We start from the raw sequence: 72,089 nt of genomic DNA on the forward strand, positions 1-72,089 counted from the left end.
ATTTTGATGCTTGATTGTGGACATTAGATACTATGCATGCTTGTGGAATCTGAGACCATTTTTTTTTTTATGTACTTTATGTCTGGTTCTACTTTGGCTCCTTTGGCTCTGTTTATGAACAACTTGTGCATTTCACTTTTTATGAATAACTTGAATATGGATCCATCACTAAATCTAATTATTAAAGATCATGCCCCAGCTTTCTTTTGATTCCACCCTAATCTAGCTCATTGACAATCCATGAAATAAGGCTAAGATTCATTGATGTTTGGTTTATTTATTCATTTATGCTCTACCCCTGTTTTCGTTCTTCCCTATATTCCTCTATTTTTGGTGTCTCTGGGTGAGGATACAATAACTTTGGCCAGACAACCTTTGAGAAGTCTACATATTCCTGGTATCTTTCACCATTTTGTTGGTGTGTTGGAGAAGTATTGCATTGGACCAGGATGAGATGGTAAGAAACTTCCAACTTTGGAGCAATACCTTTACTTTCTTGCTGAGTACCAAAGCTGGGACTGGAAATCTGATCACTAAAAAGAATAGTGAGCATTTTGGGTTGAATAAGGGTCATTCGAGAGTCTACGAATGATGGCCACTTGATTTTAGAGTTGGGGAACGAATTTTCTCACTATCGATGATATGAGTGTCATACTAGTTGCAAAATTGAAGAGAAGATTAGGATGTGAAATGTGGGCAGAATTACATTTGTCTGGCATGCATGTTGACAAGGGTATCAAGTTCCACTGGAGATTAAGTAGAGGCAATGACCTTTCTAGGGGTTTTAGACATAAAATGTGCTTTAATGGCATGAGAATTTCTAGGTCCCTTTCATCTAGTATTGTTTATTTATTAATTTGGAGACCCATTTTTGGTTTTGCTGAGGGTTTGTGGTAATTGGGTGTTTTGAGTTAAAGCTGGCCTGTGTTCATGTGCAAAGCTATCTTATATTTGTTTTGTTGGTAGAATGTTAAAATCATTAAAAGTGACAATTTACACCGAGCCACATTGTTCAGAAAGGAGAAGTGGTTTTGAAGGAATCAATACCATGAAGTAGTTGTTGTAAGAAGTTTTCATGCAATATAATCAATCTAAGCATACAAAACTTCTGCCATTAAAATCATTTCTGAAAAATGAAAGTGAATTTAGGATCATACTTACCTCCAACCATTGTTTAGCTTTCTGTAATTAATGCAAGATTTCCAAACTCTAATATCTCTTTTTAGATGGTGTATTTCTGAAGATAAAACAGTAGAGACGAGTTCGGGACCATTTCGGATCTATATAACTGTGGGTTCCATCATACCATGTTTCTCTTATTTGCCACCATGTTGAGCATTTTGTGGAATGTGCTCCTTAAGCGCAGTGGAAATGAGAGATGGTGGAGGACGTGGTCAAAGTGCTGGACCACATTAGAAGTGTTGGACGTGTGTGAACGTGTATCAGCTAACATTCTCCCACTTGGTCCACACCTTTAACCTAATGTCCTATCTTAGTCCATCAATTATCCCCATTAAGTAACAAATACATGAATCATGCTGATAAGTCCTCTATTTAACGAGTGTTACCTTCCATGTATTACAATGTCCTCATTTCTTAACATTATACTTAATGTGGCAATATTACTTAATGAATAAACCTTATGTTCATTCTTGGTCCAATGAAGTTGAATTTTCTTAAAATTAAATAAAGGTGCACATCAATATGAGAAAACATCATAATAATAGTTTGTACAATAAAAACTACATAAGGGAACTAAGTCCCATGTTCACTATATGATCCTTGAATTTCAACGGTGGCATGCTCTTAGTCAAAGGATCAACGATCATCAATTCAGTGCTAATGTGCTCAACAACCACTTTCTTTTCTTTAACATGTTCTCTTATGGCTAGATACTTAATGTCGATGTGCTTGATTCGACTTCCACTTTTATTGTTCTTCGCCATAAAGATTGCAGCTGAATTGTTGATTCGTGCCCAATTGGTGTCTCAGCTGATTCGTGTCTAGCTGGTGCTCCTTGATTGAGGGATTAATCAACAAAATTTATAACCTATTACACCATATACTAGGGTAGCAAAGACAAAGCTACTATAGCATAGTGGCTCTAGGATCGTTCACTGGGATGGGTTTTCACTTCACAAATGATATTAATTCAAAGTTGAATTGGTGCCTTTTCATTTCAAGGTTAGCTTTAAAAGAAAACATAAAGATGTTTGAATGTAAAAGGTTGGTTTTAAGCTAACCAAAAATAGTAACTGATTTTAACTACAAAGAAAAGTGTTTCTTGGAGTTTCAGATCACTAGGCTCAGATTCCTCATACAAAAAGGGAGTTCCGGTCACTTGTTTCTTTTCCTCGCATTAGAGAATTAACATATAGTTAATTCTCTAACCGGTGTTGTACAGATGCTTCCCATTAATGGGTTCAAACACTAAATCCCTCTCACTGATGCACTTTGCAATGGCTCATGCCTCTCACGAGCACTTACCATTCAAGATGATCTTTAACCTTGGACTTCCCTTCAAAAGCTCGCAAGAGATAACTAATGGATGTCTCCTTGGAGTCCAAAAGCTTACCAAGTGTTGGCTATTCTAGAAAATCCTACCTTGAAACCACCTCCCAAAGGCTCGCAAGGGGTAAACTAGTGCATCTCCATGGACGGAGATCACTTGCCTTACCAAGTGTTGGCCCAGGTGATTTAAAGGCGTTTTAAGTTAACTAAAAAGATAAAAACCATTAACGGGTTACACTTTCTCTTCATTAAAAACTAAAACAACAAAACTTCCAATTTATGCATGTGGAAACTTACCCGGCTTTCCTCACTCCAAGAGACAAAAAAGCTTAGCCTCTCATCCTCTGTGGAAAAATCCTCAGAGTTTGGTTGGCTAGAAAATGAAAATGAAAGAGAAGACAAGAATATATATGAAAAACAGAGCAAGTGCTCTGTTACTTGATTCTATATATTAGATTACATACTTCCCCGAGCGTCTGCTGAGAGTGTTTACAAGAGAGTTTATATAGGAAGGTAATTTACCCTTCCTTGGATACTTCCTAGCTAAGGAATTACATGAGTGGCTGAATACAAGGAGAAAATGGAAATTTATACAAAAATATCTGAAGAAAAATATCCAAAAGAGTCGGTGGCAAATATCGGGAAGCACTAAGGACCATTTCGCAGGTGAAAATGAGGTCTGCGAGATTTCGCAGACACTCAAGAGGGCTGCGAAATATTTTCGCAACAACAAGTTAAACTCGCAGGGCTGCGAAATTGGCTTCCACCTTGAGGTTCTCAGCGTTCCAGCTTGCGGCATGTATCGGGTAGCTTCAGGAGGAATTCCATAGCACTGTACAAAAAGGCTGCGAAATTCTCGCAACAAAAGGCTGATTTCGCAACACTTTAGAGTGATTGACTTGCAGTGGCTGTAACTTCTTCGTTTCAACTCCGAATCGCGCGCCATTTGAAGCATTGGATTCTTGACTTCCTGAGCTTTCAAATGGTATATAGAATGTAGAAAATGGACTTCGGGAAGTGCTCCAAAAGTGCAAAAGAAGACTGCAGCTGGCTTTTCTTTGTTTTCTTCACTCTGTTTTTCCTCTCTCCGTTGTTCTTTCCTTGCACACTTTGAACGACTTTGGCAAAGGGCTATGGAGCTCCAAAGCTTGGTTCTTCATGAATTTGAGCTTCCAAAAGCTTTGCCATAACTTGTCCAAGTAGCTCCTCCATCATTCTTAAATTGCTTTGGTGATCAAAAAGCTATCAAAACACCAAAACTTAACACAATTCGATTAGAATTGATTGCAAAGGTCCTTAATATGTTAATTGGGTTAAAAGACAATAACTACTACTCAAAAGTGTTTAAAAGAGTTAATTACAAGCTATCAAATAGCACTTTTTGAGTAGTAATCAATTGTCACAATATATACTAAATGGCCTAGATATTGAATCCATAACTCTAAGCCTGGAAATGAAACTCTTAATCCATACACCATGTGAAGTAGCCTCAAAACAAGATATGAACTTAGTTTCCATAGTAGAAGTAGTAGTCAAGGTCTGCTTAACGCTCCTCCAAGATATAGCTCCAGCGGCCAATATAAAAATGTATCCAGATTTTGATTTACGTGAATCAACACAGCCAGCAAAGTCTGAATCTAAGTAGCCAACAACCTCTAAATTGCTTGTTCGTTTGTACATAAGTTTGTAATCTTTGGTTCCATGAGACACCTCATCACTTTCTTTGCAGCTTTCTAGTGGTCCAAACCTAGGTTACTCTAATATCGTCCTAACATTCCAAAAGCAAATGCAATGTCAGGCCTTGTGTAGACCTGAGCATACATTAGACTTCCGACTGTAAAAGCATATGGAATGTTCTTCATTTGTTCACTCTCAAGATCATTTTTCGGGCATTGGCCCAGATTGAACCTATCACCCTTCACTATAAGGGAAACACTAGGTGAACAATTCTTCATCCGAAATCTCTCTAAAACTTTATTGATATAGGTTTCTTGAGACAAACCTAAGATACCTTGAAATCTATCTCTATGGATCTTAATGCCAATGACATAAGATACCTCACCCATATCCTTCATGCCGAAGTATAAAAAATCACATATAATTTAGAATTAATTTGAAAGGATTTCATTTTATGATTGGGTGCCTAAATCTATATAAAACACAATCAATTCCAAGCCCAATAAAAATAATTCAAACAGGGCAAAAAAAAAAGCCTAAACTGGCCCAATTTTCATAATCATCCAATGAACCAACACTTAAAGCCCCTTAATTTAGTAAAATGGGCCACTAGCATGCATTGAGCTTAATGAGCCCAATAGCCCCTTATACCAAGGCCCAAATTTCACATTTAACTCATGGCCCCAACACTTAATAGAACCCACTCTCTCTCTAGGTTTTTTTTTTTTTTTTTAAATATCACTTGCAACAAAAACTCACCATCCTAATTTACCACCACCCCATGGACTGCTTCATCACCGGTAGCGATGTGCTCGCCGCCACCAATGTGGACTACACCCTCACCAGCTGCAGTCCAAGCCATAGGAGCCGCTGCATCACACAGGCAAGAACAGCCCTTACCACATGCGGTGCAACCAGGATCGCGACATCACCAGCAAGAACAACTTCTGTTCTCACTAGCTAGAACAAGATGGCTGGGCGCGACGGTGTCAATAGCCACCACTAATGGGACAAGCTGTATCCACCGGAGTGCAACCCCGATTCCTCATTCCCGCCTCTACGCGAGCTCCCCACTAGGAGTCCGCCCGCAAGCCTTTCCACGCCTTGGAATTAATCCAAATTACCGGAGATCGTTTTCGATCCATAAGGGAAGGCCTGATTTTGTGCCTAGCTAGTGTATGTCTTGTTGATTGGTGTTCAATCAACTGGTGTACCTTGATTTCGGTCCTCAGACGGGAGTAATCAACAAAATTTATAAACCTATTTCACCATGTACTAGGATAGCCTCAGCTAGCATAGCATAGTGGCTCTAGGATTGTTCATTAGGATGGGTTTTCAAATTACAACTGATATTAATTCAAAGTTGAATTGGTGCTTTTTCATTTGAAGGTTAGCTCTAAAAGAAAACATAAAGATGTTTAAAAAGGTTGGTTTTTAAGTTAAACCAATAATAAAGTAATGGAAATTACTTACAAAGAAAAGTGTTTCTTGGAGTTTTTGGATCACTGGGCTTAGGTTCCTATTACAAAAAGATAGTTCCGGTCACTTGAATCTTTTCTTCGCATTGGGGATTTAACATATAGTTATTTCCTGAACTGGTGTGGTACAGATGCTTCCCTTTTATGGATTCAAACACTAATTCCCTGTCACTGAATCATCTTGCAATGGTTCATACCTCTCACCTAGTATTGGCCATTCAAGGTGATCCTTAACCTTGGATTACCCGTCAAAAGCTCATAAGAGATAACTAATGGATGTCTCCTTGGAGTCCAAAAGCTTACCAAGTGTTGGCTATTCTAGAAAATCCTACCTTTAAGCCACCTCCCAAAGGCTCGCAAGAGATAAACTAGTGTATCTCAATGGACGGAGACCACTTGCCTTACCAAGTGTTGGCCCAGGTGATTTTAAGGTGTTTTAAGTTAACTAAAAACATAGAAACCATTAACGGGTCACACTTTCTCTTCATTAAAAGCTGAAACAACAAAACTTCCAATTTTTGCATTCGGAACCTTACCCAGCTTTCATCACTCCAAGAAGCAAAAAGCCTAGCCACTCATCCTCTGAGGAAACATCCTCAGAGTTTGTTTGGCAAGTGAGAAAAATACAATCAAAATGAGTAGGTAAGGCAGAGCAAAGCTTTGTGTATTACTTTCTTCAAAACTATACAAAAAGTTCGTTTCTGAGAACAAACTCTCGAGAGCTATTTAAAAAAAAATTACAATTGATATATATACAGGTTATTCACCCTTCTTTCTTACTTTCTAACTAAGAAATCCTATGACTGATGGATTACAAGGAGAAAATAGGGATTTAAATAACAAATATCTGAAGAAAAAATCTAAAAGAGTCGGTCGCAAATATCTGGGAGCACACAGATGGATTTTGAAACTTGGAACATGACTTGCGAAAATTTCGTAAGTTGAGAGTGTCCATTTTGCAAAAAAAGGTTGATTTCGCAAGTTGAATTTTGTGATTTCGCAACTTGCGAAATTGTCTTTCAGCTTGGTGCGGTTGTCTTCCAATGGTCATAACTTCTTCATTTCAGCTCCGATTTGCACACTGTTTGAAGCATTGGACTCTTGACTTCCCAAGATTCAAAACGGAATATAGTATGCATAAAATGGACTCTAGGAAGTACTCAAAATGTGTCCTACAACTTCTGTGCTCTTGGATTTCTTCATGTTAGATTCCTCTCTCTGTTTTTTCTCCTTGCATTCTTGATTTGCTTTTGGCACAGGACCACAAAGCTCCAAAGCTTGGATTCTTCTTGTAAATGAGCTTCCATTTTCTTTTCCATGGATTATATAGAGCTCTCCCTCATCTTAGATTGCTTTGGTAATCAAAAAGCTATCAAAAACACTAAAACTTAACACAATTTGATTAGAAACGATTGCAAGGGTACTTAACATGTCAATTGAGTTAAAAGGTAATAACTACTACTCAAAAGTGTTTAAAAGAGTTAATTACAAACTATAAAATAGCACTTTTTGAGTAGTAATCAAGGCCCCTATACTAGCGTCGGGAATGGCCTGGTTCTAAATGGAAAGGAGATGGTCGCGGATGGGCAGATTTTTGCTATCATCACTTCCGAAAGGAAGGAGTGTGTGAGATCGTTTGCTCCAAAGATGGAACTTATATGTGGATGGTCCAAGTGATGGAGCCAAATGGAGGTTTGGCCACCTCACTAGTGACGAATTTTGGGTCCTTGATGCCAATGTCGAGTCTGGAAAGAGATGGCTACGTGGCGGTAGATGCAGTGCATGGGCCAGCATTAGTGGTGTCAACAAGGCAAAGATTCCTCACGGCAAGCATGGATCTCACTCGTCTTCACCAGCCAGATTTTATGGCTCTATTTATTCAACCCTCTTTATAACTTTTATTATTTTCTTATTGCAAATTATTTAAGAGATCATAAAAGCAACAAGATTTCTCATGAAAAAAAAATGAATACAAAGTAGAGGTAAGATTCAACAAGCTCTGATACCAAATGTAAGAAGTTTTCATGCAATATAATCAATCCAAGCATATGAAACTTCTGCTATTAAAATCATTTCTGAAAAATGAAAGTGAATTTAGGATCATACTTACCTCCAGCCATTGTTTAGCTTTCTGTAATTGGTGGAAGATTTCCAAATTCTGATCTCTCTTTTTAGATAGTGTATTTCTGAAGATAAAACAGCAGAGATGAGTTCAGGACCATTTCAGATCTATATAACTGTGGGTTCTATCATACCACGTTTCTTTGATTTGCCACCATGTTGAGTAGTTTGTGGAACATGCTCCTTACGCGCGGTGGAAGTGAGAGATGGTGGAGGACGTGGTCAAAGTGCTGAACCACATTAGAAGTGTTGGACGTGTGTGAACGTGTATCAGCTAATAGTTGCCTCCAACAAAGATTTGAGCATTTTGCATGAATATAGAGTGGTGATAATTGAAGGAGTCTGGGGCTCTAAGTGTTGTACACTTGAAGAATGGCTTCAACAAGGCCACCACAGACTTTAAAGAAATTGGATTCCTCGTTAACAAGAGAGGGAAACTAGCTGATTATCACCCATCTTGGTACTGGAAGTGAAATGGGTCGTTACTATGCCTACACGTCTTATAAAGGGAAAACCATATTGTTTGACTGTGGAATTCTTCCCACATACACAGGCACGGCTGCTTTGTCATACTTTGACGAGATTGATCCTTCAACCATTGATGTCCTTTTGGTGATACCCTTTCACTTGGATCATGCTGCATCCCTTCCATATTACCTGGGAGAAGACATTTCTGTGCATTTAGACAGTAACATGAAAGCTCAGTTCCTGAAATAGCACTTGCAGCTGCGATCAATCAAGCTCTTTCCCACCTGAGCCCTTGGTACATGTGACTTCTTCTGCATGGCCAACCAAAGTTTCTACAATGCCCTCCATCAAAATCCTTCCTTTATCCAATCCAAATCCCAAGCCAAACAACTCCGTGCCTAAAAGCTGAAGACAAACTCACTATCTCCCCAATCTTGATACCCACCAAATTCTTCACATACCCACCACCATCAGTTTGTTTCCCATCACAATACTCAACACAATCACTCATCACACCCTCTACCTTCAACTTCAAACCCATCATACTCTCTCCATGATCCTCACTTTCCTTTCTCTCCGTAACAGGCTCTTCAGACAGTAACCATAAATCAACCAGAAGCAGCTCCTGGGTGGGCCCTAGTGGGCTAACCTCTCTCATCCGGTCTCTCATCATTGCCCAAGACGACCTTGACATACCAATAGCCACAGTTCAGCTAGTATATGCGTCCATGTGTGACGTTACTTCTACTCAGCATGAAGAGAAGTCCTATAGTTTGTTGCATCCAGTCATCACAATTCTTGATGGAAAAGAACGAGATATTGCTTGTCTTGTTACTAAAGTCGAGGATTTAATATTGGAAGACAAAAATCTGGAGTTTAGGCTAAAATGGATGATTCTATACTGGTTTTCCCACCTATTTATTCATCTAAAGACGATAAGCTACATGTGTGAAGACATCATAATCATCTCAAGATCCCACAACAGTCTCCATGATAATGGCAGTAGCAGAGCCAGTGGAGCCATGGAACCTAAAGCCTCTAGGAGCATAAGACTGTCGGAGGAAAATTCGATGAGAAGAAGCACAAGGTTGGATGCCGCCTTCAACTGAGCGTGTAATGCTGTTTGGTTCTTCTCATTCTCAGCACCTAAAAAGCTAGAAGGACGATTTGAGGTGACACAAGTTCAACAAGCTGTGAGCCTAGGAATGGCCCCACGTGCTTGAAGTTTCTTCATGCACGATTATCTTTCGGTGCACCACCCAGAAGCACGTGGCCCTTTTGAATCCGACAGTGTTCTTGTTTATAATAGTGAAATATTTGGAGGAATTCATGTTGGCAGCAACTATACACAACTATATTACTCATGAACCTATTGCTAAGAAAGTAATAATGGAATACTAAAAATGGCTTGCCTTTGGGAAACTCCTCATTACCAAAGGAGAGAGAACCCGTTATTGATGTCGCTAAGCTTTCTATCACCAATATATCACCATCAGGATGCTTGGCAAGCCTCCTTGAAGACCACTCTGGCATAATTGATGCTCTCATCATTAAACTTCCAAAGTGGGTTGCTACATCTGTACTCAATCAGTTCATGTTGTTAAAGGCTAATAAGCTTGACAAGGCAGAAGCTCCTCAATTGCCTATATGGCCCCATCAAGCATCCCCACAAGTTGACACAAATCCATGGTGGTGCTTAAGGATCAGAATCAGACATAGCTTAGGCACGCTGAAGATTGCTAGATGAGAAGCAGTATCCAAGCATGGTGATTGGTTTAGAGGCCCATCTACCAAAAATCTGAAGACTAAATGTTTGGGAAGGATTAAGTTGAGGTAGGCCTACAGTCAAAAAACTGAAAAGCAACAGAAAACAGGTTGTGATTCCTTCGGGGAGTGATTAGGGCATTTAAGCAAAGATTCCCTACTGTCCTGATGAGAATCAGTAAGGCTGGAAAGACCATGCTGATGAATGTTCTAGTAGAAAGACAAGCTAGAGGTCATATTGAAAGGAAACATTAGAATATCTGGGTTCTCCAAACAGCATTAAACTTTTGCAAGAATTTCCAATTGAGCTTAATGATATCCAGTCCCCTCCAGTTACTGTTATTGAATCTTTGATCTACTCATTTCTTTCCTGGAGCTCATTTTTAACTCTTTTATCTTTGTAAGGATTTGCATGCTTTAAATTGAGTTTTCAAAACTTTTCCATTAAAATAATTACTCTTTTCTAATTTCATCCTTAGGAGTTTCTAGGTAATAAATTTTAGCTTTCATAAAAGCTTGCTGCCGTATTTCACTCCGGCAGGCACTTCTTATCATCTCTCTTGTCTTTTTTAATAATTTTCTTTATTTTTAATAAGCATGATTAAATTCTCTAATTCTGGAAAATGGAACTTATAGAATTAATTCCTGCGAAAATAATTCGGGTAGTGGTGGGGCCCAACATACATGTTATTCTCTTTTGTGGATTAATTCTAATTGATATGCTCATTGAATATTGACTGAATTTGTCTCATTTTGTTACATACATGTGATTATTTCTATACCTATGTACTAACCCTGTTTCCATGATAGCACATTATTGATTCGCTGCTCAGGTACACATCCTATCTTTTCCCATTTGTTTGATCACTATCCATCGAGTACTTTGGCCATAGTATGTCTTTGATCACTATTTGATATCCACGATTAATTGGTTAATTGCCGTACTTTCCTTAACTTAATTAGTAGATACCCATTTTTAGGGGCTTAGAGGGGTGTTATGACTTATCACCATACCTTCTAGATAGGTAACCTAACCCTCGGACCTAACCCGGTTTTTCCAAAAACTAGTATTTCCTTTAAGAGTCACACTTAGGGTTTTTCTTTCTTATTTTGTTTTTCCCTTAAAAAATTAAACAAAAATAAATAGCAACTCCAAAAATAATTTTCAAAAAAATCAAATTTTCAAATAAAAAACGAGTCTCGCCATTCGTGTGGGGATGCATGAGAAAAATGTAGGTCCACAGACTGACTTTCTTGTGAAGGCAAATTGAAGGTGAGGACCATAGTTTCAATGGTGCTAACCTCAATAAAAACCAACCTCATTACAAAGAGTGGCTCTTAACTCGTTGGTATAGCTACATAGAGTTACTTTCTAATTTTCTCATTTTTTTGAGCTCAAAACTAATCAACTAACAACTATTATCATATAATTATTTGTTTATTTATAAATATATTCTAATAATAAAATCAAATATTTGATTAACATGTTTGAGAATACCTATAAATATTTAAATAGTACCAATGATAATATCCATTAGGGATTATTATCTTAAGTTGCTTGCTTTATTTGTTATATACTGATAATGACCCACTTGCCATAAACAAAGCTATTAAGTTCAAGGTACATATAGGTTATGTTTGGTTCTTAGAAAATTTGAAAGAAAATACAAGGGGAAAAAAATAGGAGGGAAACGTAAAAGAAAAGAACAATTGAAGAAAAAAAAATTTGAAGACAACAAATTATTTTTATATGACATTTCAAACTTATTTCACTTATTTTAACTCTTCGATATAAAGATAAAATAATTTGAAAATATATAAGTTTTTAATTAATTTTAATTATATTTGATATTTTAGAGGACAACCAAACATAAGAAAATCATTTTTTTTAACATTTTTTTTTTCTTTCCTTAATACTTCTCGAAAATCAAACAAAACCTTAACATATTGTTTTATAATAAATCTTTATTCTTTATTCATGCAAAATTCCTTTACTGACTTGAGCATAGGAGTTTATAAAAAATATTGGCTTTTCTAACAAGGAAATTGATAATAATATTTTATAAGTATTTTTCATAATATATATATATATATATATATATATATATATATATATATATATATATATATATATATATTATGAAAAATACTTATAAAATATTATTATCAATTTCCTTGTTAGAAAAGCCAATATTTTATCATATTTTAGTTTTCATTTTAATATTTCATTATCACAAAAAAAAAAAAAAAAAATTAAAACTACAACTGTTTTACACTTTACCTTTAAATTATAGTTTTAAAGTTGAATTTACTTATCTATTTTTAATTTAATTGTCTAAGCCTTTAATATAATTGTTTTTAGGTTGTTCTAGGTCCTTCAAGTTTCAACTGCAACTAGGAACTAATCGTCCCAAGGCTGGAGCCACAAACCATTGAATTGGGCTCGAATCCCATATCTTGGGCCTATTAATGAGAGGCCTACCCTTTTTCCTTTACAAAAGACTAAGTTTGCCACCAAGCCCATATTCTTTTATTGTTTAGATTTGGATCCTAACATGCTACCCTTCTTTAAGTCCCAACATTTTCAAGCCCAAAGTCTCAACCTTGTTAAATGTCATAAGTTCTCTAAGTTGAGGTTGCCTCTAGAATGCAATTAATAATATTAAAATGTTATGATTAAAAGATAATTAATGATAACAAATATAGGTTATGAAATTTTAATATTTCTATTCTAAGAACCTATAAATAGAATAACAACTTGACTAAAATTAAAATATATCATTTGTATAGAAATGTATCATATTTATAGCTTGTTGAAATTTGAATATCTTTGTTATAGTAACATATAAATAAAATAATAAATTTGTTGATATTAAAAATGTATATTTATTTAGAAAGTATGTATAAGGAAAATGATAAATTGACTAATCATATTAAAAATATATTTATTTAGAAAACATGTGACATTTTTCTCATCATATTCTTCATATTTGTAAGAAAGATATCAAAAGTATCCTAAAAATTAAATATGTTATTCACTATACTTTGAGAAGTATCCTAAAAATTTTCAATGCTAGTTTACATGCATTCTATATCAACTTCTTGTTAGATTGCTAGTGCACCTCATGTTCTGCATCTTGCATCCTAAAAATTTTCATAATGAACTTCAAAATGAATTTTCATGTTATTTCCATTTCCAAGTCAAGGCCAAATACATATTAAAATCAAACACACATATATAACTAAAACTAAAAGGTTTAAAAGGCTTATTTATGCAGAACATCCAAATAGCTCGAAACATCTTCTTTTCTTTTCGTTTGTTAAATGTTTCATAGAGAGAAAGTAGAACACCTCAACCTGTGACATGGGTTCTTCAAAATGAACGATGTTAGTGGAAACTATAAGTGTATTTTGTGTATTGGAAATTTCGAGTCAATCATAGCTCATATTGTTCAAATCCTCCCTTGGACACTTGCCTTTTGCAAATTATTCATGTTTAAAGATGGCTAAAGGAATTGGTAAGTGCATTTGAGGTGATGGATGATGGCAAAAAACGATCAATCATATTTTAATTTTATATCCTTTTATTGAAAAATGAAATTGAAGCTTAAAAGTGTAAAACATTGTGTTTAAAAAATTTGGATCGATTTTTGTTAATCGAACTAAAGAGTAATAGTTTATCCTGAACCCAGATTTCTCAGTCTTGTCCGATTGATTAGATTTCGATCACACTTGTGACTTTTCATAATTTTTCAAACAAATCTCAATCAATTGATGAGTTTCAAAACTCTAATACTTAACATCTCTTTCCAGATGTGGAGAGATGACTGTGAGAGTAAAAACCTTGGTTTTTGAGCTTCAAGATTCTCTTACTATATTGGGGAATGTTTGCCTTATGAGAGAAAATTTATGAGTTTCAATTGAAAATCAGTTTTTGAGTGAAAAATCTTTAGTTCCAAATGGGTTGATTCATTGTGTTCTTCATCCTATCTCTCGTATTGCTCTCATATCCAACTTATTGGGGTAAAACCTAAGATTTTTCCTTTATGGACTTAAGAAAAGGCTGAGATCAAAGCTTTGAGTGAATTTCAAGTGTTTTCTTGAAGAAGAATGATGGTAGCTAAAGCTCAAAGGTTCTAGGCAAGTGGTCTGAGAAAGAATGAAAGACTTAGGCTAGGTAAAACCTTGTACTCAACTATTTTTTCTTCATAGTGGATTATTTGATTGCTTGAGGCCCATGGTTTTTTTATCTCTTCGGAGGTTTTCCATGTTAAAAAAAAAATTGGTGTCATTTTCTTTCCTTTCTATTTTGTCTTCTGATTAGCATTTCATAAGCTTATGATATTTTTCATTGTGTTATGGTGATTGAGTTAATTAGAGCATGAGCTAAAATGCATCTATTGAATCTTTGAAAGAACAAGATATATGTTAGTTTTTGTTGATTGATGACAAGGGGCATGTGAACAAAAGTTTTTATATTGATGCAATGTTTAATATATTAGGTTTAGGGAGTGTTGTCTCATTTGCATGTGACTTGCATTGAATAACTTGTTTAGGAGAGTGTTGGTGCATTCATTGTTGCATGTGATTCACTTGTTTGTTCATAAAGTTGAAAAAAATAATTATTGTATAAGGGAAAAATAGGGAAATTGTGAGCATTTATGAGATACCTATCTAATTGTTTTATAAAAACACCTATTCGCCCCCTTCTAGGTGTTATCCATAAGTGGGATTCATCTTCAATTGGTATCAGAGCGAGTTTCAAAGCAAAAATCATTATCAATCCTTGAATCTCAAATATGGAACCTCATCAAGAGGGTGATTCAATTGGGAGACCCCCCTTTTTAATCGGCGAAAATTATTCTCATTGGAAAGTGAGATTACAATATTTTCTCAAAATGCAAAGTGAAAAAGTATGAAATACCGTTGAATTTGGTTTGCCTCCACCAAAGGTGTTGGATAGAAAAGGTAGACTAACAAATGTGATCAAGCATAAATTGGAATGGGATAGGTGAAAATGAAAACCACAAATTTTCTCAAAGGTTTTCAAATAATATTATGAAATTTGAAACTCAAAATTTTCTTACTATTTACACAGCTACATAAAACATACAAAATTTCAAAAATTCAAACATAAAAACTACTAAATATGTATAAATAAAGATATGTGATATCATATTTATATTACCAAACATATATACTTAAAAAGATTGATGTTAGACCTTGCATGAAGAACATGAAAATATTTTGTGTCATTGCTTCCTAAAAATAAGAGCCACCATAAAGTTTTACTTTAGGGATTTTTATAAGTTTATTTATTTATTTCATTCTTCTTCTTCTTCTTCTTTGGCTTTTGGTAATCTAATCAGAATATTTCATAAATACATTTTCCCATTCCTAAAATGCCTAAAGAAATAGTAAAATATTTTATTAAGGTTTATAAAAGAGCCAACTTCATCAAGTTGATATAATGTTTTATAAAATGACTAGAACTTCAAAAGCTAATATCCATATCCAGTCTTTGTTGTGAAATAAGTGGTTGGGATATCTCTAATTGTTGATTTGAGTTAAAGCATTATATCAAAGTATGGGGAGGAATGAATACTAATGCATTAAAACGTCAGTTGGAAAATTAATTAAACATCCTATTCACAACTTTGTTGACTTACTAATTCAACAACCACTTTTTCTTTCTTATTTGTCATCATTAAATTTGATTTTGGATCAAGATGTCTTAATCAATTTATATAAGCTGAATTAAAAGCCATCTTATATAGAAACGTTAAATGTTTATAATTAATAAAATTGGAGATTTTTTAGAATTCAATTAACTGAATGATAATGATTTGGAAGTATATAGTTGGATACAATTTCCAACAAATCATATAAAACTAATAATATGTATGAATTGCTTATAAGCAGTCAAAAACTTCTTTAATTTGTTCAAAGTTTAATAAGAATTTATGTATCTATTCCAATAATTTATTAAAAGAACTCACAAAAAGAAAAAGTTTAATATAAAAGTCATAAATAAAAATAGTACTTAATTATCTTAAAAACCCTATATAGAATGAGATTTAATTGAATTTAAGCACTAAAAAACACAACATTTAAAGGTTAAATTAAATATAATTTTTGTTAGTGTTTAAGACAACTATCAAACATAGTTCCATACTTTTTCATATTGATTTTTATCTATATTAAGAAAAAGTGAAAAGACGTATGCCTTTCCTCAAATGGCATGTTGAAAACCTTTTTCATTTTTTATTTAAGATTCAATATCAAAATGATCTTTACTTCTAATAAAAATAATTTGAAAATAGATATCAGAATGGAAGATTCAATCCCATTACTGTTGAATGCCAAATGTACAAGTTAAAAGTTAAATTTGAAGGCAGGCAAATACCTCCATTCCTTAGTTCTCTCAGCAAAATGCAGTACCTCAATCTCTCGCATGCCAATTTCGCTGAAACTGTTCCCACTCAACTCAGAAAATCTTTCCAACTTGCTTTCCCTTGATCTCAGCCTCAATGTTTTTATTCAATCCGGAGACCTTGCGTGGCTTTCACATATTTTGTCTTTAAGATTCCTTGACTTGAGTTTGGTTGATCTTGGTGCAGCCATCCACTGGTCACAAGCAATCAATAAACTCCCTTCTCTCGTTCACTTAAACTTAAATGGTTGTGTCCTCCTACCCTTCTCCACTGGGTCTCTTTTCCATGCTAATTTCTCTGCCCCTTTTGTTTTCCTTGATCTTTCCAACAATTATCTGATCAATTCTTCAATATACCTATGGCTGTTCAAATTCAGTACCACCCTTGTTCATCTTGATCTCTCTAGCAATGATCTATATGGTTCGATTTTGGATGGTTTTGGGAACATGATTTCTCTTGCATATCTGGACCTCGGATATTGTGCATTTGAAGGTGAGATTCTGTTCGCATTTGGGGACATGAGAGCCCTTGAATATCTTGATATCTCTGGACATGGGCTTCATGGTGAGATTCCAGACACATTTGGGAACATGACTTTTCTTACATATATTGCTCTCTCTTCCAATCAACTTCAAGAAGGGATTCTGGACGCAATTGGAGACCTGGCTTCTCTTACATATCTTGAACTCTTTGTTAATCAACTTAAAGCTCTTCCCAAGACATTCGGTAGAAGCCTTGTTCAATGTTGATATCTCTTTTAATCAACTTAGGGGTTCAATTCCAGACACATTTGGAAACATGGTTTCTCTTGAAGAACTCTTTCTCTCTCACAATGAACTTGAAGGTGAGATTCCAAAATCCTTTGGTAGAAGGCTTGGTATTCTTGATCTCTCATCGAATCGACTATATGGCTCAATTCCATATACAGTTGGGAGCATGGTTTCTCTTGAAAGGCTTTCTTTCTCTGAATCAACTCCAAAGTAAGATTCTAAAATCCTTGAGTAATTTATGTAATTTGCAAGCATTAGAGGTGGATAGCAACAATCTCATCATTGGAAAACTTCCAAAAGACTTGTTGGCTTGCACAAATGGTACATTATGACCTTTGTCTTCATCTGATAACCGGTTTAGCGATCAGTTCCTTATCTCACTGGATTTTTGTCCTTGGAAAGGTTATATCTTGTTTATAATAAACTAAATGGAACTTTACCTGAAAGTATTGGGCAGTTAGCTGAGCTTGTTTGGTTTAATATTGGTTCAAATTCATTGCAAGGTACCATCTCCAAAGCTCATCTCTTTAATCTATCCAACTTGGCCCATTTAGGCTTATCTTCCAGCTCTCTCACTTTCAACATGAGCTTGGAGTGGGTTCCTCATTTCAACTAGGTTCTCTACTATTAGCCTCTTGCAAATTGGGACCTCCTTTTCCTAGATGGCTTCAAGCTCAAAAACATTTGACAGAGTTTGTTATCTTCAATTCTGAAATTTCAGATATCCTCCAAGACTGGTTTTGGAATTTAACTTTCGAATTTCAATAGCTTAAATTTTCCAACAATCAGATCAAAGGGGTCTTACCTAATTTATCATCACAATTTAGTTTTTTTCCAGACATAGATGTAAGCTCAAACTACTTTGAGGTTTCAATACCGTAACTTCCTTCTAGTGTGACAAGGTTAAATCTTTGCAATAACAAGTTATCAAGGTCCATTTCTTTATTGTGTACAGTTGCTAATTCATTACTCGTCTATCTTGACCTCTCAAACAACTTATTAACAGAGGCCCTGCCCAATTGTTGTCCACAGTGGAAAAGTTTGGTAGTCCTTGATTTGGTAAATAATAAATTTTCTGGGAAGATTCCAAATTCTTTAGGTCCTTTGCAATTGATTCAAACATTGCATTTGCACCACAATAATTTAATCAGAGAATTGTCTTTATCTTTCAAGAATTACATAAGTTTGAGGTTTATTGATAGGGGAAAAAATATGTTATAAGGGAAAATCCCCCCATGGATAGGAGGAAGCCTCCCAAATTTAATTATTATAAATCTACAAACTAATAGATTCAATGGAAGTATATGGTCATAGTTATGTCAATTGAAAAAAAATTCAAATATTGAACCTCTCAAGTTATAATATATCGGGTATCATACCAAGATGTCTAAGTTATTTCACCGTCATGACTAAGAAAGAGAGTTTGATTGTTGCTCATAAAGGTCTAAGAAAGTACTTTAAGAATGAGTCATACATTGATGAGGCATTGTTTAATTGGAAAGAAAGTGAATTTGAATACAAGAATACTCTTGGACTTATAAAGAGCATTGATCTTTCAAGCAACAATCTATTTGGGGAGATTCCAAAAGAGATTATTGATCTTCTTGAATTAGTTTCATTAAACTTATCAAGAAACAATTTGATTACATTGATCCCTGCAATGATTGGTCAATTGAAATCATTAGAGGTCGTTGATTTGTTTCAAAATAAACTTTTTGGTGAAATTCCAACCAGCCCTTCGAAAATAAGCAATCTTAGTGTCTTAGATCTCTCTAACAATAATTATATGGTAAAATTCAACAAGGTACTCAACTTCAAAGCTTCAATACTTCCTCTTATAAGGGAAATCCTACACTTTGTGGATTGCCTTTTTTGAAAAAGTGTCTAGAAGATAAAATAGAGTAAGATTCTCACACTCATAACATTGAAGACAAAGCTCAACAAGATGGAAATGATATGTGGTTTTATATTAGCATTGCTCTTGAATTCATTGTTAGATTTTGAAGAGTGTGTGGAACTTTACTACTCAACAACTAATTGAGATATGCTTATTTTTGCTTCTTGAATAAAATAAAAGATTGGTTTCATGTGACTATAGCAATAAATATTGTCACAGTAAAGAGAGCCTTTGAATTTAAATGGTATAACTTTCACTCAATCTCTTACCCTTTCTCTTATTTGTATTTGTTTCAAAGCCCAATGGTTGTGAAAGAAAAGTAGGCCTTTACTACTATTTTTGGGATAAATAATTTTAAGGTTTATAAACCAAGAATATTGCTAAAGCAAATGTTCTTTCCATGCAACTAAGTAAAAAGATTTTTTCAAACTAATGAACATTATTTTTTACTTGGTTTTGCAGGATCTCAACTTCCTTTTCTTCCCATATTAGCATGTTGTTGCTTATTATCTCATATGGATAGATGAATGCATGGTTGAATGCAAATAGCTTTATCATTTCAAATTCTCATCCTGTAATTGATTTTGGGATGTAATAGGTTTCTTACTTTATTTTGATGATTTCTTGTATGATTAAGATGCTTACTTTATTTTATCTTTTATTTAGAGATTTTGGGACACTGCTATTATATAATGCTGCTATTTTATATTTTGATGCTTTGAGACTAATAAAAAAAATGTTGTGGAAAGAAATTAAGCCATATTAGTGTCAAACCTTTTAATTAAAATTAATACTTCTTTCTCTCCAAAAAGAAAAAATAATTTCAATTGTTAAAATTTGAACACAATAAAATATGATGGTAGAGTCATAATTTTAACACTAAAAAAAAAGAAATTAAGTATTTATGATCTACTTCTCTGTCTTCTTGTCTTTCACTCTCTAGCACTCTTACAAATGTAAAGATCTTTCTATTTTAATCTCCAAATGTAGACCCTCCATTTTTTCCTCCTAGTACATGTCCTATTAAGTATTTGTCCAATACTTTACAACAATTCCTTGGTGGCCCATTACTACTCGTGTAGCCTATCTTTTCAAAGCCACCTTTGGGACTTTGGTTGAGAGATTTACCTAACCTCATTGTGACTCTTGGCAACCCTATTTAGACTTAGGATCACTTAGGCACCATAAGCTCACTTAGGCACCTTAGGCCCACTTAGGCATCCTAGGCCCATTAGGCACCACCTTAGGCCCACTTAGGCACCCTATGCCCATTTAGATGCACTTAGCCTGTTCGGCACCACATTAGGCACTACCCTAGGCCCACTTAGGTCACATTTTAGGCATTTTTTGCATAGATGCACATGGCTTGCATGACTCCTTTTTTATAAAGTTGCATGACTTGACTTTTTATTTATTTATTTATTATCTTGTACATTTCTTCCCTTATTTTATTTTCTTATTATTTCGTCACTTTTCCGTAATACTTGTTCTTACTTATTTATTTTAATTTAATAATTTTGTTGAAATGTTTATTATTATTATTATAATTATTATTATTATTATTATTATTATTACTCATTTTTATCATTGCTATTATTATTATTATTTTATTTAATCTGTTAACCTTGATATTTTGTAGGAAAGTCCACCAAAGATTGAAGGAAATCATACACGGCTACATCTTGGTGAGATATTCAGACTGCATACATTGGGAGTGGCAGCCAGATATAGGAAGAAATTCAAGGAGGGATCACCCATAAAGAAAGAAAAGAGAATGCAGTCGTTGTGAATTTTTTTTTTTAATGGTAAATTATCAAAGCTGTTGAGTAAGTGAAAAGGAGGAATCCAGCGTGTATGTGGACGGAATAAAGGTTGTGTGTAAAAGAAAAATTCTCAGCGTGCATAGAAAAGGCATGGGGAGGCGGGTCAAAGGAGAGGAAGCTTATGGGAAGGTAGCCGGCTGGTGAGGGCAGAGAAGAGGAAGAATCTGAAGAGAAAGAAGAATTCATTGCAGGAGGAAAAATGTGTTTTGGAAGGAAAGACACAGGCTAGTGGTCTGAAAAAGGAAGGAAGCAAACATCAAAAGAAAAAAAAAATTGACAGGCAGTGGTGGATGCATGAAAGAGGATAATTCATCGAGAGAAGGAAAAAGGAGAGCATCTTGGAAGAGGGATCACGAGGCTGCTATTTTGGGATGAGAGAGAGAGAGGTTTTGATAGCGTGAGAGAGTGCCATTTGAGGAGAGGAGAGGAAGGTTAGAAAGGAAGAGGACTGTGAGTTTTTGACAGAGGAGAGGGAGCGGTTGTTTTGGAACGGAAATACGTGACTATTTGTTGATTCACAGGAAATTCACCCGCGTTCCGGAAGGCGCGTAGAGACTGACCTTGCTGAATCTTGAAGGAGCAGTAGTCGCAACATTCTGAAGATGGAGGGCCACATCATCCTTAGCGTCAGAAGGGCTGTTTGAAGGGATAAAAAAATAGAGAGTTTTGAGAGTGTAAGAGGGGTGCAAGGTGCAGACGCACCAGTGGAAAGCAAGAACAGGTGCAGCCGCACCCTTAAGGAGGAGCAAAATCTTTTTTTTTTTTCTAGAGGTGCAAGGTGCAGCCGCACCCTTCAGGAATTCTTCTAGAACAGCCACATCTTTGAGGAACTTTCAGCATCACCAGCCCCTTTGAGAGAACTTCTGGAACAGCCGCATCTTTGAGGAACTTCCAGCATCACCGGCCCCTTTGAGAGAACTTCTGGAACAGCCCCATCTTTGAGGAACTTCCAGCATCACCCGCCCCTTTGAGAGAACTTCTGGAACAGCCGCATCTTTGAGGAGCTTTCAGCATCACTCGCACCTTTGAGAGAACTTCTGGAACAGCCGCATCTTTGAGGAACTTTCAGCATCATCCGCACCTTTGAGAGAACTTCTGGAACAGCCACATCTTTGAGGAACTTTCAGCGTCACCCGCACCTTTGAGAGAACTTCTGGAACAGCTGCATCTTTGAGGAACTTTCAGCATCACCCGCACCTTGAGAACTTCTGGAACAGCCGCATCTTTGAGGAACCTTCCTCAACAGCCGCATCATTGAGAGACGAGAGAAGAATCAGCCACACCCATCCAGACTTGCTCCTATAACTTCACAGCCAGCTAGCACCAAGCACAGTACACCTATCCGGTTGGGTGAGTTTATCTCTTATTTTTTTTAATCCATCAATACAACATGTTAAAAGTTCATTATGAATTTACTGTTATGCCATTAAGAGTCATTGTTAAACTTGAGATATTTATATCTAGAGGCTAACTACTTATCCATTTATTAATAAGATTTATGTTATAGGTTAGAGACATAGTTTTAAAACTTGTCTTAGATAATTTTTCTTTAATTTAATTTTTGATTTACGCGAGATTTGTGTTCGTTAAAATAGTTAATATTAAGTGGTAAATATTTGATTTTAGGATTGCCATAATTGGTGTTAAAAATATTTTTAAACTTAGATTTCATTTTAGTAATGTAAATTTATTTGAAATTGTTGATCCCATGAGTTCATATTTCGTTTTAGTCATACTTATTTATTGTGTTATCTATTTATCCATTTGTTAATGAGATTGATTTTATAGTTTAGTTTTAAAATTTGTTTTGGATAGTTTTTTCAATTTAATTTTAGGTTTAAGTAAAATTTTAGTTTGTTAAGATAATTGACCTCATGTGTTAAAATATATTATTTTTAGATTTGCCTAAATTAGCGTTTAATTTTTTTTGAGTTTAGATTTCATTTTAATAATGTAAATTGATTTAAAAAGGAAGTTGATTCCATGAATTCATATTTTGTTTTTAGTTTGCTTTCATTTTATTTGATTCATTTTAATTATTTTTGGTGTTTTTTTTTTATATTTATAATTCGAAGTTATCAACAAAATCAATTCCACATTTAGAAGGTGCCTATGCTTAGTATACTCTGATTTAATTTCACTCATCTATTCAGTTTAGGTATTTTCTATAATATTAGCTCACTAATAAAATTAATTCTATGATTGACAATTTGTTGTTTACCTTAATTTGATTTGGTCCATTTTAATTGGTCTAGATGTGTTTGTATGTTTAATCGATCACGTGCTAATTCGTTATTATTACTCTTAATTGATATGTTTTTTTTAATATTAGTCATTAATTTAATTGGTTTAAGTTTGAATAGTTTATTGCTTTGGTAGTCACTTGTCAAATTTATTTTTCGGAGGCCATCGGAAAATAGTGAAGATTGGCCTCCATTCTCACCACTTCAATTTTCTTGATTTAAAAAAAAAAAAAAAAAATTCTACTTTGTGGTTTTGTTCTCTTTTGTTTTGCTTGGTATTTTGATTCATACGTTTTATTGTTTTCAAATTAATTTCTTTTATTTTTAAAACATAACATTTTTCTCAAAAGATCCCTTTAAGTATCCATTTCAAAAATTCATTTAGAGTTCTTAGAATCAAAATCTCATTCCTTTTAAAAATCTATTTAAAAAACTCATTTAGAATCCTTAGAATCAAAATCTCATTTTCTTAAATAATATGCAACCATCTCTTGATTGGTTTGCATCTTTCTCAGTTTTCAATAAAAATTTTGGTTTTGAACAAAACACGAATCAAAGCTTATGGTCTCAAATAAATGGGATAATTCTAAGCTAGATTCGTGTATATCAATTGGGGAATTGGTGAAACCCCTACATAAGAAATTTTTTTCAAAACTTATTTTGCTACCACCCATGCTATTTGTTGTAATCATATCTATCTATTCTTTTTACAAGATGTTGTATACAAGATGTGTGTGATAATTGATTATTTAGTATGCTTTAATCATTTTCCTATACTAATTAGATAAGCATGTTAGGATTTCTTATTTTATTACTTATAATCTAACACCCTATGTCCTGAGGAAGCGTATTAGGAGTTACCTATGCTATCTAGGTACGCTCCCTGATTATTTGGTATGCTCTAATCGTTTTGCTATACTAATTAGATAAGCATGTTAGGATTTCTTATTTTATTACTTATAATCTAACCCCCTATGTCCTGAGTAAGCATATTAGGAGTTACCTATGCTATGCAGGTATGCTTCCTAATACCCACTTTCTAAATTTTGCGAATATGTTTGTCATTGTGAACTATGTCTATGTTTGATAGTGCATGCCGGGTGATATGCTATTCAAACTAACCTTTGATGTTTTGTGATAGCGCTTAACAAGTAGTCCAGGTACGCACCCGAAATCTTCTATATGATTGTGATTGGTTTTCTTGTTAGGCATGCCATTCTTTTGAAATCACCTAGCCTACCTAGGTATCTATAATTAACTAACTAATTGCCACATTTCCCTTAACTTAGTCAGTAGAGACCTTTATAGGGCTTAGAGGGGTGCTACCATTTTAAAGGTACCTTCCCAATAGGTAACCTGATCCTCAAACTTAGACTTAGGTTTTTCAAAGACACGTTTTTCCAAAAATTATGGAGTCATTTTTTTTAGGGTTTTATTTCTTGTTTTATTTTCCCTTTAAAATAAAAATAAAATAAGTGGCGACTCCGACTTTTCCAAAATCAAAATTTCGCCAATAAAAGCGAGTCTCGCCTATCGAGTGAGGACGCACGTGAAAAACGCGGGTCCACACCAAAGCTTTCTTACATGACACTATCTTGTTTGTGAAAGTAAAAATGGATTTGTGAAATTGATAGTGATATATCATTTTTTTTTTGTAGTGGAGTGTAGTTAACTTTCTATATTGGGATGTTAGGTCAACTTCAAAATTGAATTTTGAGGATGTTTTCTATGGATCTTAATGGTCCCTAATTGAGTTTATACCCTTTAGTGGCATGTTGTTTTGAGATATATTTGGGTTTTTATTAATATGTATGCATAATGGTGTTTTGGTAAAAATATAGGATATCATAAGAGCTTATAAATGGTGCTAATTAATTAATTCAAGTCCAATAGGGTAATTAATTAATTAGGACTTAGTAGGTTAGATTAAGTAATTCAAGTTCAAGCTGGACTCAAGTCATTTAAGCCTACAAGGAAGTCTATATAAACCCTCTTAGGGTTTATAGTTAGATACTTGATTTGATTAATGTCCTTTAGAAAGAAACCTTAACCTCCATCCACTCTAAAGAGTAGTTCACCCTTCCTTTGCCAAGATCTAAGAGAGAGTCATTAGATAGAAGATCTCTAAGACTTTAAGGTTATCTATAGCAATTAGAAAAATGATTTAGGAACATCCAAATCCAAAGGTATGAGTTTCTAACATCCTAGAAGTTTTAATGAATAATATTTTCTATTGCACCTAGGATATTAGATGCATGCACCCCTTTTTGTGATCCAAGGCTTGGATTGGTTTTTAGATCCAATAATCTACAATATCTAAATTTTCTTTTACTATTGTTGCATCACTTGAATTAGAAGTTCAATATTTTTTTTTTTAGTCCTTTATGGTTTGGACAATTTCTCATATAGTACTCTTTTTTCTTACAATTAAAACACTTGTTGTTTCCTTTGGACTTTGATTTAGATTAGGAATGATTTTTTCTGCAATTATTTTTCTTTCTTGATTTCCCTCTAGTCACCAAAACTTCACTTGGAGTTTCTTCTTTACTTACAAACACCTTTTTTTTCAACTCCGTTTGAATTTAAGGTTGCTTTAACATCCCTTATGGAGAGAGTATCTCTATCATACATCATGGTATCTATAAAATGCTAATAAAAAATTCTATAGGGAACACATCAAAATTATAATTTGGTCTTCATTATTAGTTCTAACATTAATATTTCTTAAATTCATAATAGTTTTATTAAACTTATCAAGATAGTCTTTAGTAGTCGTACCTACTTTCATTTGAAGCGGTACAACTGCTTCTTCATATATGAGTGATTTGATAGTAATAAGAGTGAAATTGTTTCTTCGATCAAACTTTTCAATATCAAAGTTTGCCATCATTTTAGAACCAATAACTTGAACTTTGATAACTATTTATTATGAAAACCATAACTAAGAATAATAATAGTGAACAAAAAATAAGAGAACAAAAATAGAAAACACAAGAAATACATAATAATTTACATGGTTCTACCTAAAGACTATATTCATGAACGAAGATAAAGAAGAATTTGCACTATTGTTGAAGGAGATTACAACTCTAGAGTTGTCAAATCCCAAAGTCCCAATACTAAGATTTCATATAAGAAACTAATTCTATAATTGTTAGAGATACTTATTTCAATATTTCCTTTTTCACATTAGGAAAATATCTCACATGAATATATCATATGGGGAAAGTATCAATAACCAGTCAATTGACTCAAATAGAATTTGAGAGACTTTTCAACACAAGGGACAAATTTATGACCACTCTAAAAAATCTAGACTTTGATATTATGTCAAGCTACATATTTAATGTAAAACTAAGCTTAAATTTTTTTTCACTAATGACCTATATATATATATATATATATATATATATATATATAGTTTATTTCAATTAAAAGTCTTATTAATATTAATTTCAAGGCTAGTTGTAGACCTCAAAACTTGTCCCAATTTTATTTTTATGTTAATTTTGAACCCAATTTTGTCCTTAGATTTTAAATCTCAATTACATGTGATATTTTTTACCCACTCACCATTTAATCTTAGTTTTTATTATTGTGTATATTATTATTATTATTATTATTATTATCTTTTTTTTTTTCTTCATTTTCTTTCTTTCTTTTCTCTCTCTTCTCTCTCCCCCACCTACCCTCACCTACCCCCATCCCTCCCACATCAGGGAGACATGCCCCCCTCACCTTTCTTATATCATTTTTTTTTTTATTTATCTTCTTCCTACCCACTCTCATCTCTTCCCATTTGGCCTCTCTTGAGGGCTTGGCAGCTGGACGACCTCACCCAGACCTCTATTCTTTTTTTCTTTTTCTTTTTTTCTTTCTCCCCTCACTCGACCTCCCACGATTGGCCGACCCCCCATTTTTTCCCTTTCCCATATTTTCTCCTTTGATATTCTCCTTACTCCGAACTCCCACACAAGTTGACCCCCATTTTTTTTATTTTCGATTTTTTTCTCCATTTTTTCCTCCCTCAACTCCCACACACAGTAGTGGCCGATGCCCCATTTTTTCCTTCCCTTTTCTTCTTCCATTTTTTTCTTCTCCCCCAACACCACTCCCCACTAACACACGTCCTCCCTGCTTCCATTTCTTCTTCTTTCCTTCCCCAATTTTTTTTCTTTTTCTATTTCTTTCGGTTTCCCATGAAACCCATCTTCATACCCATAGCCAACCAGTCATCGTCGACGAGCTGCCGCCGACGACACCATCTCCATTTCCAGCACCCTTCATCCCTCTCTCTCTCATTCTCTTTATTTTATTCTTTTTTTTTATTTTTATCTTTATTTTTAATGCATTTTCCATATCCCAACCATTTCCAGCCCGTAAATTCATTTCGATTTATTTTATTTTTTCTTGCTTTGATTTTAATAGTAATGGTTGTTTTTGAAATTTGGATTGTTGAATTAATATAAAATTTGAGCTTTGTTAATTAGTATGAAATTTTAGTTAATTTGTTATTGGTAAATTAATATGAAATTTAGGATAATTTATTATTGATTAATTAATTTGGAATTTGCTCATTTGGGCTAGAATAATTGATAATTTATATGATCGTGCTCATTTGAATTATTTAATTTGGATATGATATAATATTATGGTATATTTTAGATGTGGGTTTGTATATTAAATTGGGTTGATTTTGGCTATGGATTTAGGTTTGTATATAAAATTAGGCTTATAAGATATCAAGTTTAGGTTTAATGGAATTTATTTTAATTTATCATGTTTTGGGTTTAATTAATTGAGTTTATATTTTGATTATTAATTTGAAAATTTTGGATCAGGGTCTATGACATGTGAGATATTTTTGTTGGGTTAAATTTAGTAATTTGGACCCATTTTTAATTGATGAAATTTGAAGTTTGAATTTGGGCTTGAATAATTATTTTGGACTCTACACATTTCTGGATATTTATATTTGGGCTATTTTTTTTTTTTGCATAGACTCATTCTGCAATCTTGTTGGCAGAGTACGAATTTATGACACGTGGAACACAAAATTTCATGAAAGAAAGTGAGAATCAAAAAGCTGTAGGAAGACATTGAGCTTGTTGTAAGCTTATTTGGGTACAAATATTATTTCCCATTACCATTTAGATTTATTTTTATTGATTTCTATAAATATTTGTTTGTATATATTTACTTGTTGTGTACAAAACTGAATATCTAATAAATTAGAAATTTTGTTTAAATAAGAGGAATAATTTAGTAAATATGTTTTAAGAAAATAATAATTTGAAAATATTCTTCTTAATAAAAGGTTTTTTTTTATTAATAAAAATTCAGAAAAATGCTTTTAGAAAAATCCAAAAAAAAAAATGTTTTTAATAGAATTTGAAAAATTGTTTTTAATAACAATTGTCCAAAAATTTCTTTGTTTAAATAAAGTTGTCTTAAAAATTAATTCTTTAACAAAATTGTCTAAAAATGTTTTTTTAATAAATTCTTTTTCCTTAATTAAAATGGGATTAAAAGTATTTTTTTAGAAATAGGGTATTTAATTTTTTTTTCCTTTTAATTAAAAATTCTTTTGCAAATAAAGTAGTTATTTTTATTTATTTTTTAAAATAATTTGTATAAGTCACTTTTCTTAAATGAAAACAAATTGAAATACTTTTGTAAATAAAATTGTAAAAAATCATTCTTTTTTTTTTTTTTTTTTTTTTGTAAAAGCAAGTAAAAATAATTTTGTGCTCAAATTGAAATTTTGTAATAATTTCTTTTGATACAATAAGTGTAAATAACTTTTTTTGAAAATTGAATACAAATGAAATTGAGAAAAATTGACTCTTTTTTGTAAATAAAAAAAATGGAAATCATTAATTCAAAATCATTTGAAATTTCTTGAAAACTATTTTTTTAATCTTTTTTTATTTAGTTCGATAAATCATTTTGCATAATTCTCTTATTATTTATTTTGTGTATTCTTGTAATTAGATTTGATCATTATTTTTGTGTATATTGATTTTCACTATGACTTATATATATATATTCATTTGCATGATTATTTTTCTTGATATCCATAGTTAATTAATTAATTGCTATAATTCCATTAATTCCTTTAGTAGAAGTTGTACGTATATGGGCTTAGAGGGGTACTACGGCTCACCACCGTACCTTTCCAATAGGTAACCTGACCCTTGGACCTGACTTTAGTTTTCCACATGCCTGTTTTTCCTTCAGGAGTCACACTTAGAGTTTTTCTTTCTTATTTTGTTTTTCCCTTTAAAAATAAAACAAAAATAAGTGGCGACTCCAAGTCTTTTTTTAAAAATATATAAAATTTTCACCAAATGAATAAAAAAATGAGTTTTACCATCGAGTGGGAATGCACTGAGCAAAATACAGGGTCCACACTAGTCTTAACATTGTGGATATTCTACATAAGAAAGAAATAGAGAAGCAAAATAGAAGAATTAAAAACAAAATAAAGGAGAAATAACAAATGGGTTAAGGTTTTATGACCTTTCATATATGTTTTTACAAATTTATTCTCATCTTTTCTCTTCTATGTGGTAGGGTTAAACCCGAATAATTAAACTTGATATAGGTTATTAGCTTAGTTCTTGATGGTTTAAAATTTTAGATCAATTTATAGCCTAATACATTATATTAAAACATTATTTGGGGTCTTTAAGATGAGCGTAAAAGCTAAGGACTACAGGTCTATATGTGAACATGTATAGTCACCTAACACTACAAGGAAAAAGGTATATGGTGATATTTATAACGAGTCACCATAAACATAAGGTGTCACTACAACATAGCGTCACCTTCTCCACTGACACCATAGAGGGTACCAATTGGTGACGTATTTAGAAGTGACACCAAAGTAGATAAATGGTGACCCATTCAGAAGTGACACCATATATTTCTAGTGATGATAGGGTGTCACATTAAATACATCATCTTTGAGTTATGATGTCACATTAAATGCATCACCTTTGAGTTATGGTATCACATCATTGTAAATTATTGTGGAATATATGATTGGTTTTAGTTGTTGATTTTTGTAATGCTTATGAATTAATAAGATTAACCTGTTTATATTTTGTCCATAAATATAACAATCATATTATATTTAACTCATTTTTCTGTAATGTTTCTGGAATAACTCATAATACATTGATCATCTAATAATATTTGTATATCAAATGTTCACAAAAGGATAGTACGTCCAACATATCAAACCCATCAAAACTAAAAAAGAAGAGTGAATACATACCAAAACATGATTTAGAAATGTTAAAGATCCCAAGATTCATGTATACCTCCATTTTATAAGCATAAAACCGGCTAACCATAAAATGACATAGAAGTCCCATCTAAAAATCTAAATTTCTCAGTTGCAATTAAAGTAACGTTTATGTCCTACAACGTGTGACATAAGAGTTGCATTTAAAAACCCAAAATCTTGTTGCCTTCTTCTTTCTTTTTATTCTCCATTTCACCCTCCCAAGAGTGTATACCTGCATTTCAAAATTTAATGAGTTTTAGAGATTTTTATTGAAGAAAATAAACATGGATCTATGTTATCATAAATGAACAAATCTAAGAATTAATTTTTTTTTTTCAAATAGAAACATTATTCAAAGAATAAGCATTACTATACAATACCTATGGAAAAATTCATGTAGTAGCTAAGGGACTCACCATGCATGGTGATCATGATGCATCAACATGATTCATGATTAGTTGTAGCACAAAAGTAGCCCATTCTCCTCTAATTTCATCGAATTCTACTTGAGAATATGTTTTTTTTATTACCAAACTAAAATCAAATAAGAAAATAACATTAAAATGCATAACATTTGGAAGCCTAAAACTATGTACAATTCATTAAATAAGTAATACCTTTGAAGCAATAATTGTAGGATAAAAAATTATCTCTTTAATGAATCTCATAACAAAGTAGCCACATTCGAACCCTCCTTCTTGTCTTGGACACTAATCGATCAATTATAAAATAACATTAGTACTCACATATATAAATGGTGCAAATGCATAAGCTAATGTGTAAAGAAAAATTTTTGGATGTCACCTGCACTAGTTGCTAAGATGGCTCCCTCTTAGATGTTTTCTTTGCAGATATTCGAAGAGCCCTATGTAAATAAGTTCAATGGGTACATTTTTAAAATAGGTAAATGTTATATGTTTTAATATATATAAATAATAAAAAAAATGTGTTTGAGGTGAATGTATTTTTTTTTATTTAAAAATAATACTATGAAAAATAATAGGAAGAACTTACATGTTTACGATATCCTTTAAGTCCTCACATGGTTTGTGATGCATAGGGTCAAGATAGTGGACTATCATTTTCCTTGGCTCAAGCACTACCTAAATATAAACCTTTAAATCCTCATATCTATTTCTATTAACAAAATATAAAAACTTTCCAAAACTCAACTACTTAAATATAAAAACAAAATCAAATAAAATATCTAGCTAATTGGATTTTAGAACCTAAATAAACTATAAATAAACTAAATATAAAAACTAAATAAAATATCTATGCCCATGAATTAATTGAAGAGGATAGAAAGACACAGAGAGAACATGGCTATGGTTATGATTTCCATCTTATCATTTCCTGTCAATACCACACATGCCCATTTTAAGGTTGGACACTACTTTTGTTGCTGGACTTGGAAAGGGAACTTCAAAATTGAAAACATAAATAAACCCTTATGTAAAAAAAAATAAGATTAAAATATAATTGAGCATTAAAATATTTACTCTCTTTCATCACTTTCATTTGAATATTAATAATCTCTTATTGAGATAGATACAATTTAACAAAATAGAAATTCCTAATAATAAAAAATATAAAATTTCTATTTCTATTAACAAAATATAAAAACTTTCCAAAACTCAACTACTTAAATATAAAAACAAAATCAAATAAAATATCTAGCTAATTGGATTTTAGAAACTAAATAAACTATAAATAAACTAAATATAAAAACTAAATAAAATATTTATGCACATGAATTAATTGAAGATGATAGAAAGACATAGAGAGAACATGGCTATGGTTATGATTTCCATCTTATCATCTCCCGTCAATACCACACATGCCCATTTTAAGGTTGGACACTACTTTTGTTGCTGGACTTGGAAAGGGAACTTCAAAATTGAAAACATAAATAAACCCTTATGTAAAATAAAAAAAAAAGATTAAAATATAATTGAGCATTAAAATATTTCCTCTCTTTCATCACTTTCATTTGAATATTAATAATCTCTTATTGAGATAGATACTTACAATTTAACAAAATAGAAATTCCTAATAATAAAAAATATAAAAATTTCTATTTCTATTAACAAAATATAAAAACTTTCCAAAACTCAAATACTTAAATATAAAAACAAAATCAAATAAAATATCTAACTAATTGGATTTTAGAAACTAAATAAACTATAAATAAACTAAATATAAAAACTAAATACAATATCTATGCCCATGAATTAATTGAAGAGGATAGAAAGACACAGAGAGAACATGGCTATGGTTATGATTTCCATCTTATCCTCTCCCGTCAATACCACACATGCCTTCCCGGATTGGTCCTTTTGGGGTTGGATACTCTCAACGAAATTCTATATCTCATTCCCACTTAGATACAAACAGAAAAATCATTCTTTTTTTTTTTCCTCTCTCGTTTTTTAGAAAGGATGAAGATTATGTGATAGTATATCTTAAAAAAATTCTGTACCTGTCATTCTCACACAAATACATATTAAAAATAATTCATTTTTTCTTGTTTTTCACTTTTTTTTAAGGACTTGATCATGTGTTTGGTTTAGATTAAAAAAATCAATTAATCTATAGTTTTTTCTTCCATGTTGGAAGATTAAACCTAAATTTTTCTTCCCTACAACTCAAGAAAACACAATTCACGAAAACCGTAATACAAAGATGTTGAAACAATTAATATAATGGCATTAATAAAAGAAAAAAAAAATGATAGATCCAAGAGATTTTGGGTTACCTGGGAGTCCACAAAGTGCTTAATACAATAAGGAACAAAGATCCATGTTGATTACAATTGATGGTCAAAGACCTCATGCAAGTCACTAGAAGAAAAGTGAGATATGATCACATAGTTTTGGGAGTCAGTAAAATCTACAACAAAAGAGTATATATAGTTGCATAACAATTTGAGTCGCAACTAATGAAATGCGGTGTCCATTCTATAGTTGTGGGAATAATTAAGTTTCAGTGAAAGGAATTTCCCAGAATAATTAACTCCCAGTGAAAGGAATTTCCCATGAGACCTATGGTTGTGGGATTAGTTAAGCCACATAGGAAGGAATTTCCCCTAGGCCTATGGTTGTGATATTAATTGAGCTGCAAGTAGTAGCATGGACTATGATTACTAGAGTGATTAGAAGCAACTATAAAATCCCCTTTTGAGGCGGGACAAAGGTGGCCGCTATTATATATGGCTTAGTGGATCCACTAGTACCCTAACATCACTGCATATACTTCCCTACATTTCTCTCCCGCTCACCCCACTGCCAAACCCATTTCTACTTACCTCCATTATAAAACCTATTTCTCCTTGCTTGCCAAACCCATTGCTGGTGCCAATGTGAGATTAAGAACCCTACATTTATGCTTGCTTGGTATTTCCCTTTGTTTCACTCATTGTTCTTTCCACTAGACATAATTTTATTTTATTTTTTCTAATTTCACTCTCTGGTTTCTTGCTTCTCGCCTACCATATGATTTTCTAGGGTTTTGAGTAAAGGATTATGGTCTTTAGGTATGACTTCTCCATTGACCAAATATGGCATTTGTCATAATTGATCATCCTACAATTATGCGGATTGTTCAAACTTGTATTTTTAGATCTTTAGAACCTTGTTCATGTAACTTTTGATTTTTCCTGAATTCATCCATTTCTTTTTATGTTGGAACTAAGCTTTGTGTTAATCAAACCAAATCAAGTATGATGTAGTTAACTAGAAAACAATCAACAATTATTTGTCCAATCCATGGCGGAATATTTCTTGAAACTCTATTGCCCCTGAGACCAAGACTATGGATGTTGGTGCAAGTTTGCAAGGTAGTGGAAAGTTCCCCGAAAAGATCATTGTTGCTCAACCTTAAAAATATTAGGTAGGTTAGAGAACCCACAAAACTTAGCAACTCACCAGATAACTTATTGTTCAATGGGTCTACATGCACCACCAGATTAGGAACGCCATTCCTCAATGCAGGAATTTCTCACTAAACCATTTAGTTTATCAATGGACACAGGATATGAGAGAGATCTAAATTTGTCAGCATGGGCATTCTTTCCCTAATATCACTAGGAATTGGTCCGGAAAATGAATTATTTCTCAAAAATAGTCTACTCACATTTGATGACCAAAGTGGCAGAGGACCACTGAAATGGTTCACATTCAAATAAACGGAGAATTGAGGAGCAAACTGTAATGAGTTTGGAATTCTTCCACTTAATTGATTATAGCCGAAGTCCAGCTAGTTGATCAAATTGTATGTCCAACTTCCAAAACCAGCTTGTATTAGAGTGTTAGGCTCATTTTAGTATTAGTACTAGGCCCAGTGCTTGTATTTTTTGAAAAATGGGCAATCATAAATTTTCTGATCAACTATCATTAGTTGTTCTCAGGTAAATTTCCAATGAGATCAATGGTGGGGCATTATATTTGTTAATCAGAATTTTATTTTATTTTTTTAATCTTTGATTACAAATGGTTGCAGTCTCTTAATTGTTGTTTGAAAATGGTTATCATATACGAAATGAATCCTGTACTATTGCACATAAAATGAAAATGACATGTTATAAATTTCGTTCATAGATATCCTGCATATGATGGCAACCCATTACTTTCTGCATCAATTGGTATTGGTCCATGCATCATATTAAGATTACTTGGTGAGCTTTTGCAAGTTTTCCTCTTTCTTGTTGCTCCTTCTTTCGGGTATAAATAAGGTGAAAAATGTTGGTCAGGTATTTGTTAGGACTTAGGACCATGTTAGGATCGACGACTTGGAATTTCTTTATTTTCAGTTCACCTCTATTTGGAATGTCTGCTGATCATACTTGTTTTGGGAGTTGGATTGACTCTCTTGTTTCCTGTGCTTTAATGAACTAGGTTCCGGTCATCACATATTTGTTCTGCTCCATTGAGTGTAATTAATTTAATGCCTAGACAGCTGATAATAATTGAATCTCCTTAGGAAGGCTGAAGTTTCCACATTCATACTGAAAAAGTTACCTTGGAGCCTTATCTATCTACTATTAGGCCAATGTTTATACTGTGTTACACAGAAAGACTGATCCTGAAAAGCTGAGAGTTCCTAAAGAACTTTTTGCCTAATAGGATGGGCTGCAGGCCACAAAAATATATACTTAATAGGATGAAATATGTACTTAAGTTTCTGAAAATCACTTGGAACAGAGACCGTTCAAAGGCAATACCTGTTTCTGGTAGGAAACATTTTTTGCCTCTCTGTTTCTGTCCCTGTATATTCAGAATCATACCGGCGAACTCCCAGTTCAACCTCTTGCCTCTTGAGCTAGGTCTCAAGGGCCATCACGGTATTACTAATGTGTGAGAAATAAAAGGAATTTGTCCATATATCGAATAAAGAGGAAGAAATATTAAAGTGATGAGTGCATGGTGACACACAATATCATTTATTGTGAATCCTTCTTGATGATGAACCAGTTAATATGTATAAATATTAGCTTTATGGCTGAGTTTTCTATCTTTGCCTTACCACCAGGGTATTCTGATGTATTCTGTCAGTAAGCTCTAAATTTTTTACTGCCTTAACATTGGAAATGAGCAGTGAAATTCTATATTGATAAGCATGTAACATTTTCATCAATTACAGTATCAGAAAATATATTTGGTTTTAAATTAAAATTAAACTAGGTAATTCCAAAATCCTAATATCTAAACTTAGGTGGTGTTTATTTTTTTGGCTTTTTGCTGAAACCAATTTGTTTTCAGAATTTAAGTTGTTTGTTTTTTTATTTTTTTATAACTTATCATAAACTTTTTACTAAATAGAAAAAAACCAAAATATGTAGCTTTTTCAAAATAGAAAAAATAATATATTGGTTTTTCTTTACTTTTTAATACTTAATAGAAATAAAATACTACAAAAACAAACAACTTAATATTTAACACTATTAAACATTAAGGTTCTATTTAGAATTAAGTAAAAAAAAACAAACACCACCTTAGTCTGTTTTTGCTCTAAAAAGCTATTTTTTAATTTGTTGGGTTTATGTGAATGATGAATGCTCTAATTTAAAGCAGTCAGCCACAGTATGCAAGTGACATTTAGATGAAATGAAAGACATTCAAATAGTTTGATGAATTTAAATTAAGGTGGTGTTGGAACTAGGGTTTAAATTAAGGGCAAAGTAGGGTTTAAATGAATGATAGTTTTACTAAATGTGCTAAACTATGATGGTTCTGAAGAATTGGAGGCCTTAAGTGTCTAATCATTATGCATTATTATTTAACCGAAGAAAAGCAAAATTATCATTTAAGCAAAAGTTTGTTTATGATGGAAAGCTTAAACATGTCCAGAAAATTCTCAGTTCAAGTACTGAAATTGATGGAAGTGGTGCAAGAGTCAGACAAATTAAGGAAAGAAAGTAGAAGCTGGGGGAAAGACATGGTGATGAAATGAAAATTTTACATGGTTCAAGCAAGGCTACAGGTATGGCTGCTGGGTAATTTATTTATTTATGTTTTAGAATTTGATGTTTTTCTTCGGTTTGCAATTCTTTGATCGATCCATATTTTTTACCATCTTGTTGATTTTGGGGAATCCAATATAGATGTAGGATTTATAGTCTTGGAACCCAAAATGGCCTTCTAATCTAGTATCTTTTTATAAACTGTTTTTTTTCCTACTAAGGTATTCTTCTACTATTGAAAGAATTTCTTTTCTCGTTACCATCAATGATCCTTAGTCGTAATCCTTGGTTCATGATTGCTGGAAAATATTTAGCAGCTTGCTTGATATCACAAACTTGTTTTTCCATTTGGGCTCAGATGGTCCTGGCCAAGGAAAAATCAAAATGAGGGCAAGTTTGAAATTACATTTATATATATCATAGTTGCCCCATAAGTTCTGGTATTTCTCTTATTTTTCTCATGTGAGATAAAACATAAACTATCCTTTCTTTGTTGTTGCATCATATGGATCTTTGTATTTTATCACTGGACATGCATATACATTGCGATCATATTATCCTTATTTTGTTTCTTATAGGTGGGGATGCCTCACTTAGTTTGCATTATTTTCTATGAGAAGCTTCACCTTAAGAAATGGGGATTTACCATCATCATTGAGTGAAAACGATTCCACATAGACATGTACTTGGTTCCCAAACATAGGGTAATTCCAAAATGTTAAATTTCCTATCACACCACTCTTGTACAACAATGTTTCTACCTTAATTATTGCATGAGAAAGAACCTCAATCTTCTAAATGCTCTCCACTAACCTGTTCTCCACTGAATTGTACACCCCTTCTCTCTCTCCCATGACTCAATTGCATGTGGTTGATTCAATTTAATTGAGTAAAATTTCACTATCATTAGGTTGTAACCAAGACCTATCGTAAGACCTATAGTAGCGACCAAGAAAAGGCCTCATCCATAGCAAGACCTATAGTAGCAGCCAAACCATTCCCTTCTCCATATCAGAACTATAATTGCAGTCAATAGACCTATAGTAGCAACCAAACACCTTCTCCATATCAGAACTATAGTTGCAGTCAATACTAACCCACACCTATAAGCACTATCCTGATTTTTTTTTAATACATTTTACCACCTTATAGTTGCAGCCACCTTTAGCTTTAGCTATGCACCACCTTTGGTTGCGAACAAAATGAAGTTGCAATCATAATTTATAGTCATACTCTTACACATGGCCGCATCAACGGCATTTCTCTGCACCCCTTGTGGCCACGCCTTGTTGCGGCCCATTTTGTTTGCACCCATATCCTATAGTCAAATTAAGTCTTCCTTTTAACTGAGGTCAGTGGCTATAACCAAAAACTCACTTTCTTGCAGTGGGTGAAAAATATTTGCATGACATTTCTTAACATGCTATATCCCATTAAAAAAATTGATTGAACTAGTAATAAAATTTAGGCTTATTGAGGAGGAATTTAGAACTAGATTATTCAACTAAATCTATAGGAGGGCTAGGAATAAAGAAATTTTTTTATATACTCTAGAGAAGGAATTATGCTATAAAACACTTGAACAAAAGCTAAAGGATCCTCAATTAGAACAGAAAGTAGGAAACTTTCAAAAAAGGAAAAGCAAGCCTGCACTAAAATTCCTATGCTTTTGGGATAAAAAGAAACATGTAGTGAAGCTTCCATATGAACCAGACTTTAAGCAATCAATTATTCCTTCAAACACCAAATCAATATAAATGAATAAGAGATTATTGTAAATATAGAAAAAAAGGAAATTGGATATTTGATTAGGAAGTTTTACTCTCCATTAAGTTTGAGAGAGTACAAAATCAAATGATAAATTATAGGGTAATTTGACTAAAAGGGTCTCTCAAAACCTAATTTTTCAAATCTAACCTCCCACCCTTTTTTTGGCATCATTTGGACAAAAATGCCCTCATTATTTTCTTGTAAAAATAACCATTTCTTTTAAAACCTACATGTAAATACTTGAATTAGAAAATGACATTTATGTCAAAAATGGTTTACTTTTCCGGAAAAAACATGGGATAGGTTAGATTTTTGATTAAGGGATTATTTCATCCATTTTAACCAAATATTTCTAAACTATAAGCCTCTCATAAGGCCATGAGATGGATCATTATTGAGATTTGATTCAAATTATTCATTTTTATTTTTAGTGAAATCAATATTTATATAATTTATGTTTTGGCAAATTATTTTTTGAAGTATGACTAGGGTTAGGAAACTATTGTTTTAATCTTAACACATAGTTCTCTATAAAATAAAGTTTTATATTAGATTGATAAGCAGAGATAGAAGAAAAAAGTAAGAAAAGAGTAAAGAGAAATATGTAAAGGGTGTATTGGGTTTTGGGTAGAGAAAGTTAAAGAGAGTTTAAAGTGTGTAATTTGCTTGAAGGTTATAACAAATTTAATCACCTTTCCAGTGGATGTAAGTGATTACATCAAACCACACAAATAGTTTGTCTTCTCTATCTTATTTTATTTTTCCATATTGCATTTAGGTGGTGTGATTTTTCTCAACAAGTGATATCAAAGCTTCCACATACTCAACAATCATCTACCTCATCCCAACAAAAATAAAATAAAATTATTGGATAGTATTCTCAAAGTTCGATATGAAATTTGGTAAATTAAGGTAGTAGAAGATGATAATTACAAAATAGAATAATCTCATATATTAATGAAGAGAATAATTTTCAAATAAATTTCCTTATCTAAGAACTTTTGTAGTAATAAGAGAAAGGCTAAGAAGGTGCTAATTCCTTAAAAGGATTCAACTCCACCTTTAACAATTTTCTTCTCCCTTAAAAGGCAAAATAGAAAATATAACATTAGTGCCTATGGAAAAGGAGAACCAAAGTATAGGTGGTGTATACAATAGGTGCCATGAGGTAAGCAAAAAAGAAGAGAGAACACAAAAAATAAATAAAATCAAGCACCTAGAGCTCAACAAAACCAAGAAACATATCATGGTCATTGCATTACTATATATTTGTGAACTAACTTACTTAGAAAAGTACACATAAAATAAGGCTTCTTTACCTAGTCCATTTGTTGAGCATCTTTAAATGACTTACTATTTTTTCTTTCCATGAAATCCAAAATAATTAAAAGCGAGCAACCCCTTCTCCTTTAACATTATGAAAAAACTCCCCATACCATATTCAAATATTTGTATAAATGACACCTTTAAATTTTAAGTTTTTTCAAGGGCAAAAGATTGCCATAAACTTAAATTGAATAACCGTAATTATCATCCAAAATAAGGATATGTTTATAAGGTAGTCTGAAATTGCATCAATGTACCTAAATGCCATCTTGTCCCTTGTGTGGGGAAATTAGAAATTTTATGAGGTAATCCTTATAAATTTGGAATCCATTATGGTCATTGCACTTGAAACAACAAGAAGGAATTATATCTTTCTCAAAGCCCACATCTTAGAATATACTCTTACATAGATTAGGGATTTGATTAGAACAAGCCTAAGCAACTAACATTTTTAAATTCAAGGTCAAATACATATGTTGTTGCGATTGAGCCCCTAAAAGTAAGGCATAATATAACAAAGTTAAACTTAACTATCCCCTTGTTGTTCCCTTGGTGTATTGATAGTGATTTAAGCATTCAACCCACATCTCTTACATTGTACATGACTTGGGTGCATTAGGAGTTGTATAGAAGATACAAGTCATGGGTTCCTTGTAAGTAGATAAGTTGTCCACAGTTGGTTTATGGATTTAGACAATCCAAAAGAGATTGTAGTGCACCTCCTCCTAATTGGAGGGATGGCTTGTCTTAGCCGTTGGGATGGGTTTCCCATGGTGAGTGCATTAGTGTATGTGATGCACACTGGATAGGAGCTACATTGAGTCATGACGCAATGTTATCAATTGTCATGATTTACCAAGCTACTATACTGTAGTGACTCTTAACCTTGAAAAGATATTGAGTTTGTCCCAAAATCAATAGGAGGCTTTGACCTATAGGTGAAACCTCAAAATGGTCATATATCCCTATGGATTAGGTCACTATTGTTGGAAGCTGGTGACAATAGGTATTCTCAATGGAGGCATCATGATATCTCATGGGATTGAGATAGAATGTCCTCTTAGGTGATCCAAAGGACATGTGATCATGAAATCTGTGGCCAAGTAAAAGCTGGTGACAATAGGTATTCTCAATAAAGGCATCATGATATCTCATGGGATTGAGATAGAATGTCCTCTTAGGTGATCCAAAGGACATGTGATCATGAAATCTGTGGCCAAGTAATTCCTTTACTGAAATTTGACATATACTCCTTGAAGCTAGAGTATGTTATTTGATCACATAATAAGTGGGATCTATAACTCAAGGATTTGAGAGGTAATCTTAATAGGTGATAACACTACCTTGTTAGATTATGAACACTAGTTTATGGGGAGTTTGCATATAGTGGATAGTAGGTCATGGACCTGAACACTTGGTGTCTTGTTATAATTTACATAGGGTACTGGAGTGTAATTGACTCTCTGTAGTGAGTCAGTTTAAGAATTTGATTATGAGGGAGCCAATACTCCTATGGGTCCTGTTAGTTCTTGCTCTGAGCTCATATTCCTTGATGGCAAGGTTTATGAGGGTTGGATGAGTTTTTAGTTCACTTTTTGTGCATAAGGGCATTTTAATAATTATGTAAGATTGCATAGGGATAAGTAAGTGGTATCTTTGTACTATGCTAATTGATTAATTTGGCCTTGTATGGTTAATTAATCAATTAGCAACATTTTTAAGACTAGATTAAGTGATCCAAGCTCATGTTGGGCTTAAGTAACTTAAGCCCAATAGGAAGCTTATAAATACCCCTTTAAAGGTTAGGGTTTGCATGCCTTGTCATTCTTCCTTTCAATCCAAAGAGAAAACCCTAGCCTCTAGCTTTGATATCTCTACCATCTCAATGTTTAAACATAAGGAAGAGTCGTCAAGCAGAAGATCATGGTGTTTACGAGATCCATTATGAATTTAGAGTTATTTACATAGATTGGAATTGATCTAGGAACATCCATATCAAAGGTATGTGACTTTATTCTCTATATCTATGGTTTCTATGGTATTCTTATTGTTTATTAATACCTGTTTATCCACTATGATGGATTTAGAGAGCTTAAGATTGATTTGCATGCACCCCACGTGATCCAGGGCATAGAAATTGAGTAATCCGGGGTTCCCAACAACTAGTATCAAAGCCCTAGGGTAGGTTCTAGCAAATTAGAGTTGTTCTAAGGTGTGCTAACTCTATTTTGCAAGGTTCTTTTATTCATCCCATGGCCCTAAGGGATGAATGAATGAAATTATTCATTCATTTTAATGTCTTAATGTATTTGGATTAATTGATTGTTATTGATTCATTTGAATGAGTGAATATGAATGGATATCTTCTTTGCCTTTTGTTCTCTAGATTGGGTTGTACACCTCATAAGGGGTATAAGATTTTTATTTGGTTGTAAAAATCTTTTCTTTTCAATAGATGAGTTGTAAGCTCCATTATAGGAGCATAGAAATTTTTATTGTTGTAAAAATTTCAGTTTTTTGTATCCATCTATGGTGAGCCAAGTAAAACGAAGGAATCTTGAAAATTCTTTTTGAGATTCTATGGTGGTTAAAGAGAAAAAAAAGATTCTTGGAAGTTCTTGTTTTGAGATCCATGGCTATACATTGATGCCAAATTAAACTCAAAATCGTGATTATCTCCCAATGGATTCTTGGGGGAAGTAACATATGAATTTGAAGCTTAGGAAGTCACAAATCCAATGGTTCAAGCGGATTGCAATTCGGAGATGAAATGAGCTCCATATGACTATTTGAAGCAAGGTTGTGCAAAGTGCATGACAGCATAGTGATGTCAGCTTTGAGCCAAAATCGTAGCTGCTTTCAGTACGTTTTTCGGGACAAATCACATATGGTTTTTAAGCTTAGGAAGTCATAAATACAATGCTTTAAACGGATCACAATTCGGAGTTGAAACAAGGGAGATATGACCAATCGAAGCAACATTGTGCAAGAAACATATTGTTACAGGATTGCACACAGGTCCAATTCATTTAGTTGTTTGGGCTGAATTTTGGGCTTCTTCTTGGGCTTAATTATTAGTGGTAATTAGGCCTTTTAGGTTTTCTATTTTCACTAATCCTATTTTTGGTTGCAAGGCTATTTTTTATAATTTAGATTTTATCCAAGTTGTAAGTACCAAATATGCAACAGGATCCCTAAAGGTCATTTGAATTTTTCTATTTAATTATTCTCTTGTTTTAATTGTATGCTCTTAATTAATTGCATATGTGGCCTCAAGATATTTTGGTATTATTAATTAGAAATAAATTTTCATTTTTTTTTAAAAAAAAAGATAAGTTAGAAAAAGGATTAAGAGCTTTCTTACCTTCTAAAATCAATTCTTAGAGATTTTAATCTTATTTAAAATCTTCTCAAATCTTTGAGATCTTTAAGAATAAAATCTTTCCTTTAAGTAAATTCTTATTTTTCCAAATGCTTATAAAATAGTATTTTTCCTATTTTGCATAGGATTTCCAATTAAAAGAAAATAAGTTAATTTTGGAAATTCATGATAGATAATTTATAATTAAGAATGGTTACTAAAATAAGTATTAGAACCCAAAGAAAAGTTTTTTTGGTGTTCTTAGTAAATTTTCCTAAGAAGATATGTTCCAAGATTATTTATTTAAACTGATTGTTGCTAAGAAGATTGTTATTTCTTTATCACTATCTATTTATTAAGCTTTAGGAGGTTTTCCAGTTCTTTCTTGGTGAGAGAATGAAAACTATACCTATAGTTGATCCTCCAGGCTCTCCCCCCAGAGAGAAGTAGGAAACCATTCTGTTTAGATAATTCAATGATAAGGAATAAGAGAACAATTTTTTACCATAGGAGTCCCGATTTAAAAGTAAATAATGGATTTAGAAAATCTCATGAGATAATTTATGATAAGAAGGGTTACCAAAATAACTTTGAAGAGTTTTAATAACTTAATGGGGATATAAAATATTTTGAAAATAATTTTCAAAATTGATTGTTTAATTCCTTTTTGGAAATAAACATTTTTGGGAGTTTTTCATAGAGAATATTTTATCTATTAAGGAATTACTAAAAGGTCCTATTTTTTTTGTAGTGTTTAATAGAATAAATTATTATGGAATTTCTATGGAAATATTTATTAAGTTGAAAAAGTGTGAGGAATATAGAAAGTAAATCTTATGAGGATTTTTTAATATGAGAAGCAAAAGTTCCTTTCTTGGATAATATGCTCTCAAGATTATTCAAAATCTCATAAATTGGTAATTTCTTTATTACACAAGAGTTTCCAATTTGGAAAATAAATATTTTAGAAATTTTCATTAGAGATAATTTATTATTAAAAGATTATTACCAAAAAGTTTAGTAATTTGATGGAAATAAATTTATTTGAAATATTTCCTAGATAAAATATTTATTAATTGAAATTGTGTATAGAAGGAGAATTTTATGAAAATAGATTTTAAAATTTTGAGAGTGGATATTTTATCAAATTTCTTTATAAAAATTACTCATGGAAATTTAAAATTTTTCATGTTGGTTCTCCTCTTACACTAGGTTTCCAATTAGGAAATAAATATTTTTGGAAATTTTCAAAGTAGATAATTTATTCATAAAAAAAAATTACTAATGGTTTTAACATGCTCTTATTTATCTCAAAAAATAAGTATGAAAGGGCCTTAGGCAAGCCTGCGGCCTCCATTGTCGAGCTCATCTTGATTTGGGTTCATCACCACCCCCACGATGGGTTAGCCCTAAGAATTAAGAGATATGGACTCTCCACATCGACGAGACTAAATATGTTTGTAGTGGGAGCGACCACCCCCACGGCGGGGTTCTTTACATGGTGACATTGATAGTTTAAGGACAATGGTTATAAATTTGACATTGGATATGAAGTGGTAGAACCCCCCCACATGGTCCCACTTGCATAGTCCATGGGCCAAATAAAAGGTATGTTGATCTTGCATTTAGACATCTTTATGGTTAAGGTAGGGAGATCAATTTGAGAGGGTCTCTAACTACTAATAAGGTCATGACTTGCCCCACGTAGGCTTGATTCTTATGATACTAGGACACTTTGCAAAAATATATGTAGTTTGAGAGAACTACATTTTTGCTAAATTAATTACCTAATGCCATGAATGCTCAATTATGTCATATGCTTGGTTATATTCTTTTTTATGGATATCATGTTGGTTCTATTATCACTCTCTTTCTCACAATAGGCCAAGCCCAACTAATCAATTGGACTAATTTTATTCTAAATATGGTAACTAATTGCATAGAAGCTAGTTTAGGCAGAACTAGCTATTCGTTATGAATTGACCTAGCAAAAGGAAAGAATGGTATATCAAGGTGGTATTAGACGGATCAGAAGACCAAGGGTCTAATGCTTAGATATTTGGATAATGATTCACAATAGCAACACATGTTTATTACTAGAGACTTTGATATTCTCTTTTTAGTTTGCAATGGTTCTTTGGTGATAAGGGTAGGTCAGCTTTGATAAGCTACTCTTAAGACTATTATGAACACTAGTATTCATATGATCTTAGAGACCTTTCCATTTTCCTTTGAGATGGCTAAGGGGATTCTTAAAGATTATAGGGTGTTCATATGGAAGTTAAAGGTTCTTTAGCTTTTTCGACCAAGAAAAAGAACAACAACACCAAGTAAGGAAAGTTCAAGAGAAGGAATAAGAGATTAAGCTCAAGGGCAAGTGATTCCTTTGTGAACTTTTAGGACACTTGAAAATGAATGTCCTTTTTGTTTAAAGGAAAAAAGGAAAGTATACATCATTTTCTCATTGTTAAGTATTTAGTGGTGGATTTCACCATTTATGGTTGATAGATTCTAGGCCCATTATCTGTAAGTCCTTATAAGATATTCAACAAGTGAGAAGATTAAATGATGGGATTATACTTACCTTAGCTTTAAATGCAAGGTTAGTTATGCAGGTTAGTGGAAGGTATTATCATTTTCTTTTATAAATATTCCATTATCACTTTGTCAAGTGATGAGAATAGTCAGATCTTAGGATTAAACCTAGCATTAATTAAACATTTGGTTTATAGACCTAAGTCATATTAACCTAAATAAGATCCAAAGACTAGTAAAGTCTGGACTCTTTGATTCTAGAAGATCTTTCAGTCTATGAATCCTGTATAAATGGTAAAATGACCAAGAAGATTAGAGCCAAGGAATGTTTGGAGTTAGTGCATACTGACATGTATGGAAATTTGAGTGTCCATGCATGGGAAGGGTATGGGTATTTCATCGCTTTTAGTGATGATTACTCTAGGTTTTGTACATACCAAGTCACTTCGATTAGATCAAAGTGATATGTCTAGTAAGTTTGATTCTTTTCATTGGAGCACAAGATTATTTCCCAGTTATGTGCACCAAGGTCTCTATTTCAAAATGAAGGGGTGGAAAGAATATGTCAAACTTGGTTGGACATAGTAAGATCGTGGATATGTTTCACATTTTTTCTCAAATTCTTTTGGGGATATGCCTTATAGATAGTGTAATACCTCTTTTTCTTAAGAGGTTTATAAGTTTATAGGATATCTAAGAGGATTTTTGGGTTATTACCTTTATAGTTAGGATCATCAAAAGATATTTGTTGACACAAATATCAAACTTTTGATGAAGACTATATGATAAGAAATAAGACAAAAAGTGATACAAACTGGAGGATATATTATAAGATCGTCACACATTACATAAAATACCATGGATCTAGAGGGTTAAAGACATACCATTCCTATGATTTCTAATACACTAGTGCCTCATCATAGTGGAAGGTTCATATCCCACATATTATCATGAAGCAATGAGCATGTTTGTGCTCACTTAATACAAGGACCTATGAAGAGGTAGTTAGAATCTTTGTATTCTAACATAGTTTGGCTTCCTGTAGAAGTACTTAAAGGGATAAAACCTATAGGTGTAAGTTGGTCTACAAAAGGAACACAAGAGTAGATGGAAAGCTTGAGTTTTATGTGGCTAGGATTGTAGCTAAAGGTTATAGTTTAAAACTTCGTTTCAACTATGGAAAGCCTTTTCAAGAGTGGTCATACTCAAATCTATCATATTACTCCTATCTATTGCAATGTGTCTCATTTATGAGATTTAACAACAAAACATTTTCATTGCAAAGGGCCCTATGTGTATGTGTACAAGAAGGTAGAGGAAAGCGTGGTGATGCTCTAAGATCTTGCAGGTAGATGACAATCTACTCATTGGATATGATGTAGGGATACTGCCATCAATCGAGATCTAGTAGTCTACTTGATTTTAAATGAAAATCTAGAGGAAGGAGTAATATATTTTTAGGGTTAAGGTTCTTTAGGACTGCAAGAATAGGAAAATTACGCCATGTCACCTACATAGATAAGCACTTGGTCAAGCACATTATGCAAAACTCCAAGAAAGGTTTGTTACTCTTTGGATTTGGAGTTGTCTTTCTTAGTAACAATGTCATTGGACATCTATGGAGAGACATCACATTAGGGCGATATCCAATGCCTCTACAATGGATAGCCTTAAGTATGTATTTGCTTTGTTGTAGGAATAATGAGTGGATATTAGTCTTTTTCCTTATTAGAGCTTTGGGAGGATGTCAAACATATACTCTAGTATCTTTGGAGAATGAGGGATTATATGTTTGTGAGTCTTTGTAATGAGTTGGTACTCTTTTTGTATCAGGAAATTGGTCCAATCTCATAAGGACTCTTGTAGGTTTACTTTTGGGTATGTGTACACTCTAAATGGTTTTTTTATTGTTCTATAGCAACAAAGGAAGCCTTTTGGCTTATGGGTAGTTCCCTTGGCTATAGTGTCTAAGGTCCTGTTATGTGATAACGGTGGGATGGTCTAAAGAACTAAAATGCCACTAAAAGAGGAAACACATAAAGAGGAAGTGTTATCTTATTATGAGATAGTACAAGGAGGTGATATGACTATGAAGCAGAATCTTTCTGTAGTACCCAGTTTGTTTTTGGGGCTAAAATCAAGACATGATGTAACAAAGTTAGACTTAACTATCCTCTTGTTGTCCATTTGGTGTATTGACATTGATTTGAGCATTTAATCCATGTCTCTTACATTGTACATGACTTAGGTGCATTAGAAATTACATAGAAGATACAAGCCATGGGTTCCTTGTAAGTAGATAAGTTGTCCACAGTTGGTCCATGGGTTTAAGCAATCCAATAGAGACTGTAGTGCACCACATCCTAATTGGAGGGATGTCTTATCTTAGTCATCAAGATGGGTTTTCGTTGGTTAGTGCACTAGTGTATGTGATGCACATTGGACAAGATCTATGGTGAATCATAACGCAAGGCCATCAATTATCATGATTCACCAGGCTACTATATTACATGGACTCTCAACCTTGAGAGGATATTGAGTCTATGCCAAAATCAATAGGAGGCTTTGAGCTATGGGTGAGACCCTAAAGTGGTCATGTATCTCTATGGATTCGGTCACTATTAATGGAGGTTGGTGGCAACAAGTATTCTCAATAGAGGCACCATGATATCTCATGGGATTTAGATAGTGTGTTTTATTAGGTGATCCAAAGGACATGTGATAATGAAATTTGTGGTCACAGTAATTCCTTTACTGGAATTTGACATATGCTCCTTAAAGTTAGAGATTGTTATTTGATAACATAATAAGTGGGATCTATACCTCAACGATTTGAGAGGTAATATTGATAGGTGATAGCACTACCTTATTAGATTACTAACACTGGTTCATAGGGAGTTTTCATGTAGTGGATAGTAGGTTATGGACCCAAACACTTGGTGTCTCGTTCTAATTTACATAGGGTATTGGAGTGTAATTGACTCTCTATGGTGGGATGTTGAGTCAATTTTAGAATTTGATTATGAGGGAGCCAGTACTCCTACAGGTCCCAATGGTCCCCGCTTTGAGCTCATATTCTTTGATGACATGATTTATGAGGGTTGGATGAGTTTTTAGTTCACTTTTGTGCATAAAGGCATTTTGGTAACTACACAAGGTTGCATAGGGATAAGTGAGTGGTATCTTTGGACTATTCTAATTGATTAATTAGACTTTGTATGGTTAATTAATCAATTAGCAACCTTTTTGGGCTAGATTAAGTGACCCAAGCTCATGGTGGACTTAAGTCCCTTAAGTTGGATAAGAAGCCTATAAATAACTCTTTAGGGGTTAGGGTTTTTATGTCTTGCCATTCTTCATTTCATTTTACAGAGAAAACCCTAGCCTCCACCATTGAGATCTCCACCATCTCAATGTCTAGATACAAGGAAGAGTCATCAGGCGAAAGATCATGGTGTTTACGAGATCCATTACGACTTTGGAGTTATCTACATCGTTGGAATCTATTCGGGAACATCCAAATCCAAGGTATATGGCTTTATTCTCTAGATCTATGGTTTCTATGGTATTCTTATTATTTTTTAATACCTATTTATCCGATGTGATAAATTTAGAGAGCCTAGGATAGATTTGCATGGCCCTTACACGATCTAATGCATAGGAACGGAGTAATCTAGGGTTCCCAACATATGCACACTTTGATTTTATTAAAACATGGAAATATGTTTTATGATATCAAAATGAGTAATTTGCTCACAAATGGTATGTAATAACCCATTTCCAACCAAGTAGATATTGTCCACCTTAGGTTATCTATTTAGTTAAGAGGAGTTCATACATATATAACACTAGGAATATTCTCCTCTATCCGAAGTCAAATATTATAATCACCTCCTTTCCCCTTCCTAATATAGAACAAACATCCTCTTTGTATCTCATAGGATTACAAGGCTAAAGAGAAATGAACGCCTTGTGAGGTAGAACAAATAAAGACACATCCAAATAAGAGATTGGTTATAAAATAAAAATTTAAAGAAATTTAATTACAATTAATGAGAGGAGGATATGATGATGGGATAAAGTAAGATATGATTGTAAGGGTATTTTTAGATATTTTATGTAGGAAGTAACTGAGGAAATTTTTGGAAAAAACAATGATGTCTTTTATTAATTAACAATTACCATTAACAAAAGGGGGTATGAATGTGATTTCATAAAACTAAGGTACTTTTTTATTATTTGATGATATCCTTTGTCATAATCTTCATGTCTAGAATGTTTCAAGAATATCCAAGAAATGGATGTATTATCATAGAACAAGAGGTTTCAAGCAACCTAAAACATCTATGGGCATTGAATGCAAGCCACATCAGTAGTGCCTCAGATTAATAGTATGTAGAAATTTTCAAGTGATGCTAGTAATGCATTCATAACTATTAAAAAATTACACTATTCATTTTGTTGTAAAAATGAAGACTATTTGATAAGAATCATAGCGGAACCAAGCCCAGAAGAGAGTGCATACAATGAGTCAATTTGGTTACATGGGGTTCTAGTAAAGAAAGACCTGAAGCTGCATTTTGAAAAAAAAATAAAAATTAGAAATATGCATATGTCTTATTGTCATCACTTGTTAGAGAGTATACTAATTTGAAACAAAGTACTAAGGACGCAACTTGGATAGGTTGACAAAATCTGAACTTAACTTGATGTTTAGGCAGACTTGGCAATCAATTTTAACACCTAGGTTTGGTTTTGGTTAAGTTTTTTCAATCTAAGCCAATTTGACTTAAGTTTGAGCCAACATTGAGACAACCTAAGTCTCATATTTAATGTTTTTATGATATTTATAATGTATATTATTCGATATGATAATATCTATTTTTTGTTTAGATTTGTAAGAAAAAAAATCAAATTATATCACACTTTTTAAGTATTTTTATTAAAGATATATAAATTTATTTTTACTTCTTTATTGCTACCTTGAAATTTGATCTTATTTATTATTGAAATTTTTATATAAATATATAGAAATAAACCTTAAAAAAACATTATATATGGATTTTGTTATCAACACAATCAACTTGATTAACCTGAACTAAATCCAAGCTTATAGAAATGAGGTTGGGTAGGGTTTGAATTGAGTACTTTGGGTTAAAGACGAGATTTAATTAAGTTTGGATTGATTGTTTCTTAATTTGGATTGGAATTTGATTAGTCATCAACTTAACCAACCCACCCAAGTTGCAACCCCACAAAGTACATATAACACTTACTTTGTATAAAATATCACAAATGAGCTAAGAAGAAGATTGTAAATACACACCATAAAAGGAAAGCAAGTTAATCGCACATCAAAAGATGGAGAATTATTGGCAGTGACTGCTACTACTTGGCAACACTTATCTTGATGGAGCTTATAGGGTATATAAGCACTCCAAAACTGTCTTAACAGTGTCCATTGACAAGAACATTTTATTTTAAAACATGAATAATTCCTAATAGCTTAAATTCCAAGATTTGGATTCAATAGGCATATCATGCTCTTCACACCCTTCCTCGTGTGCAAATCATCTTTTTTGGATTTATAAACATGCAAATGACGAAACACGCATGTAAATTGCGGAGAGATGGCTTGAACGCATGACCTCTCATTAAACTATACCATGTCAAACTATCAATTTTCTTAAAAGCTTAAACTTCCAATTTTTTTATTCAATAAGTGTATCATGCTCTTAATAAAACCAACTAATGCTTTTCTCAATCTAACAATTATGATCAATAGTAAAACCACAAGATTTATAAGGAGAGCCTTTAGAAATATAAGATTATAAATAAATAAATGAATAAATCATACCGTATAGAAACCTTGCATGGAAGGTTTTTTTTTTTTTTTTTTAACAGTCGCTATGGGTTGGTGCACATTTCCAATGGGAATGCTTGACTAATGGAAGTGAATCCACCTACTGCTCCCTCTACCACCACTTTGGGATTACCATCTACTCCAATTCTTGAAAGAAGATCAACCTCACAAATCATGGAAACATAAAACTAAGGTTATGTTTGGTTCCCAAAAATACTAAAAAAAGAAAAGAAATATTAAGGAAAATGATTTTTCTGTACACGTTCAGTTATATTATGAAAAACATGAAAGAAAGTTAAATACAATTAAAATTAGTAAGAAATACATATATTTTAAATTTATTTATTGTTTATATAAATAGTTTAAATAAGAAAAAAGAATTTGAAATAGTATATAAAAATAATTTATTACTTTTAAATTTATTTTTTATTTACGTTCACATTATAATCTTTCGTTCCATTTTTTCTTTTTACTTTATTTCTCTTATATTTTCCTTTTAAATTTTTTCGAGAACCAAATATAGCCTAAAAAGATACCTCCATTAGGCACTCTGGGACCACCTATTGGAAAATTTTCACATCATAGTATATATTCCTTGTAGTTTTTTTAGAACTTTCTCCATCAGCTTTAATAGAACCTTCAATAGGCATATATACTTGATAATGGATGCTCCAATGAACCCCTCAGTGACCAGTGCATGATGCATGAAAAGTAAAAAATAAAAAAAAAAGAAAGGAAAAAACAACTATTAGCTAAAAAAAATGTGGGTAGCTCAATATAAAAGAAATAATTAACATGTATATATACATTCACTTGGACTGATTCCTATATACATAATGGCAATGTATGTAAAATAAAATTTTAATGAAATTACAAATTTACAGGATACTACATGCATGACAAAAATCAATGTTTTTTCATAACAGGCTCCCTGATACATTGTTTCCCACCTTTTTTTTTTCTTACCTTTTTTCACAATCCTTAGAAAGGAGATAAAATCCTTTTGATATTGTTTCAATCTTCTGGAAAGAATCTATTTTAAATGTCAGTATTTTTTAATATCATTTTGATATTATTGCAATATCAGTTGTAATTCTAAAAATTTAATTGTACCAACATTTAAGTGTTTTGTAGAGTTCTTTTGGTTTAAGAATAATTTTAAATATCTAAAGATACAAGAAATTTAACTTTTTCAATCTTTTAAATTTTAGAAAGAGTTTCAAACAACATAAAGAGTATATTTTTTTGCTTTTTCTATAGAGTTTTTATACTTTTATATGAATTTATATATATATATTAAAATAAAAAATAAGAAATTTATCAAGCATACACCTAACCTTTAAAAGTGGTTTGATTAATTTGATTATTAAATTATTATGAATATGTGTAATAATCAAAATAAATGCAAGGATGTTAAAATTTCAAACAATTTCTCATACTTCAATGTGAGAATGACCCTTTAATTAAATAAATTATTATATAATTTTAAAACTAGTGTTTGATATTTTTATTTTCACTTTCCCTTTTTTTTTAAACATAATTCAAGTACATGTATATGAAATAACAATTTTTTTTTTTTTTTTGCATTTTTAACTATAAATAAATTTGAAATAGCATATAAAAATAATTTATTAACTTTAAATTTATTTTTTCTTTTCTTCAACTTTTTATCTCTATTTTCTTTCCCTTTTTCTCTCTACTTTCTTTCCCGCATATTTTTCCCTCAATTTTTTAGACAACCAAACATAGCCTATATATTCATACCGAAGAATGGGAATTACCAAAAGGGATTCCCCTTTTGAAGCCATGGAAATCATAATACTACATGCCTCTCATTTTCTTTCTATATGAAAAAAAAAATGTAATTCTTTCAAATTCATTATACACAAACAACAAACAAAATCAGCACAATCAAAAATACCATTTTGGTCTCACTTCCACTTCTTTCTCAGTCAATTCCCGGTACTGGTACCACTCTCCTCCACCCTTCCCCACTGGAATTAGAACTCGAATGGATAACTTCAGTTGTTTGGCAATTTCTTCTAAATCTGAACCAGAAGTTCCGAGTGATCTCCCCATTGGTTCAACAGGAATCCATCCTAGGCCCGAGATTGCCAAATCGCATGCCGGCCTGCACAAGCACAAACTCAGAAATTTCTGATCAATGTACATAGAAGAGCAAAATCTAGTAATAATAAGCATCAGCAAAATTCATACAAACCTGTCGCTGTCTTCAAATTTTATTTACAGTTGGCGCTCTGTTTCAAGCCCTATCCAGTCTTCCGCTCTCTGTTTTCCAGTTGGCGGTGTCAAAAGAACTCCAAGTTCTCTCTGCATCAATCAGGTTTAAAGCTCCCATCACAGAGTACATAAACACGATAACAAAAGCAGAGATAAATGGATCTAAGAACAATAGAACTAGTGGGCTTTTGTGTAGGCAGAAGAAAGGAGGGTGCTACATGAATTTAGTTTATTTGATCGCATTTACCAGAATTCAGAGCCTCTCCTACAACGCATCCAGACACAAGAAACAACAAGAAATTGTATAATATTGATTTATATCTTTAGGACATCTAAAAGCTGATTTTAGTTTTACTTTTATTATGGTAAACTCGTACACACATGAAATCAGCTTCCAAACCTATATTGTATGCATGCAACATATGGGACAAATCAATGAACCAGGCAAACACATTTTCCGGCAGCTAGGTAAATGAATACTTTCATTTATGAATTTTCCAAGATCGAATATTCATAACCCAAATAAGGGCATTTACTTGAGAAAAACCAAGACAATGACAGCACCAGACACGTGCATTGGCTCCCAGTATTTTCCAATTTCAAGGGTAGACAAACAAATGAAAGAGAATATTGAATCATTCCTTCTTCATTGTATGGAACACATAAAACCCAAAACCTCCACCCAATCGAACCTAATACAAATATTTGGCTTCATTGAGCTAGTAGGATATCATTTTCTTGAGAAAAATATATATATGACTCATAATTCAATTTTCTGCTTTTCGAAAGGATTTTCTCAACAACTAAACAAGGTATTCATGAGTTCATGTATGCCAGCTAACAAATGCCAACTTAATATCTATTGAATACTTGGGAGACAACAGCACATTACCACCACTTACAGCTATAAAAGACCAACCAAGAGTACTTTCCAGCATTTATTAAATAATTGATAAATAATTTGATTAAATTAATATTAATAAGTAATTGACAAATAGCTAGATGATTTATTTAATTATTGATTAGTATGTTTTTAATTTTTATATGAAAGTAGCATACTATGAAATAGCATAATATATGTTTTTTTCAGCACTTAATATTTATACTATAATATTTTATTTGTATTAATTTACTTTTTTTCACTGAGAAAAGTATGTTTTCTTGTTATTGATAATTTATCAATTACCAAGGTTCAACTACTTTTTCATCCACTTATTGCATCATTGTCTGAATCTATTGTCACATTTTTTTTCCCATGCTAAAACATCTTAGGAAGCTTGGGAATGATTGACCAAAATCTATGCTAATTATTCTTTCTCAATCTTAATGTATTCAAAGGATAAACTTGCCTTTAATACTCATGGCACTAAGAAGGTGTTTGATAAATCAGCTTAGTGATTGAATGGCTTAATTTAGTTATTAAATATAGTAAATATGTTTGATAAAGTATCTTAATATTATAGTATAAAATTATAAATGTCTTTTGATAAATCAACTTAATGACTTAATAAGCTCATTATAATATAATTTGAAGTCACTTTAAGTCATTAAACAATAATTATTAAGTTCTATCAAATGCTCTATAACTCATTTTTTGATTAGATGTAAGTCATCAAAGGATAGTTGATGAACTTGCTATCATTAGGGCCCAAAAAGATATAATGATCTTCCACTTTATGAGAAACTTATGAAGACTTCCTTATAGGAGAAGAGTTAATGTTTGAATCTCAACTAATTATAACCAAGTTTGCATGTGTACCTAATCAAACTAAAAGAATAGAAATAATTGCAATAGACAAGTAAAGGATGGTTGAAATGGTTAGGTTAATAATAGATCAAGGATTGGTGTAGAGAGAACCAATCCCAAAGATCAAGGAAGTCATAGATTAAATGTTGGCCTGAAAGTGAATATTATGATTCCAAATGACTATAGTTAGCATAGACAATTCACTAACCATAGCTTCACTTGAGTATAGATGGTTCACCACAAAGTTGCCATACCATTAGATAGCATAAAACTCATTGTAAGTAGGGTAAATGTGGGGGAAGGTTTGATTGGCTCATCTAGAAGTTGAGAGTGTGCTTAGCCAAGTGGACTAATCAAAACGACTAGTAACGAGATTTACTTGAGTTATTCCTAAAGTGTAAGTGATGAAAAATAAGGTTTCTGGGTTACCTTCTTAAATGCCCAGGAATTTCAATTGATTGTTTCTGTTAGGAATTTGAGGCTAATCCAACCTATGGTAATCACCCTAGAGGGGGGGTGAATAGGGTGATGGTCTCTTTTCGCAAATTTAAACAAGTGAATGCAAGAGACAATTATATGCAAGTATATAATAATCAATATATAGACAATTGCATATAAATTAAAGAGTAGGGAAGAGAGAATACAAACACAAGAGTTTATAGTGGTTCGGCGCAACCCAGCCTACATCCACTCTCCTCTAGCTTCAATCTCGAGCTTGAGGTTCCACTAATCCAAGGCTTCCAAACCAAGCCTTCAAGCAATACAATTGGATTATGGTTCCAATTCACCCTCTTGGACTTTTGGCTCCAAGCACCCTTTACACTTCTCAAGAGATATCCCACTCTTGAACAACCCCTCAAGTGATACCCCACACTCGAGAAACTTTCTCTCAAAGATTTACAAATGAATGATCTTCAAAAATCATAGCACAAGAACTTTAAGCCCAAATGATACAAGAAAAACTAGGATTGAATGGTGCACTGAAGATATGCAAGTTTTGAAATAATGGTGCACTCAAAAATACTCTTCCAAGGCTCAAATATAATCAAGAAGGATTTGGGAAGGTTAAGCTCATGAAACAATGAAGATTGGAGCCTTTTTATAGAAGAAAAAAGCCAAACTATCCATTGGGGGTTCGACTGATCTAGCTAGGGATCGACCGGTTGACTAGCCGTTAGCATTTAATGCTTGGCAAGTGACCGTTGGGCCTCAACCGGACCTCAATCGGACCTCAACCGGACCTCGATCGGACCTCAACCGGTTGAGGTTCAACCTTGACCGGGAAGAGAAGGCCACTGGGAGAGAGAGAAACTTTTTGGCCTCCCTCAACCGGTCCTCGACCAGACAAGCACAACCAATCGACCGATTGAGCCATTTTTTGGCTCAACACCCAACCTTTTTCAACTTAAAACCTTTTAACACAAGTTTGAAAATCATTTAACACAAGGTTTGAGTTGAAAACATGAAATCATCCAATTCTTAAGATATTTAAAACAATATTACTCTTGGATGATTTTGGTGCATAAATAAAGAATGAAATGCATGAAAATCCTAGTGCACCAACAACCTTACAAAGAGATCTTATGAAGCTTTGGTCTTGAAAAACTCTTCTCTTTGAGGTTGTCTTCTTCTTCATGATTTCTCCTTGGCTTGATTTGTTTTTATGATTGCCACTTTGGAAATCGTCTTACCTAATCACATTTGAAATATGATCATTAGTTCTAAACCTTGTTTTTTTATCATCAAAATCAAGATTAACCAAACCTTGGTTTCACAGTTTCACTAACTAATTTTCTTGCTTCAAGTCATAAATGGAACTACAAATGTGAGAACCATTCTTTTCTCACAACACAAGAGCCTTGACCTTCATTTTCATAGAGAAAAACAATAATAACTTTAAGAGAAAAGACTTTTTGTTTCTTCAGAAGAATTATATTCTTTCTTTTGTTTTCCGAGGAGATAATAAAATGTATTTCTTCACTTTTATTTTCAGAAAGAGAGAAAGGAGAAAACATATTATTTATCTGTTTTGTAGGGAGAGAGAATTCTCAAAGAGCGAGAGTAAAATATATATATATTAATAGTGGCAGTTTCTGGGTAGTTTTAAAACTCCCAAAAACTGCTCCCCTTATTTCTCCCATTTATTGGGTTGGGTCGGGTCAGCCTACTTGGTAACCCAAACTTAACTCTAACATCTCCCACTTGCATAAGATGGGTTGAAATAGCCCAATCACTCATTCAACTCCATTCTATCCCACTTTTGAAGGTCATTCATACAGGCAAATGGGTCGTGTGACCATGCGAGCACACCTACAATTTGGGAGCTATAAACTTATGCACCTGTTAGGGATACATAGTAGCTCAACCCTAAAAAATTATGAGTGAACAATAATAATCATGTCTCGTTGTATCCCAAGCTTATTTAGTTACATTTTAATGTATACACTTAATCTGTCAAAGTTGTATACTATCCAACATTATAAATGCATTCATAATTCTATCAATTACAAAATGAATATAACCAGTTGACCATGAACACATCTTTATCAATGTAACTCAAAAAAGTCTTCCTTATGAGCTCATGCCTTTTATATCCAAATTAACTGCTTGCCCAATATGTCCCATAAGGATAAATTATTTCATTTTCGTCGGAAACATACCAAAGTAGCAACATTAATTTGTCATCTCAAAACATAGTCAAAAAGTACAAAGAGTACAATAATAGGCTATTATAATTATAATAAGCCCTAAGGATCTCACACAATGAATTTAAATGAGGTGTGTTAATGATTGATTGAATAAAATATAAATCAAGCTAGCTTTTTTAGTTAGTTTTTAAATAATTTTTTTCCATCTTAGTTATTATTATTATTATTACTATTATTACTATTATTATTTATTATCATTTCCAATCTCAAGTTAATTTTCGTATATATTTGCTTTGGATGATTTGGGATGATAGTTTAAAAGTTAGTTTTTTTTTATTTACTATTTTTTTTAGATAATTTAATGTCAATAAAAGTTAGAATGTTACAAATAGTAGTTTTGAGTTAATTTTTAGGTTTTCGGTTTTAAGTATTAAGTAAAATAATGTGTGGTTGTGTGTGAGTTAGTGTTTTAGGTTTTAGATATCAAATAAATTAGTGTAACCAAAATGTAATGGTTGCTATAAAATACATGTTGATGATAGTGAAAAGTGATATATATATATATATATATATATATATATATATATAATGGTTTTTTTTTTTAAGATAAAAATTCATGTTGGAGGTTAATTAAAGTTAGACTTTTAAAATTTAAGTTTTAGGTAAGTTTTTTTATGTTAATAGGAAAGTTGGTGTTCTTAAAATATTTAGTTTTAGATATTATTTTAATGTAGATAAAAGTTAGAGTTTTAAAAATTTTAGTTCTAGTTTTTCCTTTAGTGTTAATGAAAGAGTTGAATTTTATTTTTTTAGTTTTAGATATTTTCTTTAATGTTAATAAAAATGTTAGATTTTAAAACTTTTAGTTGTAGATAGTTTTTAATATTAATAAAAGTTAAGCGTTAAAAATGTTAGCTTCAGTCAAATTTTTTTATGATAATGAAAAAGTTAGTCTTTAAAATCTTTAGTTTGGTTGGTTGATTTAAGTTACAGTTCTTTTCATTAGATTAATTAGTTATGTGGTAAAATGCTTTTTAGTTTGCTATGTCATTGGGTCATTGTTGATAATTCTTGGCTTTAAACATCTTATTATGATTATGCATGTTACGTTTTACTCTCCTAATTAAATGTTATCATTTTTTGTCCTAACCTCTCTATTTGTATTACAAGTGTATTTACATTTAGAATATACTATTTAGGTACACTCTCCAACTTTCACTTTCTTTTAATGGCATAAAAAATGCTTTGAGTGAACTATATCAATGTTTGATATTGACCTTGGGTGCCTAGATATAATGCATGTTGAGTGATATAATACCTTAACTAACTTTGGTGTTTTGTAACAGCATTTAAGTTGCAAATTTAGGTACACATATTGTCATTTCTTTATGATTATGGTTTGAATCCTTGTTTGACATGCTAGAGTTATCAAACTTTTGAAATCACCTTAGCCTATCTAAGTATTCATAATCGATTAATTAATTGTCATATTTCCCTCAACTTAGCTAGTAGAGACCTCGTTAGGGCTTAGAGGAGTGCTACCTCTTTGGAGGTACCTTCCCGATAGGTAGCCTGATCCCCGAGCCCAGATTTAAATTTTTTACAAACGGTTTTTCCAAAAGTTGGGAGTCATTTTAGGGGTTTTGTTCTTACTTGATTTCCCTTTAAAAATATATACAAATAAGTGACGACTCCAGATTTCACATAAATACAATTTTTTTTATTAAAAGAAAATGAGTCTCGTTAATCGAGTGGCAACTCAAATTTCAACAAAAATAAATGTTCACCCTAAATAAAAACGAGTCTCACCAGTCGAGTGGGAACGCACATGAAAAATGAGGGTCCAAAAGAGAACTTCCATATTTATCATATCCCTACAACTACTCTCATGAATTAGATTAAGCACACTATAACATGAACTAGGTAGCCAAGAAATTTATCCAAAAAAACCAGTTTGATTTATGCTACCAAGAACTTTGGTTTCACATTTTCTCTATGGGTGTGAATTGGGTTTAATATCCTTTTTCAAGTTAAAATTAATGACCACCTTGATTGAAAATAAGCAACTATATCAAAATAGTGGTTGTGATATAAAATAATGTTATTGCAAATTTTCCTTTTTGCCTAAGTGATGAACATTTTTTTTTACTTGTCTTGCAGGACTTCAACTTCCTTTCTTATCTTATTATAAACATGTTATGGCATATTATCTAATGTGAGATAAATGCATGCTTGAATGCAATTAGCTTTATCCTTTCAACTTCTCATCCTATGATTGATTTTAGGATGTAATAGGTTTCTTGCTTTATTTTGATGATCGCTTATATTCTTAAGGTGTTTATTGTATCTTTTATTTGGAGATTTGTGGACATATAATCTCTATTCTTTCTTATACAATGCTTTTGTTTGTATTTTGATGCTCTATGATTTATCCAAACAACGTTATATATATATATATATATATATATATATATATATATATAATTTTTTTATGTTGGAAGAGTGCAAATGTGAGCGTGTTGGAGTGCAAGTGTTTTAAGTTGCCAATCCCACATTAAAAGGGATTGAAAATTTTTGCAACTTATTTTGTAACCCACTTTCATAGCCTCTTGAGGTTATGGAGAAGGAAGTTGAAGTCTTGTGTAATCCAATGGGATTTCAAGTGGCCAACTCTAAGAACCTTACTACATAGTGGGGAGCCCACTACCCCATTGATGCAATGGTAAACCATATGATTCCCTATTTGTTGTAGTCTAGTCCACCATACTAGTCAACCATATTCCTTGCTACTACAATCAAGCCGACCATAGACGACTATAGTGATCGCTTTTACTTGCTTGTAGTCCTTTGCCATTGACAATGCTATAGTTGAATCTACTATAGCCACTAGTGTTGTCTACTCTAGTTGAGTCCACCATTGCCACTGGTGTTGTCTTTGTACAATCATACCCATTGCTATAGCTTTCCTATAGCCACCTTTTGTCCTTACATCTTTTAGAGGAGTTTTCCATTGTTTGAGTTATACTATACCTCGTCTAAGGAGTGTACCTTAGATAAGGATTTTAGGCTATTGAATATTGGAGTTAGGACACCAATTCTTTAATATTTCAAGATTGATCTCAGAGAAGGGTGGATGTAATTTAAGAATAATGCTCTATCACTTAAGCCAAACTAACCTCATAAGTGTCTAAGCTACTTTTTTTCCTCTTGTTTGTTGGTATTTTGGGCTCGGTCTTGTTTAAACTCAATTTCAACCATCTAGTATTTTGAACCAACAATCTTAAAGTAGACTTAATTTATAAAGACTTCCCTAGTTCACACCCATCTGGACACCTCTAATATTGATCCCTTTAATGGGACCTTCTTTAAGAATGGTAGGAAATGGCCTTTTCTTCTATTAACATTATGAACTTGGGACATATTTTGACTAACCTAAAACTTGAGGACAATTTACCTACATGGGAAATTGGAAATAGACAAGTTAGGTGTGTTATTCTTAGTACACTTTCTAAGGATGTATATTGTCAATATTAGATAGCTAAAGATGCTGGGGATATCATAAATAAGATATAAGTTATGAAAGATGTAGGAATCTAGAAATATGCCATGGGGAATTTTACAAAATTTTGGATGACCAAGGATATAAATGTATCATCTCAAATCCATGATTAACACTTGTTAATTAATAACTTATCTAATGAGGAAATAAAATTATTTGAACCTTCAATGGCTAGAAATTTGATAGAAACTCTTCTACATTCTTGGAAAGATTATAAAAATAACAAGAAGCACGAAAGGAAACAAATGTCCCTAGAAAATGTTGTAATCCATATTTTAGGACTAGTCCTTAAAAATAATCAAGTGGTTGTCAATCATCCTAATGCCTACTATTTGAGTTATACTATACCTCATAAACAAATGTCCCTACTATTCGAGTTATATTGTACCTAAACCAAGGAGTGTACCTGCAGTTAAGATACCATCTCTCTTCTACATCAAGATTGATCTCAAAGTTAGGCAAACCTGTTTTAAGAACAATGCTCTATCACTCTCCAAGCCACCCTAATTTGATAAGTGTCTAAACTTTTTTTTTTTTTTTTTTGCCCACTTGTTTGTTTGTGTTTTAGGCTTAGTCTTGTTTCTACTTAGTTAAATTCAACCCTCTAGTAGTTTGAACCAACAATCTCAACGTCGAGCTTAATTTATAAAGATTCTTCCTTAGTCCACACCCATTCCTAACCCTCTAAGATTGATCCTTTCAATGGGACCTTCTTCAAGAGATGGTAGGAAAGTACCTTTTCTACTATTAACATTGTGAACTTGGAACATATTTTGATTGGCCTAAAACTTGAGGAAAATTATGAAAATTTGCCTATGTAGGAAATTGGAAATAGACAAGTTAGGCATGTTATCCTTAGTACACTTTCTAAGGAACTATTTGATGTATATTGTCAATATTAAATAGCTAAAGGTACTTGGGATATCACAAATAAGAAATATGTTATGAAAGATGCAAGAATCTAGAAATATGTCATGGAGAATTTTAAGAAAATGATCAAGGATATAAATGTATCATCTCAAATCCATGATTAACACTTACTAATTAATAACTTATCTAATGAGGACGTAAAACTATCTGAACCTTTTATGGCTATGAATTTGCTGGAAACTCTTCCAGATTCTTTGGAAAGATTATAAAAAAAACATGAAATGCAAAAGGAAACAAATGTCCCTAAAAAAATGTTATAATCGATATTTTAGGACTAGTCCTTGAAAATAATCAAGTGGTTGTCAATCATCCTAATGCCAACTATTTGAGTTATACCATACCTCTTAAACAAATGTCCCTAATATTTAAGTTATATTGTACCTCAACCAAGAAGTGTACCTAGAGGTAGGATACCAACTCTCTGCTACATCAAGATTGATATCAAAGTAAGGCAGATCTACTTTAAGGACAATGTTTTATCACTCTTCAAGCCACCCTAATTTGATACGTGTCTAAACTCTGTTTTTTTTCCCACTTATTTGTTTGTGTTTTAGGTTCAGTCTTGTTTCAACTTAGTTTCAACCCTCTAGTATTTTGAACCAACAATCTTAAAGTAAAGCTTAATTTATAAAGATTCTTCCTTAGTTCACTCCCATCCCGAACCCTTTAAGATTGATCCCTTCAATGGGACCTTCTTTAAGAGACAATAGGAAAGAACCTTTTTTGCCATTAACATTGTGAACTTAGAACATATTTTGATTAGCCTAAAACTTGAGGAAAATTATGAAAAATTGCCTATGTAGGAAATTGGAAATAAAAAAGTTAGGCATGTTATCATTGGTACACTTTCTAAGGAACTATTTGATGTATATTGTCAATATTAGATTAAGAATATTTGGGATATCATGAATAAGAAATATGTTATGGAAGATGCAGGGATCCGAAAATATGCCATGGAGAATTTTACGAAATTTTGGATGACCAAGGATAGAAATGTGTCATCTCAAATCCATGATTACCACTTGCTAATTAATGACTTATCTAATGAGGATATAAGATTGCCTAAACCTTTTATGGTTAGAAAATTGATAGAAACTCTTCTAAATTCCTAGAAAGATTATAAAGACAACATGAAGCACACAAAGAAATAAATGTCCTTGAAAAATGTTATAATCCATATTTTAGGACCGATCATAAAAAAGAATCAAGTGGTTGTTGATCATCCCACTTAAGAACTTATTTGGATATGTAGTGATCTACATTATATTTTTGTTTTGACAATTTAAGAGGTTTGTTCTTGGTTTTCTATTTTCTTTCCAATTCCCTCTTAAAAGAAATTAGAATACTTTTAGGCTTACTTCACATTATGGAGTTATAGGTAGATTTTTTAATTTCTTTGTCCTACCTCAATTGTACTCCACCAATGTATTTGATTAATTGGTACCCTATTTGAATTTGCAAGGCTAGCATTAGCAGTGGAGAGATGACTCTTGTTAATTCAAGTTTGTGTTGAAAATATGCTTAATCCATATTTGAACTATTTAATAGTTATATAAGAATACCTTGATACTTACACTACCCATTTACTAAATAAATAACATGACATAACATGTTTAATAAATAGGTTGGATTGAAATATTATTTATGAATTGATACTTTTTACCCATAACTTGATAACATGATTCTAACTCATTAAATCAGTTAACATAATTACAATCCATTTAACCTCTTTATGATTTTGAATTAATAAAATTTATTTTGATTTTTTTTAAATTACTTTTAAGTTTTATTTTCAAAATTTTTCTAAATCATAATTAATTTAATTAATTGTAATATGCAATATGCTTACAAGATAAGAGAAAAATCAAACTTTAATTTACACTTGTAGAGAGTTTTACTTTAATTTTTCAATTATAAAATATTTTTAATCTTTATAATTTTTTAAATATATAAAGCTTTACTCTATTAGTTAATTAATTAAAAACTATCATTTTTTGAATTTTAATATATATAAAATTTAATAAATTTAATGGTTAAACTAATTAGTATATAAACAAGTTATTTCTTGAACGTGTTAAATTAGTCAAAAATAATTATGGCATAACACAAGAATATCCTATCCAAACCTACTAAAATTCACATCATATTTTAGTCGCATTATGAAATAATGCCAAATTTGTTAGAAAGAAATAACCTAGTATTAAAGATGTTATTAAGAACCATTACTTCTAAGAAATAACCTAGATTATGTCAAAGAACAATTAGCTAGAGAAGAAAATTTTGTTAGAAATGAGATAGAACAAATAAAATTAGAACAACAAAATTTAAGAAAAACTTTAGAAAAAGTTAACCAAAAAGTAGATAAACTTTTAGAACAAAGAAATATAGTATCATCAGATGAACAAAAATTAAATAACCTTTTAAAACAATTTGAAAACTTTAGTTTAGGAGAAAAACCAGTAATTAGAACAGAACAAAAAATAAATCCTTTTGAACCAAAAAGTTTAACAATAAAACCATGGAAATAGTAGAAGCAATAAACCCCAAAGATAATGTAAAAGAATTTATTGAAGAAAAATTAAAGAAGACAGTAAAGAAAATAACACTTTACAAAAAACAATTAATTCAAAATTCTAAAATAACTAGATTTTTAAACCAACATACTATAAGTTCAATAGGAAATATTGTATATTTAGACTTAGTCCCTCCAAAAATACAACATAAATTATTAAAAGACAAAACTGATAAATATATGCACTTAGGAATAATTTTAATAGGAATAATAGGACTTCATTGTAAAGAAATAGGAGCACTTATAAATATTAACCTTTTAGATACTAGAAACAATATAGTGGGACGAGCTCTTTTAGCTTGCGCATAAGTAAATATGAACCAAAATTACGCAGTTCTTGGCTATATACCACAATTTTGTATAGATCTTAAGGGATTCATAGAAAAAATAAAAATAACAATAAATACTAAAGGATATGATATGGAATTAGGAAGCAAGAACCTTAGTATAACCATAGGATTTATAGGAAAAACTATCAATGCTTTAAGTTTAAAATGTATGATGGAATTTGACGATATAGTAAAAACCTTTGGAAGTAAGGCTGTAAATAAGATAGAAGCAAAACCGTAAATATAGACTATTTGTTAGGACGAGAGTGGGAATTACCTCAAATAAATAAACTAGTAATAAAATATCCAACATCTAGTAGTTTATATGAAAACCAAGATGAAAGTGCAAGTATAACCTTTGGAAATTATAAAACTGTAAATGTAGAGGAAGAGTTAGATAGTGAGATAGAAATTGTAAATGTTATACAAGAAAATATTTTACTAAACATTGAAACAATAGAAAACCTATACAAAACTCAAAGCTAGTTAATATAATGATAAAGGAATTTAGTAACCCAATATTACTAGACGAACAGGTAGATCAAGAAAACTTTGTTGATATAATGTGTAAAAACTATACAGATGAGCAAATAATAGAACAACTCTATAAAACCAATTTAATAAAAAAACTTATAGATATAGAAACAATAAATCAATTTACTATTCAACCAAAAGTTAAAGAGAACATAGAAATAGTCTCAAACGAGTCAGTAAATACAACAAATGAAGAAAAAGAATTTATAAATGTAAAAAATGAAATAATAAGATATAATAAGCCGTATAGTAAGCCAAAAGGACCTCAATGGAAAACTAAAATAGAACTTTCTAGTTCTTTGCAACAAATATATGAATATGGAACAATATTAGATATAGATAATACACAAGATCTCAGGAAAACCATAGAAAATTGGGAACAATCCTTAAATTCAGCAAGTGTAGTAGTATCCTTTGAAAATCAACAAGAAATTTATGAATTTTGTAAAAGTACCCTTAGAGGAACTGTATTGCAATTCTTTAAAAACATGGAACAAGAAAACAGTAGTTATTTTCAAGAAGTTAGAAATAATTTTAGCATATCTGTATTTATAAATCTAATAAAAGTTTTATCTTTTAGGAACAACTCAAGAACATGTAAAAGAACCCACAATATACCTTCATTAGTTAGAACAATTAAAATTATGTAACCTTTTGGATATAAGGGAATATGAACAAAAATTTAGAAAATATGCAATCCTTGCTAGAGCAGATAGAACCCTTGAATATTTAAATAAATATATATTAAAATACAAGGATCGGTAGGACTTAGACTATGGAATGAATTTACAACCTCCAAATACAAAAAATCTCCTTATATAGGTGCTAGAATAGAATTTGTAAAAAAATTGGTTAGAAAGAGAATGTGTAAGTATAGGAGAAAGAAGTCAAATAAAGAAACAAGGCATAAATCAACAACTTTGTAGAAAATTACATATAAGAGAGAATTTAGACATAGGATGTGGAGAATATAAGTTTAGAAAACTCAAGAAATATAATAAAATTTTAAGAAGAAAGTCAAGAACCTTTTATAAAAAACGACCATATCAAATGATATATAAAAAACCTGGAAAGTTTTGGATAAAAAGAAAAAGAACTACAGAAAGAAAAATACAATGTAAATGTTATTTGTGTGGTTAGAAAGGCCATATAAGACCTGAATGTCCTGAGCTTAAAAAACCATTAAATGAACGAAGTAGAAAAACCCAAGTAAAAAATAAACCTAATAAATGAGTATCACGTAGATAGTGAAAAAGAACTCATTAGTGAATTAGATTTAGAAAGTGAAAATTCAAGTATATATAGTATAGATGATAGTGAAACTGAAAAAGAGGAAAATCAACCTAAGAAAATCCCTTTAAATTTAGAAAACCTTGTACAACCTTTAAAAAGTAAAATAAAACCTTATAATATATGGAAATATTTACAAACAATAATTAAAGGAAAAATATCATAAGAAGAAGGCAGTTGTTCAAACCCTAAAGAAATAGAAGAATAAAAAAGTCCTGAAAAAGAAATAAAAGAACCAATAGATCCTGAAAAAACAACCATACAAACAATAGAACAAGTAAATACTACAAATAAAGTTAAATCTATTATTTTTCCAACAACAATTAAATAAAAAACCATAGAATTAAAGGTAGATGCAATGTTAGATACTGGAGCCAGTAAAAACCTTTTATTTGAAACTTTAGTACCTCAGGAAGACCAACAAATATTAGTTCAACCAGTAGAATTAGTCCAATATAATCAACAAAAACAAATACTAACCAAGTATATTTCAAAGATACCAATCATTATTAATAACATAACCTTAGTATTACCTCAAACTTATCTTGTGCCTACTATAAGTTTATATCCTTTTATTTTAGGTTTAAATTTTGTACATTCTTTACAAGGAGGGATAACAATACAAAATAACCAAGTCAGTTTTCATCCTAAAACCATAACAATTGTTTATACAAACATGGAAAATGTATTAAATAAAAATCATAATGTAACATCTCATCAAATTAACAAAGTAGAAGCACAAAAGGATAGCATAATTAATGATTACTCAGAACAATTAAGAAATGTAGATAAATTTAAAAACCTTATATTAGAAGCAAAAAAATAGGAATTATAGGAGAAGATCCACAAAAACATTGGAATAAAAATAAAACAACCTGTAAAATACCAATTAAAAATCCGGATTTAACAATAAAAATGACAAACATAGCATGTAACCTTATAGATACAAAGGAATTTAAAATTCAAATAGAAGAACTGTTATAGAATAACCTCATAAAACCAAGTTTCAGCCCCCATAGATCCTCGACTTTTTTAGTTAGAAACCATAATGAAGAAAAACGAGGAAAAACTAGGATGGTTATTAATTATAAGAGATTAAATGATAATACATATGGTGATGCCTATAAAATTCCAAATAAAGATTCTTTAAATAATTCTATTCAAGGATGTAAATACTTTTGTCAGTTAGATTATAAAAGTGGATTTTGGCAAATTAGATTAGAAGAAGACAGTAAACCATGGACAACGTTTTCATGTCCTTGTGGATTATATGAATGGAATGTAATGCCATTTGGACTAAAAAATGCTCCTCGGATATTCCAACGAATGATGGATAATATTTTTGGTAAATATTCTTTTGTTCTTGTATATATTGATGATATTCTTGTTTTCTCATATACTCTTCAAGAACACATGAAACATTTAGAATTTATTTTTGAAAAACTAATTAGTCATGGATTAATAGTAAGTAAAAAGAAATTGAAATTATTAAAAAAGCCAAATAGAATTTTTAGGATTAGAATTAAGAGGATGGACAAATAAAATTGCAAGATCATATAGTACAAAAAATAAATAATTTTTCGGATAAACTAGAAGACTTAAAAATCCTTTAAAGTTTTTTAGGATTATTAAATTATGCTAGGTCATATATTGAAAACCTTAGTAGATTAGTTGGACCCCTTTATAGTAAAACAAAAAACACAGGGCAAAGATATTTTAACCAAGAAGATATTAAACTTGTACAGAAAATAAAAAAAACTTGTGAAGCATCTCCCAACCTTACATTTACCCTTAGAAAATGAATATAAAATAGTTCAAAATGATGCTAGTCAAACAGGATGGGGAGGTATACTTTTAGTAATAACTAATATAGGAAAGGAAAAACTTTATAGATATTATAGCGGAACTTTTAATGATTATCAAAAGAACCTTAGTTCTACAAACTTAGAAATTGAAGCAATAATATTAGTCTTAGAAAAATTTCAATTATTTTTTAACCAAGAACAATTTACTTTAAGAACCGATTGTGAGAAAATTTAAAAATTCTTTGAAAACAAAAATTCTTCAAAACTGTCTACCAAATGATGGATAAAGTTTCAAAACTCTTTAATTGGTTTCAAACCTAAATTTGAACAAGGAAAAGATAATAATTTAGCATATTGGTTAAGTAGGCAAATAATTAATAATGTTGATAATACTAATGATTGATTTTATGATTATAAGAACATGGCTCAAAGAAAACCCACTAAAGCTAGAACCTTTCAATATGGAACCATATGTCTGAACGAAGTGTTGAATCCAAATTTAAGGTTTAACTCTTTATTTTCTCAAAACCTTTTTGAAGAACATAAGGTTATTGTAGATTAATTTTGGTCTCTAAAACCATAGAGTCTTCCGAACCAAAATTTAGAATACGCTTATGGAAAAACTGTGTCAGTTTTAACCTAACACTTACAAAACCTTCAAAACCAACTAATTGCTTTAGAAACCCAAAAATTTCAAAACCTCAAAATCCAAGAAAATCAAGAAAAATTGATAGAAGATTTGAAAACCAGTATAGTGTCAACCAATCAAACTAGTTGTTCGAACAGTCAACCAGAAGTAATTAGTTTAATTAAGAAATCATCTCTTTTGACCGAACAATATGAAAAACTTCTTGTTAAAACCCTAATTGGAGCTGATAACTACTCTTTAGTCGAAACCTTTTTTCTGCAAACCCAATATAACAAAGTATTTAAAAATCAAGAACTTTTGTATAAACATTTTAGAACAAAAAATGTCGGGATAAAAACAGGGTATATGGCATATCATGACCCTGAATTTTTCTTTGTTATATATTTAGCTTATGTAAATATGTCTATTGTAAATAGAGAAATTTTTTATTTAGTATCCCAGCTCATGCATTAGGGAATTTTAAAAAATGTTTTTATGAACCATGTATCTCAAATCCCTGAAAATTTCCTAAAAAAATTGAAAGATATTTTAACCTATCTTTTTAAAACCGAAAAACAGATAGACATTTCTTTTGAAACCATTCCACCTTTATTTCAAACCGATGGATCAGTTGCACTAGCCTATCACCATGTATATATAAAACACAATAAAGAACTACTCATCCCTCAACAAGAACCAGAATGGGAAATGACCCGTTCAAATAAATTTCCAGAATTTTTTACTCACTTTACAGCTTTTCAGATTTATGATCTTAGACTAACCCGAAACAAGTTATTTCATCTCATTGGTGAAAAAAAAAACCATGTCTATATGGAGAAACAAACTGTTAGAACACATCATTGTTCCAAAACCTTTTATTACTTCTAAAGAATAGGATTTTATAACCGAACTCAGTGTAGATATACCAGAACTCTCTTCCTACCTCAGCGATGACGCATTATTTTGGGAAAACCTGGACGATGAAAGTTATCATAATCTGCAAAATGCAATGGAAGGATGATGCCAGTAATGATGATAATGAAGCAGTAAATGTGTCTCTAACTACAAAAATTTAATATAGCAGTAGAAGTTCAAAAAGAAGGCCATGTACAAGCCATGTATTCGACATGTGATGGAAAAGAAAAGAAAAAGACAAGGGGAAAGTGGAAGAAGTATCAAACGGATGGTTAAAGAAAAACCAAAAGTCAAATCTCATAATGACTTTATCATCCTTGTATTTATTATTAACCAAACCTGTAAATATTTTTCCTGCCATCCAACCACTTGAATTAATTTTCACCTATCACTTGTAAATGCTTTGTCTATAAATTAGTTGTAGTAAAAGAAAGAAAAGCGTGTCCGAACGAGTGTAGAAAAAAGTGTGTGAAAAGTGAGAGCAAAGTAGCAAGTGGAGCAATCATCTGTATCTTTAGTCATCTTGATTACTACCAAAAAGTGCTATTTTGTAGACCTAATTATAATGGTTTTAAGCACCTTTGAGTAGTAATCATATTCATTTAACCCAATTAATTCATTAAGGTCCTTAGTAATTGGTTTTAACCATTTTTGTGGCAAGTTTACATGTTTTTATCAGCTTATGAATCAATTCAAGCATGCCAAATGATGGAGGAGCTACTTGGACAAGTTAAAGCAAGGATTTTGGAAGTTTACAGGCTTGAATTTCAAGTGGAAACACGAGCACAAACAAAGGGATAGCCATGATTACTACTCAAAAAGTGCTATTTGATAGCTTGTAATTAACTCTTTTAAACACTTTTGAGTAGTAGTTATTGCCTTTTAACTCAATTGGCATGTTAAGGACCCTTGCAATCAATTCTAATCAATTTGTGTTAAGTTTTGGTGTTTTGATAGCTTTTTGATCACCAAAGCAATATGAGATTGAGGAGAGTTCTTTGGAATCCATGGCAAAGCAAATGGAAAGCTCAAAAACATGAAGAACCAAAGCTTTGAAGTCCTTTGCCATAAGCAAATCCGGAATGCAAGGAGGGGA

General features: G+C 32.0%; 1 long non-coding RNA gene across 2 annotated transcripts; it reads right to left on the reverse strand.

Moving 5' to 3' along the window:
- Window positions 1-30,624: 30,624 nt before the first annotated feature.
- Window positions 30,625-31,278, reverse strand: LOC132252696 (uncharacterized). Of its 2 annotated transcripts, none has more exons than XR_009464465.1 (3): window positions 31,098-31,278; window positions 30,861-31,014; window positions 30,625-30,712 (listed from the first exon to the last, which is right to left on the reverse strand). It is a non-coding gene; the product is annotated as an uncharacterized LOC132252696 (long non-coding RNA). The 2 variants fall into 2 exon arrangements; XR_009464464.1 differs by having other exon boundaries at window positions 30,629-30,712; window positions 30,897-31,014.
- Between the last annotated feature and the right edge of the window lie 40,811 nt (window positions 31,279-72,089).

This window comes from Vitis vinifera, chromosome 16 (genome assembly GCF_030704535.1).
Source record: "Vitis vinifera cultivar Pinot Noir 40024 chromosome 16, ASM3070453v1".
Lineage (NCBI taxonomy): Eukaryota > Viridiplantae > Streptophyta > Magnoliopsida > Vitales > Vitaceae > Vitis > Vitis vinifera.